This window comes from Mustela lutreola, chromosome 12 (assembly GCF_030435805.1).
Source record: "Mustela lutreola isolate mMusLut2 chromosome 12, mMusLut2.pri, whole genome shotgun sequence".
NCBI classification, from domain to species: Eukaryota; Metazoa; Chordata; class Mammalia; order Carnivora; family Mustelidae; genus Mustela; species Mustela lutreola.
In genome coordinates this window covers 87,703,717-87,775,805 of record NC_081301.1, presented here as the reverse complement: position 1 = coordinate 87,775,805, position 72,089 = coordinate 87,703,717, and positions in this window count along the sequence as shown.

The window sequence follows — 72,089 nt, the reverse complement described above, 5'->3', positions numbered from 1 at the left end:
TGTGGAATAAAAATGAAGCAATTAGCTTCCTGTTGCTAAATGGACTTCTCCTGATGCTTCTTACACACGTATTTTTCCCCTGTTGAGCCTTGCTGTGATGAATTTGGGGTTTTACTGTCCCACCCCGCATTCCACACTCTTAATAAATACAAAAATGGCTCTGTTGGAAGGATGTGAAGCTACAAACACCACACCACCCTATGTCTGCCCAGATCTAATATCACAGTCTGCAAAACTCACAAAAATAAATCTCTTTTTCAACTTCTTTCCATTTATTTATTTATCTACTTCTCCAGGTATTAATGCTTTCTGATCCATTTTATGTTATGATAAACAAATCATTGTTGCTAAAGAAAAGATGGATATTTATTTCTTCAATAGGACAGAAGATTGAGAGAGTATGGACACAAGCTTTTTTACTGCTTTATATTTCTATCTCTATTTTTACCCATAATATGCAGAGATAAAAATATCATCTATATATCATTTTAGAAATAGCTTGTAAAAATATTAATTCCACAAAATATTACCCTTGGTCCTCAAATGTGCATTGACTCCATCTACCTCTGGAACTGTTATCTTTTTGTCCAACATTCTTTTTAAAAGATGTATTTATTTATTTTGTGGGGGGTGAGGGGAGAGGGAGACAGAAACTCAAGCAGACTTCCTGCTAGCATGGAAGGGGCTTGATCTTACAACCCTGAGATGACCTGAGCCAAAACCAAGAGTCAGATGCTTAAGTGCCTGAGCCACCCAGGAACCCCTGTCCAACATTTGTGACTGTCTCAGCTTGACCCGTCCTGCCTTTGCAGCATAGTTCTGTGCAAAGTTATAACTCCAAAGTGATGATAAGTTTCATGCCAGACTATAAAAGCAGCTTCAGTACCTCAACCATACTCCTCCATACAGAACCATGTCTTCACATGGCAAGAAGTCATGCTTCCGTGGGTCTCTATGGATTCTCTGTACATGTGCATACATGTGAGGATGCAACCCTAAGATGTCCCAATTCAAGTACTTTCCACAAGTGCTAAAAGTATTAATATAGCCCTATCTTCCCACTCTTTGGAGAACTCATGTCATGGGTGAATTCATGTACAGGAGAGTCTTTTCTGAGACTACCGTGCAGCTAATTTCCTGAGACTGTGGGGCTGGGAATCACCAACAATCAGTGATAAATGTTTGATTAAATGAGTACCTAAATGGGTAAATTAAGAATATATGAATGAAATGTAAATGGAACCCCAGCAGCCAAATCTGTTGCTATGGATAGAAGCCTCCCAGGACAATATCTTGAACAGGTTGGATATTTTCTTGCATCTCTAACTGTTCTGCCCAGCTTTGTTATGCCCACCCATGAGGCTTCCAGAGACGGCTGCTCAGAACCCTTGCTTTCTCTTAAGCCCCCACCCGCTGCTATAGGGCATTTCCATACCCAGCTTTCCTAAGAGTAGACACAACTGTAAAATGATGTCGAGAGCTCAGAACATTCTATGAGAGCAAACCCTGACCAAACCCAACTCCTGCCTCTGAGCCTTGAGATGCCAAGAACCAGCCAGGCATGAATGTCTTCTTCCCTAGAACATTGAGGAGAAGAAATTTTCTTGACCTGTAGCATTGGGTACAAAATGGAAACGGAGTTGGGAGGGAGTAAAGGTAGAGAATAAAGATGCCTTCATTCTGCTATGGGACAGATTAAAAAATGAAAAAGAGAAAAAAAGGCTTAAGCATGAATTATTTTACCTTCCAGCCTACTAGAAAGACACTCAGAATTTGGCTTCAGAAAGCCAAATCAAACAATTTAAAGTTCATTCCTATAAAAATAGGATTTTGTTTTTTTGTTCCTGGTATATGAAGTGATATGGGACATGTATTCTACAGCATTTTCATGTTACAAAAATGCCTGTATTAAAATTATCAAAATTAAGAAGTTTCAAACTGGGGCACCTGGGTGGCTCAGTGGGTTGAAGCCTCTGCCTTCAGCTCAGGTCGTGGTCTTGAGGTCCTGGGATCGAGCCCTGCGTCGGGCTCTCTGCTCAGCGGGGAGCCTGCTTCCTTTCCTATCTCTCTGTCTGCCTCTCTGCCTACTTGTGATCTCTGTCTGTCAAATGAATAAATAAAATCTAAAAAAAAAAAAAAGAAGAAGTTTCAAACTACTAATTCCTTAAAACAGAAGAAATAACTATCTTGTGATTTTTTAAAACAATACAGCAAAATTTAGAACCCACCAGAAATACCCCATTAATGCCAAGTGTCATGTCACTGAAATACTCACTTGGGGATGCTATTTCTTTTGAAATCTCTCAGAAAAGGACAGAAACCCAGACTGAGAAAGAATTAAACAATGAACATTTTAGTTCCAAAGTTACAGAGTTGACATTCTTAAGGATGGTGGCCTTTGACTCAACAAATCCTAATGAAGTCTTGTCACCTTTACCATATGCCCATAACACTGCTGAAGTCAATGAGCAAAGAAACCATGTGAAAAGCATCTGAGAAATTTGCTGAGAGCATCAGCTGTGACAGTTACCCTCTCCATGGATTTGGGACATGGTGTTCTCCACCTAACCTTAACACAGACCTCATGATCCCAAGAAGAAAGGCTTTAGACAAGGTCTGACTTTAAAAAAAATTTTTTTAAATGAAATTAATCCACTTTCAGGCAGAGAAGTTCCTATAAAATATTACTACTATTTTCATTATCAGTTCCTAGTGAAAAACAATGCAAGACTGGTTTTGCGCACATTAGTTGAAAACACATTAAGATGCATGAACTTTCACATGTTATAGACTATGGCTTCTTAAAATATGTATATATAAATACCCATATGCTGTACAGACAACATAAAAAGTAGACAGAACATTGTCATGAGAGACAGAAATCCTGGGTTTAGGGGTCAGCTCTGATACTGCATGACGGGAGTCACTCTTTTGAGCTCTTTGAACTTCAGTGTTCATATTTCATAGAAATGCTTCCCCTTCTTTCTTCAGTTGGTTGTTACAAGACTCTAACAGTGAAAAAACCCATGAGAGATTATCCTGTATTCTTTTTTTTTTTTTTAAGATTTTGTTTATTTATTTGACAGAGATCACAAATAAACAGAGAGAGGCAGGCAGAGATAGAGGGGAAGCAGGCTCCCCGCTGAGCAGAGAGCCCGATGCAGGACTCGATCCAAGGACACTGAGATCATGACCTGAGCCGAAGGCAGAGTCTTTAACCCACTGAGCCACCCAGGCGCCCCAATTATTCCATATTCTATAGAAAGTATAGAAATAACAGCATTAGTATGTTTCTTTCTCATTTGTCTTCATGCTTTGCTCATACATGAATGTCACGCTTTTCTGCAGTACATGTGATTTTGACATTTATCTTTTTATTGTTGACTAAAACTTTCTAAGATTTTGACAATACAATATGTTGTCAATTAACAAAATACTTTGGTAAGTTCCTTATAAAGTATTTGCTTGACTTTAAATCTAGATTTTTCTATTCTCTGTTTGCTTAATGCAGGACCCTGAGATTTGTTATTATCGGTATAGAGCAGGCTTTGTCAAACTCAACAATATTGGCACTTGAGCAGACCATTCTCTCTTGAGGAGACTTTCCTGTACATTGCATGATGTTTAAGAGCACCCCTAGCTTCTACCCACTGGTTGCCAGTAACAGCCACCTGCTAAGCACCCAACTGTGACAACCAAAAATATCTCAAGATTTGCCCAAGGGAACACCTAGAAAGCAACCTTGCTTCTGTTTGAGAACCACTGCTCTGGGCAGAAGATGTAGAGAAATGACGGGAAAAGATTTAATTAGGAATCAGGAACCCAGATTCTAGTCTAACCCTCTAGTCCTGCCCCAGGCTAGGAAAACTTGAGCAAGTCATAACTTTCCTAAGTGTGATTCCATAGCTAGGGGACATAGCTGGACAGATACTCTTTAAGAACCCACCCAGCTGTAATGTTCTACAGCGTTTATTCATTTATTTACCTATTTCCTCCATGAATGGGCTTGTCTTTTCAAGAAACTAAGATCTTGTGTTTTTTATGTTACAAAGAAAGCTGCAATATTAATACTTATTTGACTGGCATAATATTTTCACAATTCCATATCTGCATCCCTGTTGTTGGCACATCACGTAATCCACCGCATTTCTTTCTTTCTTTAAGATATGAGATAGGGGCGGGGGGGTGGGGCAGAGGGAGAAGGAGAGGGAGAACCTCAAGCAGACTCCCCACTGAGTATGGAGCCTGACAAAGGGCTTGATCTTAACACCCTAGTTATGACTTGAGCCGAAAGCAAGAGTCCAACATTCAACCAACTCACACACCCAGGTGTCCCAAGACATAATCTACTGCATTTCTAAGAAAAGAAGAACCCATACAGGTATACCTGGAAGGAGAAAGATCTCCTAGATGATTATCTACTTACCTCTTATTAACTGCATTCCCTTTTATCTGTAACATCAATTTGCTGCTGGCTGTGAGTCAAACTTCTAAGCAAAGATTAAATTCTACAATCACTTTGAACCAATTCTTCTCTCCAAATTTATGAGCCACCAGAAAAAAAAAAAAAAAAAAAAAAAAAAAAAAAAAACTAAAACCAGCTTTGTTGGTTGACTACAGGACCAATATGAAAGATTTAATAATTTTGGGGCACCTGGGTGGCTCAGTGGGTTAAGCCGCTGCCTTCGGCTCAGGTCATGATCCCAGGGTCCTGGGATCGAGTCCCGCATCAGGCTTTCTGCTCAGCAGGGAGCCTGCTTCCCTCTCTCTCTCTCTGCCTGCCTCTCCATCTACTTGTGATTTCTCTCTGTCAAATAAATAAATAAAATCTTAAAAAAAAAAAGATTTAATAATTTTTTCCCCACTCAAAGAAAATGCTCAAAAATGAGAGACCCCCACCTTAAAGTCCCAAGGGCTAGGAATTACCAACCACTATTTTATTCCAACGGCAATGGAACTCTTCTCAAATCCCACCTCAGAACTATTAATGGAGTTTCAGTCCTTCTTTTATTCCTTTCTCCAAGCTTGCCCCTCATTGCTATGATCCTATTCTCTGCAGGAGCTGGATTGGAGAGCCATAGAGTAATGAAAGCAGAGGTCTAAGAACATGCGACAGAGTGGTTAGAATGGATTTGATTCAGACTACAATGTGAGTTCCACCGTGTCTGAGGAGGGAACTACAGAATCTAATTTTTACTTACGCCGTTTCATCTACGGGTATATACTCTAAGTGCTATGCCATCTACTGATATTTAAAAAACATTGATGAAGATTAAAATAATAACAGAATTGATCAAATAATAATGGAATATATATTTTTAATTCATAAAGAAAAATTGGATATTAGTTTACAAATAGGATTTAAAGATGTTTGCATAAAATAAAGATTTTCCAGATACTTTCAAATTAGCTTCTAAAAATATACCAGTGGTATATATTTTAAAAAATAAAATAAAACAAGGGTACTTGTGCCGCACCATTGGTTAAGCATCCAACTCTTGGTTTCAGCTCAGGTCATGATCAGGCTCCGTGCTCAGTGGGGAGTCTGCTTGAGATTCTCTCTCCTTCCTCTGCCCCTCCACATCCCCCCTCTCTAAAATATATAAATACATCTTTTTTTTGTTTTAAGGTAAAAAGAAAAAAATTCCTCCCATTTACACTCCATGAAAAGCTAATGTAATTTTCCTTTTTGAGTGTAATTGAAATGTTCTCAAGATCAGTCACATCACTGGACAGTTTCCTTCTACAGTCTGGACCATTCCCTTAGGTTAATCTTGAGAAAGCTTGGCTTATTCCATGCGCAATGACATTACACCTTACTGTACTTCATGAAGATGTACTTCATGAAACAAAGAGGCCATGGCCATTTTCAAGTGGAATAACATTTCCATTTTGTCCAGACTTTGCCAGAATATTAAATTTTGGGACTGCCAGGAGTCTTAACACAAACTTCGCCATATTAAATACGGACCAATGACTAAGAGTACCTCTGACAATGTCCCCTCCCTAGTGTTCTGGATAAAATCCACTAGCTGTGACTTGTCCCAGTGGCTCATACCTTGCTATGTACAAGTAATATAAGGATTCTCTGGGTGGGGCAGGGTGGGGGGGGCAATCATTCAAGTTCTCCTTGGGATCCACTGTACAGCCTGAATGCTCCTTCCCATGCTTCAACTGTTAATTATGATCTCCTCTGGTCCTTTTAAAATATAGCCATACTACATGTGTGGATTTCACCAAATGCAGACACTCCTGTATTAAAGGATTTCCTTTGTTTCTAGATTTCTTCTCTTATACTAAGAGCAGATTACATAGCACATCACAGAGAAAATATAGCTTCATTTTATTTCACCCAAGTGTGGGAGGCAAAAATAGCCTTAGATAAAATGATGAAATACATAAATATCATTAATTCCTGCCACCCTTCTACACCCAGGATGTCTCTGAAATTGACTCCTGCCCCTAGGATATCAAGGTTTTCAATTAATCCTTGTCCTACTGGTGCAAAGAAGGGTAAGCTAATGAATGCACTCACACTGAATCATTCTGTATGTTTTAGGATGGAACCATACAGAACTGAAAGTTCCAAACAAAGGAATGAATTGGTAATGGTGGAATTTCAAGCCTGAATTACTTTATTACTTGGGGTGATGCTTTTTCAGTGTGGGGCTTCTTATTCCACAAATTTACACATCTAGATGGTTACTCATTTCACCTCCACATAAGATTGGCAATGGTTCCAAAATGTAAACTGTTTTCCCAGAGCCTAAAGCAACCTTTAAGATTTGAGATTTCCTCCCATCCTGCTAAATTCAGAAGCCTATGTCAATTTTATTCTTCCCTTCCAGACCTAAAAACTGAGTGGGATCTGAGATTGATGGACAAGGTGTTATGATTCTGGTTCATATGATCTTTTCAACTGCACAGACGCCATACTGCATTCTCTCTTGGATGGAATCAGGGGAACAACCATCATCTGGCTGGAGGGCCTCCTAGAGAGGGTAGCACATGTGCAGGTCTCTCGTAGCTGAAGTAACACAATTCCATGGCAGGAAAGTAGACTGGTCTTAGTACCTGCTACCAATGATGGGAAAATACAGGCATGAGGGTTAGAGGAAAATACCTTGGGTACTGATTTCCAGTTTCAGAAGGAAATTAAGAGAAAATCTGGGCACTGTGGACCAGACACACTAACACCTCAAACCTCGTCTTCATGAATAGGGAATTAACAGTGAAGTGGAGAATTAGACCATTCCTTCCTACCAATGAAGAAAGGCATGGAGGATATCACCCATAACAGCTCTTCTATGCCAACGAAATGCCAGAGAAAGTTCTGGTAAAGACAGGTATTTCCCCCTCATTTTGGTAACCAAAACAAACAAACAAACAAAAAAACCCTCTCTGTAGAACAGACTATATCTTCCTATTGTTTCAGTTGCCTGGAGAATTTAAACCAAGTTGTTAGTTTAATTATAGCAAATAATTGAGATTTTATAGTCTGAATCTCTCAATCTTAGTTCCTTCCTGCAATTGTGTTTTTAAATCTTCTTTTATTGTTTCTTAATAATATGTTATTTTTATATCTACATTTGTCTTAAGACACTTCTGCTTCAAGTCCTCTATGTAAAAGAGCAGAAGAGGTGATGGGGGATACCTGTAGATACCAAGATACTAAGATACATCACCCCTTATCTCTACGAGAGAGTTCTACTCCTTATTACAAAGGTCCATTGAAGTGTACACCAAAACATGAGCTCATAACCACTTTCAAAAGAATCCCTGTGGTATTTACTAAAAATGATGATTTTCATTCTACTCCAGGATAGACAAACTGAATCAGAAGCTTTGGGGTAGCACCCAGGAATCTAAGGTTTTAATAAGCATCCCAGAATACACTTATCTTCATTCAACTTACAGAAACAATGATACAAGGAAAACACTTCTTTCTCTACTGTGTAGCATGTCACAGACAAAAGTTAAAGCAACCTTAATGTTAGAGACCTGAATTTGAACTTGGAAGACTGATCATGCCTTACACTGCTTTTCCAGCCAAATATCACAGGCTTCCCTAATAGAAGTTTAATTGGAACTCCAGCTTCTACAATTTCTGTATTCCAAACAAGTGTTATGATATTAATAAAAATGCAAGGGTTAGTTGAATATTTTACCAATTTATGAAATTGAAATGACTCATTTTTCAACCTGTCAGTGAAGAGCATCTGTCTGTTTACAAAAAAAAATTAAATTAAAGAGATAGCAATGGCCCTGGCCAGAGTATCACCCTTTCCATGGTTGGCAGGAATGAATCATCTGCCAGGGTTGTGCCCATCTCTGAAGGCAACTCACCCTAGGGAACCATGCTTATGTTTCATTTGCATGATGCCACGTTAAATTAGTTCCACTGATAGTGATGGCTTGCTACTATTATATGCAAACCAAGTGGTTTTTATCTCACCTGTTTTGTAAGGACAATGAATTTCCGAAATTAGAATTAATAGACTGGGACACCCTACCAAGATCTGAGTATTTATACAAATTATGCTTTCATTTTCATCTGGCATTTAGGTAATATGAGTGAGAAAAATGTTTATTTGCTGCCAGAGCTACAAACACTAAAGAATGAAATGTTACTCCAGTCAAAGGCTGATTTTGTCTAATGACATTTAAGGTATTTGTAGTGAATAGAAATATCTCGGAGTAAGAATGCCATTATCACTTAAAAATCATATAATGCTCTTAGCTGCCAATCATTCATTTATTTCCACTCTCTCGTAACCAACTTTGATGATCCCATGCAAATTCATTTGGGTCTGTGCCTTGCACATTCTGCCAGAATATTCACTATAACCTACTATACTAAACTTATTCTCTACTGGTAGATCATAAGTCTGTTAAAAATCAAACCTTAAGTAAACTGGCAGATTAGAGTTCATGAATATTATTTATAAGCTTTTCAGGTCGTTTTCAGGCTTTTCTCAAGCAGCACAGTGGAATTCCATATGCTCAGTATAAGCTGATGTGTTACATGGAGTCAGCTGACCCCCTAATTGAGCCAAGATTCCTTAGGTGAACATGTCAGCCTCTTCACAGACTAGCTGGTACAAAATAATTGCAGTGGCTGTTACAGGTATCCCAGTTATAAATAAATAAATAAATAAATAAATAATCTGTCTTCTTCTGTCCTTCTCTATCCCTATTTGTACAGTTTCTATTCCACTACTCTACCAACCCATGTACTTGGCACTTCCCTTCTAGAAGATTCAGTGTGCAAGTTGGACACACAAAGAATTAACATAATAATAACTAATATTCAGGCCCCAGAAGGATGAAAAATGGAGCTGACATGAGCCCAACACACAGTGAAAAGCCAAGTTCAGTCAGACCTACAGCTGGAGGCAATTACCCAACCAAATTCAGCCTACATCATCTTGACTCCCAGCTAACTCACCCGGATTAAAATAAATGAAAGCTTTCAGGTTTTAGATTTGTTACACAGCAATGGCTGACTGATACAGAAATATTTTATGAAGTATGATGATTTACCTAATATTAGACTTCCCAACAGCCAGGATGGAATCCAGAAATCAATAAAACTAATATTTCCAGTGTGCTAACATAAGATAATAAATGACCTAGAATTCTATAATTCAAAAAACCATTCCTAAATAGATGAACAAAAGAAAAAAAATTAAGCATTTGCAGTCAACAGATGTTCACCAAAGAAACTTCAGGAATGAAGCATATCACCCCCAGAAGGAAAGTTTCAGATTAAAGAAGGAACAGTGAGTAAAGAAATTGGAAAGTATATAGTTACCTTGAAACAAACATGGCTGGCATAAAATACTTGTTTCTAAGTAACAAGAGTGGTTTTTTTTTTTTTTTTTTTTTTTTTAAGAACAGGATTAAAACACTGGATCATAATCCTGGTGACAGTGAAGTCTCTGACATTCTTGTAATATTTAGGAAAATGACTAAGATAGTAATGATAGATTTTGTTAAGTGCACATCAAAATTTTAGAAGTAATCACAAAAAGAATAAAACCAAAACATATTAACTTCTAAGCCAGTAAGAGAAAAAATTAAATAGGAAAAAGTAGTGAGCAAATAAAAACCTCAAATAATTTTTAAAAGCCAGAAAAATATTACCAAAAAGGACAAAATAAAGAACATATAAATTCCAGAAACAGACCTACACATGTATGAAAGTTTAACACATATGGTGTTTAGACAATGGGTTATCCATAAGGCAAAAAAAAAAAACTGAAACTGAGTGCCTATATCACACCATTCACAAAAACCAACTGCCAGTATATTGAGGACAACATAGAAGTAAAATATATGCAAAATCTTTATTACTGTAACTAGGAAAAAATCTCCTAAACACAAAGCAAGAAACACTACCCATAAGGGAAGATGTTGAAAAATTCAACTCAACTAAAAATAAGAATTTCTGTTTCAAAACCTATCAAGACGTGGGGAAAACAAAATCCAAGTCACAGTGGGAAAAAGAATTTGTAGTGCATACATACAACAAAGGATTAATATCAAGACAAAGAACTCTGAGAAACCAATAAGAAAAAGACAATTCAAAACTTTAAATATGTGCAGGATTTGATCTGAAACTTCACACAAGAGGGAACACAGTGATTAAAATATAAAATACTGTCCACACTTACTTATAAGCAGAGCAATACAAAGTAAGATCACAGTGAGATTCAATTTTCTAGCCACCAGACTGGCAATATCAGCTGTTGTTAAAGATTCAGTAAAGACAATTCTTGCACACTGCTGGTGGGAATGTAAACAGGTTACACCCCTTTGGAAAAAATACTGGCAACAATCTTATAAAGTTGAGCATACACATATTAATTAGACTCCAAAGTTCATCTCTTTTTTTAAGATTTTATTTCTTTATTTGATACATATAGAAAGAGTAACACAAGCAGGGGGAACAGCAGAAGGAGAGAGAAGCAGGCTCTTCACCAAGCAGGGAGCCTGATGCAGGATCCAACCCCAGGACACTAAGATCATGACATGAGCTACAGGCAGACACTTAACTGACTGAGCCACCCAGTGGCTCAAAAGCACATCTCTTAAGAGCATCTCTTACACAGTGCAACAGTAAACCTGTATAAAAATATTCATAGCAGCACTGACTGTCATAAAAGGATCATTCTAGAGGAAGAGAAAATAAATGAAAAGCAATGCACAGTACTGTGGTCAAACCTTAGAAGTATACTCTTGAATGAGAAAAGCAATTTTCAGGTGATTATTACATGATACCATTTTTTTAAAGCTCATAACCAGTTAAAATAAATACTATAATGTGTAGGGAAGAATATACATTAAGTGAAATTATACATTTTAAGAGCAAGATAGTAATAAATAGAAATTTCTATATACTATTTTCCTCTGGTGGAGACAGGCAGGAGACAGACAAACTCAGAAATGCAACAGGATTGGAAAGGCTCTAGCTGCTAGGTTTGTAATGGTTTTATGAATGTTCATTAGATTTTACAGCCTATCCATATTTCATATATATTCTGTTTTATTTATCTAAGAAAATATCATAAACTGACTAAATTAATAGGATTCATAATACAATGAGGCAGAGTTCTTTTATGGACTAAGGAAATAATTTAAGTGAGGCTGGCATATAAGATTGGGTAAAACTGTTTAGAAGGTAATTATTACTAGTTATAGGTTGAACAAAATCTTTGTGCTAAGATATGAGCTACATGCTAGACAAAGGTAAGAGTTAGAGAATGTCTACATTCTTCACAAATATACTACAAATATAGAACCCTGTTAGCTCAAGAAGTAGTATATGGTTATGGGCTTTAACCTGATTCGGTCATAGTGGGATTTGGCTTCAATCACTGTCATCTGTTAATTCACAATATATTTAAAATGACCAGAGGGAAAGGAAGCTTGCTGAATATATAAGGACCCTCCTGGACCAAAGGGTTTGAGTCAGATCTGGCTGAGATGCCAGCTGTGAGCCCCAAACTATAATAATGGTTATAATGTAAATAACCAAGAACACATGAATTTTAGTTAGCACTGAGGTATCACTATGAAGCATGGGAAAATATCTCACAGTAGGCAATGTAATCGCTTAAACCCTCTGGGCCCTTTTCCCTCCATTCCACTGCAAAATGAGATCAACAGTAACTCCTACCTTAGAAAATTGTTCTGAGAACTATTTCTACAAAAAGTGAAATACACATCTCCTGTATAACCTAACCATTCCACCCCTAGGTATGGACCCCCCCAAAATGAAAATACTTGTGCACACAAAGACTTGTACATGAAAGTTCTGGCAGCTTATCTGTGAAAGGCAAAAACTAGAAACAACCCGAATGTCCATCAGCCAATGAATAAATAAACAAATTGAGCTACTTCATGAACTAGAACACTACTCAGAAATGAGAAAGAATGACCACGGATACACAGATGAATCTCAGAGTAATTCTGCTGGGTGAAAGAAGCCAGGCCAAGGAAATTCTATATGAAATGACTGTGTGCATAGAAAGTTCTAGAAAGTGCACTCACCTATAGTGAGAGAAAGTAGATCACTGGTTGCATAGGAATGGGGATAGGGGAAGGACTGAGGAGAGGAGTGGGAAGACGGTATTACAAAGGACAGGAGGAAACTTTGAGTGATGATGGATACTTTCACTCTTTTGATTATGATAATGACTCCACTCTTGTATACATATGTCAAAGTTCACCAAATTGTACACTAAATATGTCAATCTTACTACATATCAATTTTCCCCCCAAAAGCTATTTTTTTAAAAGGCAAGTGCTGATGGGAAGGTATGATGGAACAAAGGTAAATATTACTTATTTAGAACAGCCGGGACTAGTACATCTCAATCTTTAAAAGTACACACAAGTCACCTGGGGAAACTTGTTAAAATATAGATTCTAATTCATTAGGTCTGGGGTAGGCTGCCCATGCTGCTATCAAGGTAGGGGAGTAGATGGATAGATGGGTGGTTGGATGGACGGACGGAAACAGAGATGGATGGCTGGATGCCCATGCTGCTATCAGCCGATCAGTGTTTGGGTAGCAAGGCTCTAGAACCACTTCTCAATGTGGTTTCCATTTCCTGTGCAGCTTTAGAAAAAAATTACTGATAAATGGAGATTCTGATTTAACTGATCTCAGATGAGTCCTGGGAATTTGGGATATTTTTAAGCTCCTCAGTTAATTGTAATATATAGCCAGTTAAAAACCACTGGTTTAGTTTGTCTCCCTCCCAATCCCATCTTGTTTCATTTATGGACATTGGGGAGGGTATGTGATTTGGTGAGTGCTGTGAAGTGTGTAAACCTGGTGATTCACAGACCTGGGGATAAAAATATATGTATATAAAAAATAAAATAAAAAAAAAAAAAAAAAACCACTGGTTTAGACTATGATTGAAGCTATACCAAACGGCACCTCCATGAGCTAAACTGTATGCAAAGGAGACACATGTCATGTTCTGAAGGGGCTAATAGTCCTGAAAATTATAGTAAGAGTACGCTTGAATAGCAGACTATTGTTTACAAAACCAAATCCAACACTTACCCACTAGGTACCCATTGCACCAACAACGCCATGGTTACAAATGGATTCTTCTTCACAGCTACTCCCGGGAACCCAGATCAGTGCATGATTCCATTTCCCTTCTTGAAGACATCCTTCCCTTTCTTCCTTCTTAAGTACTCCCAGGCCTCCCCCTGACCCCACCATTCCTAAGACTCAGTCACGGACTAGTATCACTGCCAACCTGACCATTTCTCCCAAGACTCCCTCTTCAAATCAAGTGGGAATTTCAGGCACCTCAGCAGACAGGGATTGTACTGGGTATCAATCAGGATTCAGTCAGGAAAACTGCAGCCACTGCACATTTCCCAGATTTGTAGGTAGAGACATACAAGGTCGCAGGAAGTATTAAGAGAACAAGGAATAGAAAAACTGCCACCTGTGAGCTCAATCTATGATGCTTTTGTTGAAAAGTGGCTATGAATCTCCCCAACTTCTGAGGCACTCCAACTGGCTCAGCCTTCAACACGAAGAGGGTGGTCCTCAAGGATTTGCCTAGAAACTGCTTTGGAACACTTGTTCGGGCACACATCTGTCCACCAATGCTGAAGAAAAATAATCGCCCCCTTCTTCTCTCTTCTAATCTCCCATGAGTGGCTTTCTTTGGCAGACCCTAAAGTGAACCTAATGGGGACAGGGTTTCTGGGAAACATGACTCCTCCCATCTAGAAGAAAGTGGCAGAGATACTGAGTTGACAACATACAATGCAGTGTATGCTGACTATTTTTTTATACTTTTTACTTACCCTGAGCCCTTGGAGACTTCCTTGCCTCTGACTGCTAGATGAATTTGCCTAACTGGAAGTACCAGAGAAAGTAGGGAGAGAGGCCAGGGAACTTCTTGCCCCGGGTCTCTCCATGCCAGGTTGCCAGTCTGGCTGTGTTCCTCTTCTGGAGGTCACAGCTTCTGTCAGGAGGCCCTCTTTACACAGCTACTTTGTTGTCTGAGTAACGGGTAAATCCTCTCTCCCATTGCCTGTTCAGTCCTAGAGACAGTAAAGACACCCTACCCACACCTTCTTATTAAATGCTCTTCAATTACTCAGTTTGAGCCTTCTGTATGTTTCGTACTAGGTCTCTGAAGCACAGATTAAGGGGTTAAAAAAAAAAAAGAAAAGAAAAGAGGGATGAGAAAGGAAAAGCATAGGAGGAGTGAAGGGTCTTTCCCAAGAGGAGTATAATTCGAGATAAACAGCCTTCCATCAGAGATAGAAGCATCAAGACTGGGCATGCCAAGTCTTACAGGACAGCAGCAAATTTCTCCAGAAGACAGTGTTTATTTCATTGTTTTTGTTTGTTTGTTTGTTTTAAAGACTTATTTATTTTGAGAGAGAATGCAAGCACCCGAGACCGGGTGGGTGCAGATCCTAAGCAGATTCCCCACAGACCAGGAAGGGCAACATGGGGCTCATCTCAGGACCCATGAGCTCATGCCCTGAGCCAAGATCAAGAACTGTTGCTTAAATGACTGAGCCACTGGGGTGGGGGGGTGGCCAATAGTGTCTGTCCATTGTTTAGGTTTTCCATCTTGTCAAAAAATCATGATTAAAGGGGCGCCTGGGTGGCTCAGTGGGTTAAGCCGCTGCCTTCGGCTCAGGTCATGATCTCAGGGTCCTGGGATCGAGTCCCGCATCGGGCTCTCTGCTCAGCAGGGAGCCTGCTTCCTCCTCTCTCTCTCTCTCTCTGCCTGCCTCTCTGCCTACTTGTGATCTCTCTCTGTCGAATAAATAAATAAAATCTTTAAAAAAAAAAAAAAAAAATCATGATTAAAAAGTTAAAAAAAAAACCTGTGACTTATGTCTCCAAATTTAGGTCTCTCTATTTATGTTTCAGCTCCTACCAGATTTCTGACAGTTAATAATTTGCTTACTCCTCAGTCTCCTCTAGACTGTATATTGAGACATGGGAACAACACAATCTGGGAAACACAGAGGCTTATTCAAAGTACAATGATTAATTTGAGATTATTCAATTCAATAACACTCTACTTAACAGCATTCCTATTCATATGCATAACATGGCATTTTACACACTGAAAACATTCAATGAATGAGTATTACAGAAATTAATATATGAATCAGCATATAAGTAAAAGAATGATGTTTGTAATTGCAATGGCTGCAAAGTACAATAAGATACTGAATTACTTTAGGAACCATCAAAGCAGGGCCAAACATAACATGTTGCACTACTTAAGACACTTACTGTCAGAGCATCTGATTTTTCTAACCATGGCTAATTACAGAGAAATTGCTATACAGGAATTTTGCATGAAGGAATAAAATATATTTGGGGGGCAGAAAAAGGAGACAAATATTAGTGTTCACAACAAAAGTAGCTTATTGTTACCAAATGCCTTTTCTTTGTTCTGAACCATCAGCCTGATTATAGAAGCAAAGCAAACATAGACACAGGAAATGTTAAAATCCCCGTATGCAGGTATACTCCCTGACATGTGCACCGCCTCTGACTCCAGTGCAGAGAAGTCATCTGCCCTGACTTATGGGCTGATTAGAAACCAGCAGTAATGCTTTCAGAGTTGAGTTCCTTTTATTAATTATTCATATGGGTATATTTTGGTATAAAGGATCATATGCATTTGAAACCTCTCTTTGAAATGAAAAATACCCAGTTTTTACAAGGGTTCAGACATCTTCTATTCAAATGTGTGCCCTTCTTAACAGATTTAGAAGCAGTACATATGAATGAAAAAAATAATCTTTTGGGGGGGGTTTCTCTTTGGATTATATTTTATTAGCAAGATCCTTAAATACTGAATTTCTGTTATTGGTCTTTAGTATATTTTGTCTCAACTACTTAGATCGCTCCAAAAGAACTTGCTCTAGCTTAAAAGACAACTACTAAATTTGATCAAGGCAGGGCTATAAACTGGAATTACTATTGCTACTACATTTTTTACTGGATTTAAGTAGTGAGGCAAGTAGGATCTGTGAGACCTTTAACTTCAAGTGCCCACATGTCAGTGCTATTGTAGGACAAAGTGGGAAAATGGGAAATGCAGTTTTGCCTTCAACAAATAGATACTTATTTTCATGAAAATCACATTTCTTCTTTAAGTAATACATACACTACCTATGACTTTGACCCACTCACTATCAGTAAGACATATACTTAAAATGTCCAAAGATAGATAATTTGGTAGTAATCAATCATTTTGTAGTTAAGCACAGGGAAAAAGTATATCAACTCAAGAAGCCAAGCTTTGATGATATATTATATGTTTTCTTTTGATTGAAAATTTTAAATACAGTGAAATTCTATCTGCTTATCTGTAAACAAGCAATATTCATGCCCAAGGAATAAAAAAGATATAAAAAAATAATCAACAATAGAAATACACTAGTGAAGAACTCTTTAATTATGTTTACATGTGGGGTGCCTGGGTGGCTTAGTGGGGTAAGCCTCTGCCTTCGGCTCAGGTCATGATCTCAGGGTCCTGGGATTGAGCCCCGTGGGTCCTTGGGATTGAGCCCTGCATCAGGCTCTCTACTCAGTGGGGAGCCTGCTTCTCCCTCTCTCTCTGCCTACTTGTGATCTCTCTCTCTCTCTCTGCATCAAATAAGTAAATAAAATCTTTTTTTAAAATTGTGTTTTCATGTAACCCCAAAAAAAGGTAGATTCTGGGGCAGTGGAAGGGGGCAGACACTTAGAAGATGGGAACAGCACTGAATTTTCTCATTTTTTAAGCTTTTACTCTATAGGTGAGTCCCTTCCACCACCAAACTGATAGAAACCTGTCATTTTACTGGCTTGATAAAGAGGATAGAGTTCAGGGTAACCACAGGAACCAGAAAATGAAGAGAGAAGTCCCAGAAAGAAGAGAACCAGAAGACGGATAGCCCCCAAATTACGTATAAAAATTCTGCCCAAATTTCTGGCTGACCTATAAAATATTTGTAAGTGGAGCAGACTCCAAGCAGCTCAGCTAAGGCTAATAAAATGGACCTGAGATTTTTGTTTCTGTCTACAAAAGGGATTTGAATTCAAAGTCTGAGTTCAGTCCATTTAACTGCCTACTGGAATAATATGGGGGAAAAACTGCAATGAAATATAACAAAATGTAGAGTCTCTACAATATATGATTGCAAAGTGCTGGATACAATCCATAATTACTAGTTTTATCAGAAATCTGAAAAATGTGGCCCACATTCAAGGGAAAAAAGTAATCATTGGAGATAGATCTCCAAATAACCCAGACATTAAAATTACAGGGGAGAAGAGGAGGAGTTAGTTTAAAGTACCTCTTATAACTCAAAACCTAAATATATTAAAATTATAAATCAACACAATAAACTATCAAATAAAATTTGTTGTATCTCCTGCCTTGAGAACAATGCCTTTGCTCTGACCAGAAGGACCAGATTCAGATTTAGGGTGCTTCAACTCCTTGAGGTTCTAGGGCAGAACATAACAGCCATTTCCAGGAAAGCCAGGCAGCACCCTGTCTGTGTTTATGCAGACTCCTTCTCTCATCACCCCTGATTTCATTCCCATACCCCAAGGTGCCCCATATGTCCAACTATGGACACTCCCTCTCACACTACACTTGGGGTGTGTATACCACAAGCGGTCCATGCTCAGGAGGACACACTGGGGATAGGTCTAAGCAAGAATGGGAAGCTTGCTGAGAACTTTTAGTGCAGAGAATTCCAAGGCACTGAGCACCCAGACTGTGGTATAGAAGGGGTCACAGGCTGTGTGTAGGTCAACACATCCCCTGGGCTCTTCAGGCTCTTGCCTCTTGAGAAAGGACACAGCCGCAGAAAGGTCAGAATAGATCCTTTTTAAGTGTGGGATGCAGCGCAAGGGCCCATTTTCATAGGCCTAAAAATGATACTGGTCATAGAAGACCTTGGGCTTTGGATCAAGATAAATTTTCAGTTTGGGATCAAGACAGGAAAGTTTCCAGCGCTGATCTTCTACTTACTAATTACATGACTTTCAGCAATTAATTTAATCTCTATGCCTCGGTATCCACATCCATAAAATGGGAATAATAAAAGCACAGATGTTTTGCAAAAATTAAATGACATAGTGCTCTCCATGCACAAAATAAGCTTTCAATCCATTTTAGCTACTATCATGTTCATTGCTATTACCACACTATTATTCCATTTCTACGGATCTATATGATTTACATATTTGAATGGTATTAAAGTATAACCTATTAATTTTTAAGACTTATAATTTTTTTTTAAGAACCACTGTGATACATGAGCTGAAAGTCAGTATTTCAAGTTCTTCTTAGTTTCCGGATACTGAAAAATGCACAGGTTCTTGCAAACATCTATAATGAATGATAGTGTTTACACACACTAGATGTCTACTAAATGCCAGGCTTTGGGCATCAAACTCTACATGGAGTATTTTACTGAATGCCCTTAACAACACTGTTTATGGATGAGTACATTGAAGTCTGGAGAAATTTAACATGCCCAGACCCACAAGTGGGCATACTGAGATTCAGACCAAGCAGCCTCCATGACTTTTGACACAAGGCGTTTGAAAACTGCTACCCCTTGTGAGAAATGCCCTTTGTCACACAAACAGTGCAAGCAAAGTAAAGCTATTCTGCTTCCAGATGCTTTCAGGTCATGATCTAAAGCACACAGAAATGAGTCAATAATTCCATGTCACAGTTCACATTATGTCAAGATATTAATTGTCTTCCAATGCATAGCATAGCTCTATATTTTCCTACATGCACACAGATAAGGACCATAAGACAAACTCTGGAAATTAGAAAATCATGAGAAGAAGAGTGAGGTCAAGATGGCAACACAGGTTATTCCTGACTTCAGCCTCCCTCAGAAGATCAACTAGCAACTATTCGTAGACAGCACCACTGTGAAAAATCCAGAACCTTGGGGGTGAGCCTGAACCATCCCCCTGGACCACAGAGATGGAGGTCTGTATTAGAAAAGTAAGAGGGTCAGCTTCACTTTGAAGCATTGCCTCTCCCCCAGACAAGCACGCTACACCATGTGGTTCCCCGACCCCAAACACATAGACTCTGCTCCCTGGCCTAGAGTCAACAACCAGTTGCAGAACGCTTCCCAGGAGACACACTCAGGACTCACCTTACGGGGTTCACTGGGAGCATCTGCAGAGCTCAACCACAGGTGATCAGATACAAACAGAGAAAGAAGGCAGGGCTTATGAAACAGTGCTCAGATCATGGCAATTTGTAGCGGTACCAAAACAGAGATCTCAACTAGTGCTCTGCCAGTCGGCAGAGCTGAGCAGGTGACCCCATCAGGCCAAGCTCAGACAGAAGTTCTGCCTCACTTGGAATCCCAACCAATGAGCTTTGATTTAAAAATGTACAAAAGACCTGAATAAATATTTTTCCAAAGAAGATGCACAAATGGCCAACAGGTAAACGAAAACACGAAAAGGTGCTCAACATCACTAATTATCAGGAAACACAAATTAAAACTACAATTAGCTATCATTTCACACCTGTTAAAATAGCTATTATCAAACAGCAAACAGACGAGAGATAATTAGTGCTGGCAAGGATATGGCAAAAAGGGAACCCTTGTGTACCACTGATGGGAGTGTAAATTGGTATTTGGAAAACAGTATGGAGATTCCTCAATAAAAAGTTAAAAACAGAACTACTATATGATCCAGAAGTGCCACTTCTGGGTACCATATATATCCAAAGGAAATGCAATCACTACCTTAAAGAGCTCTCTGCACCCCTGTTTATTGCAACAGCATTTACAATAGCCAAGACATAAAAGCAATTAAGTGTCCATTGACAGATGAATGATAAAGAAAATTCAGTATTTGTATATATAATGCAATATTGTTCAGCCATAAAAATAAGGAAATCTGTCATTTGCAGCAACATGGGTAGACACTGAGGGTATAATAATGCTAAGTGAAATAAGCCAGACAAAAAAAGACAAATATTGTATGATCTCATCTATATAAAGAATCTAGAAAACAAACAAACAGTGAACTGATAGAAACTGAGAGGAGACTGGTGGTTGTCAGGGGCTGGGGTGTAGGGAAAAATCCCAAAAGCCTTGAAAAATTAACAGAAAATAGTAACTATGTAGGCAATGGATTTGTGCAGTAACTTTATTATGGTAATCATTTCATGGTACATACATATATCAAATCAGCTCATTGTAGGGCACCTCCAGGTAAGTGTTTGCCTTCGGCTCAGTTCATGATTCCGGGGTCTTGGGATTCAATCCCATGTCAGGCTCCCTGCTCAGCCGGGAGCCTGTTTCTCCCTCTCCCTCTGCCCCGCCTCCCTGCTCATGCTCTCTGACATGCTCTCTGTCTGTCCATGTCTCTCTCTCTCTAAAATAAATAAATAGGGTGCCTGGGTGGCTGCTTCCAGCTCAGGTCATGATCTCAGGGTCCTGGGATCAAGTCCTACATCGGGCTCTCTGCTCAGCGGGGAGCCTGCTTCTCCCTCTCCCTCTGCCTGCCTCTCTGACTACTTGTGCTCTTTCTCTCTCTCTCTCTGTCAATAAATAAATAAAATCTTCAAAATTTAATTAATTAATTAATTAATTAAATGTTTTTTAGAATGACTTCATTCTAAACCTTTAAACGTACATAACATTATATCTCAATTTCAATAAAGCCGGATACATTAAAAACAGGAAATCATAAAGAATCTAGTCAAAATAAAAGGTATGAAAAGTAGAGGAAAGAGAAATGAGTATTCAATGCCCATCAAAGTGAGTGCCTTTGCAACTACAGCACAACACATATTAATTGTGACTTTAGCAGGGAAATAAAATGATAATTAATGCAGTATCACTCTCAACCCACCCACCCTTATCTCCCAGGACACACGCACTTTTCAGTCAACATCTTCCTATCAACAGTCTCCTCCTGAAATAATATTTGAAGAAGTCACTACTACTGGTGAAGCAGCAGTGCAGAGAGGAAGAGGATCCAGAACATTCCAAAGTTCTAACTGTCCAGAGGTAGAGGGCACTTAGTGCCTGCACCAAGTTATCTGCATCATTCTCTGTCTGCAAAACACGACAAGGCACCATAACACACCCAATCTTCGAAGTGACTACCTGTTACTTACAATCTAATAATTTACTACAGCTTGTCTTCTTGGTTTCTTCTTTGGTTTTTGGTCTGCATACCTTGCCAGGTCTTCTACTGCAAGAACTGACTCAAACAACCTTTATACAGTTTAGGTTTCTTGGCATGCCCATTGAATAGTTGTACTGATGTTCAAACAAACAAAAAACTCAGGGAGACAAGCACTTAGCCAAATAAGAAATTAAAAGCAATTACATCTGGTCCACTTTCCTGTTCCTCTTGGCTTTCTGATTTTCTAAGAATTCTATGTTTACTCACTTCCTTGCTTACTGGTCTATTTCCTTTCTCTCCCACCACATCCTATGCTGTAAGATAAAAAAGATTTGATCTATTTGTTCCCCACTGTGGTCTCGGAATATAATAATAGTGACCTTGTTCATAGTGAGCACTAATCACATATTTGTTGAATTAAGTGAACCGATAGGTAGTTGGATGGATGGATAAAGGGGCTCTTTCTATTATTTTCTGCACACAGATTTCAGAGTTCCCTTAAATCCAACCACAGGAGCATACTAGAAGGTCTATGATGTCTTACACGGCCAGCTGTGGTCGTGGGTGTGGCAGATGGGAATTTTTCAAACAGAAGGGTATTTTAAGAACTATTTTTAGGTTTACAGGGAGTGAGAAAGAGTGGGTGGGGCTAATGACCTGACAGTTGGGCACCAGCACAATCAATAGAAGCCTTATTTCAAACCACTTAAAACAACACATTTACTAAACCAACTGTGCTGATATTTGGTTTGTGAAGTCTTGAGTAATTTTTTTCTTCTTCCTACATCTTCTTAAAGTTGTTTAATGAGTACGCGCTTTTTTTCAACAATTTTTTTAAAGGATTTTATTTATTTATTTGAGATAGAGAGATACAGAGAGAGAGAAAGAGCATGACCAGGGGTAGAGGCAGAGGGAGAGGGAGAAGCAGGCTCTCCGCTGAGCCAGGAGCCCGATATGGGGCTCGATCCCATGACACTGGGATCATGACCTGAGCCGAAGGCAGACACTTAACCATCTATGCCACCCAGGTGCCCCAAGAGTATGCTTCGTGAAGCAGGAGGAAAAAGGAGTCATAATTGTTCAGGCTATTCATCGAGCAGCCACTACATGGTCAGCTTTGTGATGGGCAAAATCAGGAAGACAGAAAAAAGCAAAAGGCATGGTCCCTGGCAAGAAAGGAACTCACAATTGAATTCTAGCCTTGGAACGGTCCGCGGCTATATTTAGTTGTGGGTATTGCTGACATCTCGGCAGGGCCTTCTACTCTCCGCATATCACCACTGGTCTAAAATTGATTCCAACACCATTTGGTAGTGTAGGAGCTGCAGTTCCCAGGCAAACAGCCAAGAAGTCTCTCCCATATTTGCAAAACTAAAAGGCAGACGACTCGGATTTGTAAAGAAAATCTGGGACATATTATTTGCTGATCCTAGGAGTGAAGAGAGTTCTTAGAAAGGGATTACGATGATTGATGGGTTGGTTTTTTGTTGGTTTTTTTTTTTTTTTTTTTGGAAGATGGACTGCTTTTGGCTTTTTAAAAAAAAATCTTTGAAAGATATTCTCATTTTTCAAGTGAAACTTCATGTTAATTCATGTTGAATTGGCAGTTTTAAAATCCATGGTTCATTTGATAAGAAAGCTGTTCTGTGTTGTAGCGGCTGGTCTTAGAGTAGCAGAAACCCTTGGGTTTCTAGGGAGTAAGAGGATAATACATTGCTACTTGGAAAGAAGGAAATACCTTTTGGAAGAAGAGCAGAGAAGCCATGACAATGAGCGTTCTGCTTGCCAGTGGCGAGTGAACGATTAGATGCCAACAAATTTAAGCTATTGTTATCACAGGAGACAGGACATTTCTCTTGTAGCAGCCACTAACTAACGCTTCAGAAGACTACACTGATTTGACTGGATTATATTGGCTCAAGATAGAAAGGTGTGAAATATCATAAGTGATCACATAAACAGCTATGAAGAGACCTACAGAATCTTGAGAGCTGATATTGACATAACAGTTTATATCTTCCCAAATTAGGAAATGGGTCTTCATGAAAAAAATTCTACCTGTAAAAGTAAAGCAGCAGGAAATGTAGGTCATTCTTTCATCAGCAATGGAAGAGTCTGTTTTATACAACTCTCTCTCTCTCTCTCATGGTCCTCAAGGAAAATGAGCAGAGGTAAAGACATTTTGAAGATATGATAGCAAATTATGAGAGAAAAATCATGCCTTTATCACAGAGGAGAAATCATACCATCTTGTTTGCAATGACAGGAGGAGCCATCTGGGGGCCAAAAAGCAGAATTGGTCCCTTTGGGTACACTTGTGGAACACCTTCACACCTGTCACTGAATTCAGTCTATTTTGATTTCCCTAATACTGTTAAATGCAGATTTTCCTACACATTAGTAGCTAGGCATTCACATTAAGCTCAAACATGGCCAATTTCAATTAAAATACAATTAAATTAAGAAGACATGTAGATTTAAAAACTAATAGTAAGTGTAAGCAAAACTATGTTTTTTCTTGTTTTAGTCTCATCAAATGAGAGGATAATAGTTAACGACAGAAGGATTTCACCTAAAACTTAATCTCTCTCTTTTTAAAATATTAAACACAATTAGAGGCAAGGAAGGACTGTTGTTTCATTTTGTTGTTGTGCAGCTGCCTAGTTCTTAATTTTATTTAATTTTAAAAAGAGGTTAAGAAGAAGAAATGTAAAGAGTTTGAATCCCTGAAACATAAATGTTGCCTTGTTTGGTTGGTGAAGGGAGAACTTCTGATCCCCCTGGTCCTAGGAAATAAATTAGCACTTGTCAAAACAAAAATGGAGGCCTTTCTACCTGGAGTGTTTGACTACACAGCTTCCGTCAGCACTCGTTTCTAAAGAGAATACCTATTTTCTGCCTGCAAATCTCTACTGAGAGGCCTCGTTCAAATAATTCAGATATTCTGCTGTCAACTCATAGGGGATGCAAAAAGGAGCAATTCTCATTTTCAGTTTCCATTGCATATTTTTTCTGCACTCAGTCTTTTTGAGATTAGTAGCAGTCTGCAGGGTACAATCAGAAATGAATACCCATCCAAAATGTGGAGAAATGCATGTTGGATTAAGGAAGGAGCACTGGGAATATCTATTGAATTCCCCAGCATTTAGAATTGTGTAATTTTTCAGTAAGGAATGTACACTAGGGAATGTGGAAGGCCAGAATTTCTCCCCCAAACACACCGTAAAAAATAAAATAAAATAAAATAAACAGCATTCCCTTTGACTTTAGAGGGGCTTCATGAATAGAGGCCAAAGGAGATCAATGCTGGCTCCAAAGTCTAACCATAAGGATTGTCCAACATTTGCATTTATTCAGCCTCACTTGAAACCTTTGGTTCTGGAAGGAAAAAAAGAACTTGACAATCTGGTTAACATCTGGTTTTCTGGCAGCAACTTAAAACTTTGCTGCAGCCCTCAGTTTTAAGACATTGTGGAACTCCCTGTAGATAGTGCCTGATCTTGGAAAGTTTAATGGAGCAGATGGCTCTCTTAAATAGAAAAATCTAACTGCAGGAGGCAAGCACCCAAGAAGTTTCCTCAAAGGAGCAATTATTCTCTTCCCCAGTGCCCACTCTGCCAAGACCATAGGAAATCATTTCCTGACTCGTTACCAACTTTAAAAAAAAAATAGTAATAATATTTCAAAACCAAAGTAATCAATTTTAGCTCTTTTTCTCCTTTCCCAATCCCTTGGTTGACTACCACCATCTTCTATAACTCATTCGTAGAGAAACTTAAATTTCTCCCCCATCCAGAGTCTTTACCGGGACAAAGATTTTATTTTAAAACAAGGGAGCAAGCATTTTAAATTTCTGTCAAATTCCTGTTAAATTTTAAGTTTAACAGAAATTTTTAAATTTTAAATTTCTGTTCCTCAGACCCACTTTCTGTAGCAAGATTTTGTATACTTTTTTCAATCATTTGTTTTCTTTAGTACAGCCACAAATCCCTCATGGTTTAGGATGTACACATCGGGAAATGCCTCAAAATTAGATGTTCTGTGGTAAATAAATGTCTCTCTGCTCACGACTTCCTCTAGAACCCCAAAGGAGCAACTTAGCAACTGTGACAAATACCTTAAATCAACCACAAATACCTTGAGCATCATATTTTTTCCCTAAGTGAAGGTGAAGAGACATATTCCTCTCCACTTGGTACAATAATGAAATTCTATTATCTAGAGCATGAGCACAACTATTTGTAGTCCCTTAGGAAGTTCAGGTTCTGGTCATTTAAATATTCACTGAGAAACTACGTGGCAGGAACCATGTCAGTTGCAGGGCATACAGCAGCGAATGACACAACATGGTACCTCATGCAGCTCATAGTCTAATGGTTCCCCAACTGCTCAACCTTATTTGGCCACAATACCCATGGCAGATGAAGCACATATCTGCACACATTCCCCGAGGTGAGATCAAAGTTACAGGCAGTTTTCACCATGCTATCCCAAACCCCGCTCCTTCTTTTTCCACTAAGGAAAATGTTCGAATGAAGGACAGTAACACTACTATACACATAACTTTGAATAAACTCTTCATTTTTAAAAAGGCTTCATACACTTTAGATCTTCATGATTAGTAATAAATTATGGGCAACAAATCATTTACCTCTCACGAACCATAACAACATTCCAGGATATCTACATTAGGGTTGAGAACCACAGTTCTCATGACAATTTCTTCGGAACTGCTTTGTAGGTTACAAATCAGGCTTAGTCCTAGTATCTTATTCAACTTTAATAATTTTCCTTAAAATCTCATACAACTAGACAGTAGGTAATTCTCTTCCACAGTCTTTTGGCTCCAGACACATGCCCTTACCACTAACATGGAAGTTAGCCACATGTAACCTCTGGGTAGCAAAAATACACATGGTGAAGGTTCTACAAGTATAAAAACTACAACTAAACCATTGGCATTGGAGAAAAGTGAAGGACAGAACTCTGAGGAATTTGATAGCTCAGTCTACACACTGCATCAACCAGGTCTGGAGCATTATATATGGTGCCCAACTTCATCCAGATGAACATATATACAAGTCAATCGTGTCTTCTCTTTTGCCCACTTCATTGTTAGAGAATGTGCCCACATCTTCCTCTCAGGTCATCAGCTAGCCTGTTCTGTGCTGAACTGACAGTTAGCTCTGAGCACTGCTAGTCTGACTGGAGTGGGTGGGGATGGAACCCAACTTGGGCCAATCAGATTCTCATTTTCTGAAATCTGAGTGTTGGATGTGTAAAGACATGTAAAGTCAGGGCTGAGGTGGCTATGTTCAAGGCATGATATATAATGAGCAAAGAGAGAAAGCCAGACTATAAAAAGAAACAGATAAGGATAAAGTAGAATCACAGACAGAAAGAAAAGAGAAGTTCCAAAGAGAAAGACAGCAAGAAAATAAATGCTTTCACTCCCTGGGCATTCTCATTTGAGTTCCTAGTCTTCCATGAGGTCACAGTTTGTACATCTTGCCCTTTAATTCTTAGCCACTGTGGTTTGCTTTCAGTAAATTTCCTTTTTTTCCCTCTTTATTCTTCTTCTTCTTCTTTTTTTTGAACTTGATTCCAGTGGAGAGGATTTCTGGCAATAGTTAGGCTATATATAAATGTCTGTTTTCCAGACTAGCTAGGCTAGAACCCTCTCTCTTATTCTCAGCCTCCAAACTCTGGGAAAGACCAAAGCCATTTAGAACTAGAGTCCATACCACTCTCATGATTTAAAATAAATATGCCTTTCCAGAAATTTTTATTTTTCTACATTCCATAATCCCAGAAATCTATAAGTCACTTCTCCTAGGTTTACAGCCTCTTCATCCATCATTTGAGATGAACCCAAATCTTTTCTTTTGATGGCTCATTATTGTCTCATTACCCTCTTAGTTTGTTTTTTTTTTTTTAACCTTCTTAGTTTTAATCCTTATCAGTTGCATTCTCATTCTTCCACACTGCCAATTTCAGTAAGGAATGCAGGGCACCACTTATTCTATCTCTTATCATTGTATTTCTTCTTGTCTCATTACAACAGAATTATAGGAATCAGTACTGACTCTTGGCCAATATAAGAAAGAACTGGCCTACTGCCTAAGATGGAGGTAATTATGCACTATATTAGTCTGGACACTTGCTGCAAAAAACAGAAGTCCTACTCAAATTGATTAAGGGAAGAGAAGAATTTATTGGCTCATATGACTATGGAAAAGGACAGGAAAATAAATGCTGCAAGGACTCCCTCATGGTTGGAATATGAATAGGAGCAGTCCTCTTAAAGAGGAGGAAGTATACAAGCAATTCCACTTCTAGTTATATACCCAAAAGAATTAAACTAGGGCCTTGAAGTAACAGTTGTACACCTATGCTCATAGCAGCATTACTGACAATACCAAAAAGTAGAAGCAACCTAAGTGTCCACTAATGGATGAAGAGATAAAAAGAAGGTGGTCTACACATGCAATGGAATATTATTCAACCTTATAAAGGTTCTGACAAGTGCTGCAACATCAATGGATCTGGAGGACATCATGCCAAGAGAAATAAGTCGGCTGTGAAGAAACAAATACTATATAACTCCATTTATAAGAGATATCTAGAAGTAGAGTTCATCAAGACAGAAAGCAGAATGGTGGGTTTCAGGAACCAGAAGGACAGGTGAAAGGGGAATTGTTCAATGGGTACAAAGTTTCAGCTCTGCAATATGAAAAGAGTTTTGGGGAGAGATTTGTTGCACAATAATGAACGTGCTTAAAATACTGAACTTACCTCTTAAAAGTGCTTAAGAAGTCCATTTTATATTAAGTGTATTAAACAATGAAAAATAAATTTTAAATTCTTAAAAAGAAAAGGCAGTATTCCCAGAAGGGTGCTGGAGTTTGTTTCTGATTAAATGACCTATGACCACTACAGTTACAAATGAGGGGGGAAATTATTCATCCCCTTACCTAATGGAAACACCCTGGAGGCAGGTGAACAAAGGAAGCACAGTGTTACACTAAGGAACAGAAGAGACTTGTCTAGACTCATTGCACATAATCAGAGTGGGCAGGCAGGAAAGAAGACACAGCAAAGCTACCAATAATAGCTTCATGCAGATTTATGGCATGTAACTCTAAGCCAGGGACCATTGTTGTAGCATACGGGGGAGAAAAATGGAGAAATCAGCATCAGGTTGAAATTGTACTCAAAAGTTTGATTTCTCTCATACACACTTTTTTAAGTGTGCATTTTAAATTTTAAAAGTTTAAAGTTTAAAAGTTTAAAAATCAAATGCAGGATAGCAGTGCCAAGTACAGTTGAAGACACCCTTACTCTATGACTCAGTAATTTCACTCCTAGATACACATCGTAGAGAAACCCTTACCCATAACTACCAGGCAACATGGACCAGGAATCTCTCTAGCAATGTTACTTGCAATAAGAAGATATGAAAATCAACTCAAAATGTCCCTTGGAAGGAGAAGGACTGGACATTAGAGAGGCTTTCTTCTTTGTACAACGGGATACTATGTGGTAGTGAAAATAAATGAACTAGAGCCGCACACATGAACATAGGTGGATATTACAAGCATAATGGTAGTGTTTCACCTGCTCTAAAATTACTTACGGAAACACACAAAGTGAAGCACAGAAAGTCTGAAAGAAAAAGCTGGAGATGGTAGCAACTTTGGGGGTAGAAGTGATCTCGGAGTAGGCAGATGGGAAGGATAACAGAAAGGAAGACACAAAGGGCTGGAAAGGAACGGATAGTTTCCTAAGCTGTTGGTAAAAACACAGGTGTTTGATTTACTATTAGTCTAAACTGTATTATACACGTTACCCATATGCATTATACAACTTTTGGGGCGATACAGTTTATGCCAACATCTGCTTTAGAAAGCCAAACAAAGAGAATCTTTTTCACATCTCACTGTGCTGATGCCATAGGACCAAATGATTTTTTTTTTTTTAAGCAGACACTGGACTCCAGTATGCATTGGAAGGCAGCTATCTGAGACTGAATGTGCAACGCACAAGGGTAGATTTTATTTTGCATTGGTCTCTTCAGAGTGCTTGTGTTTTTATCTTCTCTTCTGACCCTTGGAAGACGGAAGAAAAAAACATAATGGAAAGGATTAACAGGGACCAGAAGTTGACATTTGAATGCATTGCCCAAGAGACAAGCAGAGTTACACATCTGCACAGTTCACAATGAAATTTTACATGAGCAGCTGAGAAAAAATAAATAAATATAGATCTAGAGATCTGATAAAAACACGTCCTTATTTCGGTGCTTTATTGCTTGCAATGAGTGGTTCAAATCACAGCTCCTAGTGGGTTATATAAAGCCTTACCCCATGAGTGAAAATATTTCTGATTAGAACACTCCCCAGGTTACCTACTGTGTTCTGTTTATTCAGCTTATTTCAAACATTTGCAGGGGAGGGGGGACACAAAATTTACACAGAGAAAAGGGATGAAAGCAGTGACGTGGATTTCTGGTTTGACTTGGCAAATTGGAACAGGCCCATGGATATAATATCCAGATATTAAAGTTCACAGATACTAAAATTGTGTTTATCAACCAAGTAGGGTGTTAAGTCATTGCTGAAATGTTTGATATATGATCCTGAACTTGATGACCTTTGCTGAAACTTAATATGTGTTTTTAAAGGTCTCTACATAGGGGGATTAAAAAAATAAGCAAACTAGTGGCTTATAGCTGCTATCCAGAGAGATGGGTATTTTTACAATATGTCCTTTATCAACCTTTCTGAGCAGCTAGAACAGTTTACTGGTCATACCATTCAAAAAGGAACATTCTCTCCCTCAATAGAAGTGGGATAGACTTAATAAATGGTCTCTGGGCATTTAAAAAAAAAAAGAGAGAGAGAGAGAAAGGTTCCATACAGAGAGAGCTATCCTCTGTTTTTTCTTTCAAAAGGAAAATATAAGTAGGAAAATATGCGGGGGATATGGTTTACACAACATCTGTTCCCTCTGAGTCTCTCTGAGGCCACAGAGAATTGTCCAGGAATATTGGATACCAGAGGGAAAACAAAATTGGTGACCTCACAACAACAGAAAATAAAGACAGAACACATACAAAATAGCATGTGTAGGAAAAATTAATTTGAAGCCCATGTTCTTTCTGGCAGGGCCACAGACATGAACAATAGTACAGGAAAAAATTACTCGGAGGAATTATATAGATGAGCTTCACTGTATGGAGACTTTTATTTTTTTTAATGTCTATCTATTGCAAAACAAAACTAAAAGCAATCCAAACATTCTCTAAAACCACAGTCTCCAATCATTAATGTGTTTGGGTTGGATTCCAAGCCCTTCCTTTTGCAGTATCTCCTCAATTGAACTATTGATACTCAGGGAACATTGATTAATTTTTCCTAAATGGTCCCAAAGTTAAGCTCCCTAAAGTGTTGTCCACGTGGAAATATATCTGTACACGGGTGACAGAGAAAACTTTCTATTTATTTATTTATTTAAAGATTTTATTTATTTGAGAGAGAGGGAGAGGGAGAGAGCACAAGCAGGCAGAGGGGCAGTAGAGGAGGGGGAAACAGACACCCCACTGAGAGGGGAGCCCAACACAGGACCCTAGGATCATGACCTGAGCCAAAGACAGATGCTTCATGGACTGAGCCACCCAAGCGCCCCTGGAGTGGGCCTTTTGAATTTAGCGAGATATATTTTATCTTTGTATGTCACACCTTACCCAAGAGAGGAACTGAAAACAGATTCTACTCAATAGAACCTTTCTTTGGATAAAATGAGCTTATCCATTTGGAAGTTCTGATCAAGAGAGTGAAAATGGGAAGTAATAAACTTTAAAATATATTTAAAATGACTATGAGGAACAGTGGTCAGAGAAGATCAGAAAAGAAAAATTTTCTAGTCAATAAGTAATTTTAGAAATTCAGATCCTAACAGGGTTTCAATATGATTTTTTTTTCATGCCAGCATTCTACCCAGCAGAGACCATCCCTAGAGCCTAAAAGTGCTATGGAATAGCAGAGACTAATGGGGTGGATATTTTTAATTAGTGTTTTTGTACAGCCCATCAGCTCTCCTACTGTTATTAGAGCACAGAGAAGTACAAGGTATCTGGTCAGAAGTAGTTCAGCGACAAATTGTGAAGTCTGTCTCTGTCTCAACATTCATTCTTTTTTTTTTTTTAAAGATTTTATTTATTTATTTGACAGAGAGAAATCACAAGTAGGCAGAGAGGCAGGCAGAGAGAGAGGGAAGCAGGCCCCTGCTGAGCAGAGAGCCTGATGCAGGACTCGATCCCAGGACCCTGAAGTCATGACCATCGCCGAAGGCAGCGGCTTAACCCAGTGAGCCACCCAGGCGCCCCTCAACACTCACTCTTGTTGTATCCAATTTTTCTTTAACATTCCACTCATCTACAATCAGGACACATTCCCCTTCCTCAATTTCCTCCATTTACCAAAAGACAAGTGCTCTAATGACCCACTATTTGATGATGGCTCTCTGCTATGCCAATTTTATAAAACTAGTTGGTCCAACCACTGACAGCAAATTGATTTTATTCCAAGTACCAATCCTAACTGATTGGTAATGTCTGCCGGGGGGCATGGATGGGCAAGGATTTTAAGGCCGCATTGAGATTTACTGGCAAAGAGCACTGTGCTTGATTTGCAATGTCTGTCACAGGTCAGGAGGAGGGGACAAGTAATAAACACACCATGCATTTATCATCCTTACACCATTCTCATGTTCCCGCTCTTAAATGCTACACTCTATCGCTTTTTTTTTTTTAACATATTGTCATGAGACCAGTTCTTGACCCAAAGCATAACTCTGAAACGAGAGCTCAGCCCTATAGCCACTTGACAGGATAATATATGAGGTGGGGTTCAGCTCTGAGAACTCAACTTACCCTAAGTATAAAGCAATTGCAATGAGTTGACAAACAAGGAAATATAAGCTTGTTTTAACTGTTTCCTTTGCTGTGCAGAAGGATGAATACCCAACTTTTGTAGCAACATGGACGGGACTGGAAGAGATTGTGCTGAGTGAAATAAGTCAAGCAGAGAGAGTCAATTATCATATGGTTTCACTTATTTGTGGAGCATAACAAATAGCATGGAGGACATGGGGAGTTAGAAAGGAGAAGGGAGTTGGGGGAAATTGGAAGGTGAACCATGAGAGACTATGGCCTCTGAAAAACAATCTGAGGGGTTTGAAGTGGCGGGGGGGTGGGAGGTCGGGGTACCAGGTGGTGGGTATTATGGAGGGCACGGGATTGCATGGAGCACTGGGTGTGGTGAAAAAATAATGAATACTGTTATGTTGAAAATAAAAAAAAAATTTTTAAAGCTATTTTAAATAATGGTTCTCCAACCTAAGTGTCCATCAGTAGATGAAGAGATAAAAAAGATATGGGGTGTGTGGCTGTGTGTGTGAGTGTGTCTGTGTGTCTGTGTAGTAGAATATTACACAGTCATAAAAATGAATGAGATCTTGCCACTTTCAACAGCATGGATAAAACCAGATGGTATTATGCTAAATGAAATCAGTCAGACAGAAAGCCAAATACCATATGATTTCACTTATTATGTGGAATCTAAAAAAACAGAGCAAATGAACAAGCGAAAAAAAGGTAGAGAACAATAAATACAGAGAACAAAATGGCGGTTGCCAGAAAGGAAGGAAGTGGGGGATGAGCAAAATAGGTGAAGGGTAGCAGGAGACATAGGCTTCCAGTGACAGAATGAGTAAGTCACAGGGCTAAAAGGCACACCATAGGGAACAGAGTCAATGGTATTATCGCAGCATTGCGTGGAGACAGATGGTGGCTACATTTGGAGCAAGCACAGCATAACACATAGACTTGTTGAATCACTGCGTCGCATGCCTGAAACTAATGCAACATGTACATTTACCATACATCAATAAAAATAAATTTTAATTTAATTTAAAAATAATAAATAAATAATTACAGCTTCTTTTCTGCTAAGTGTCCCAGAAGAAAACCAGCCCCAGTCAAAGCCATGCTGTAATGCGGCAGGAGGGAGTTGTGCTGACCTCACAGGTGTGTAAAGGTGGGAGAAGTGGCTTAGAGCACGGCATATGGTCTGGCGCCCATAAAAATGGACATCCTTAAAATTTCACTTCTCTTTATACAGAGGTATTTGTATTTTTAGATAAGATGATTTTGCCTTTTGTAAATGGGGCTGCTCTAATAAAGCAAAGAGGGGGTCAGGCCAAATCATTGCCAAGAATTTAGAAGGAAATGTGCTCAGAACCAAGGAGCGGCCAGATCCAGGTGGCAACAGAATTGGGTAGCGCTTTCAGAAGGGAGGATGACTTGCTGCTCCTCCCCATCCTACCTCCCTCCCCTGCTCCTTGCAATGAAGGCATTTATGAAGACAAGTGAAAATGTGGAATTTCTTCCTGTTGTAAATTTTAAATGTCATTGGCTCACTTCTAGTATGGTCTAGAGGATAGTCTAGCCCAGCCTTCTCAGGAACTGTAAGATTTTCTTTTGGCCAAGAACTACTTTTAAGTTCTGAACACATATCTAGCTCGTCTTTCAGGTTCTATGGTTAAACCTTCCTCCCCCTCATGCCTTATAACCAGTATTTCTCTCCTTCTAAATTATGCTCGCTCTCAGAAATATATGAATTAGGCTAACATTACTGCAGAGCCCTTTACTCATTTATTGGGTACCTGAAGACCATCAGAATTCTACAGACTCGAGAGCCCCTTCTAAAGGTTAGTGGTGGTAAAGGCTAACCCCATGTTCCTCTTTCCTGATCTCATTCCCTTAAACATCATAAAAACTTACATGGAATCCGATACACAAAGCCCTTCTAATGTGTCAGTAAGGTAGGACGTCTTCTCCCTTGCTGCTCTGAAAATAGACATCCAACTTCATCCTGGAAGATCCTTATGAAATAATTCTAATCCTAATCTCAGACTCCAGAATTGAGAAAGTATTGTTTTGTGAGGTGTACCCTTCTGCAGTATGAGATTACTCCCAAAGGAGGATGTCTACTTCACCATCTCTACTATCAGCCCACGGTGAATTTTCAGAACTTTACGGTGGAAGAGAGCTGTCTGGACCTCAAGAAATGGGACCCAGGATAGGTATTTTAAGAACAGCCATTCAGTCAGAAATCCAAATGCTATGGTGAACTGATGCCTGCAAATCTGTCACACAGAAGGAAAAACGGGCAGAATTTAATTGCCACTCACCCAAATCATCCAGTAAGATAAATGTAAAAGGGCTCTGTTCGATAGGGAAAAGCAAGTTACAGTGAGCTTTTTAAAGAAAGAGACCAAGCACATTTCTATGACTCACAAGTTCCTCAACGATCTTGTCACTCTACAGGGCTACTGTCTTCATCTGTTAATGCTCTCCCATACACATCACACGCGGGACGCCATACTGAGCTGGTTCCACCCTCTCATGACTCTGAGCCTTTGCAGATTCTGTTCCCCTTACTTGGGCAGCTGGTATCCCTTGGCTCAGTAACCACTACTCATTCAAGGACCACATTCACAGGGAAGGCTGCCTGACTTTTCTTTCCAGGTCTGTCCTTTACATATGCGTCCCTAGTGCTAATAATATGGAGATTATTGGGCACTCTTTTCTCTCTGAACTCAAAATCTTGAGGGTAGAAACCATTCATCTCCTTTTCTCCAGCCCTAACCCAGAACTAAGTAACAGACCTGAAATAGTATTTCCTGAGGGGGGAAAAAAAGTGTAACTATTTAGTGGATAAAAATATAAATGGATAAGTAAGTAGTAGAACCCAAAGGATAAAATCATGGAAGATGTTCTTCCAGCGAGATGGGCAGAAACACAGAGAAGAGGGAGCAGGAAACCCGTGCTGGATCTAATTCTGTGGTAAGGAGTTTAAAGAAAGAAAATTCAGCTCCTGGCAGGGCTAAGGTAGTAAGCAGGGCTTCGGTCAAAGAACGACAGAGCAGAAACTGGCGTTCTCAGTAACTGGGGAAGGGTAGAAAAAAGAAGTTGATCATAGGGCTGCAGGCGGTGTCACCCTGGGGGACAGGACAAGGAGTCAGCCACAGTAAACTCAGTAACAAACAGTCATAGCAGGAACCCAGTGAATGGGGAACTGGCTTACGCGGAGGCAGGGACAGCAAGAGCGAGACTCCCTGGAGACAGTGCTGGTGAATTACACACACTGGGCTGCGGATGGGGCCTTTACCTTTCTCACATGAAGAATGGGTCTCCCCTCCAGAGCCTGAAGTGAAACTGCAGTTACACACATCTACAGAGTATGTTCAACTTCCCAGACCTCATGGATCGAAGGACAAGCAATCAAGAAGGGCATTAAGGCTTCTATTGTGATTTATTTTATAAAAGTCCATCGCACCTACTCTTATTATATTAGCCCAGGATATGGTTAGTGTTTCTATTCATATGGATATTCATTACCATCTTCCCGTTCTGGAAGCAGCTCTTCCTCCACCTCACAGAGCTTTGCTTCCACCAGCATGAATGTGGACAAGTGGCCCAGCCTGGCCTATCAGATCACCTCAGCCCTCTAAGCAGAGTGGCTGTTCAAGGATGGGCACAAGATCCGGGTTTAAGGCTGATCAGCGTTCCCCCATGGGTTTCTGCAGAAATTCCTAGCAGAAAGAATAATGTAAGCCTAGACAAGATCAACCAGCAGCCAGCCACCTTGTCTCTTGATGGAAAGAGTCTTCTTGAACATTAAGCCAACGCAAAGGAAAGCAGAGCATCTAGTTGTGACTTAATCTTGCATTTCTCACTAACAGAGTAACACCACATTTTATTTTTGCTTTAACTAGGCTGTTTTGAGTTCTTGTTACCTGCTACCAGAAAAAAAAATCTATAAAATATTGTCTAATAAAGTAACATACAAAATATCTAGCCAAGTGTCTTGCCCAGAGTGGCTGTCCTGTAAGCTGCATCTCCTCCATCCACAAATCCTGATGCCTACTTTTCTTCCTTCGGTTAAGGGTATATACTTTCATCAACAATATATCTGATATATCTGTGTCCAGAACTCCTTTGTGGATGGAAAAATAAAAAGATTTTTAGAAAGGGAGTCCCCACTCTCTCCAGGAATTTATGTTTTCTTAGATCGTGAAGATTTCCATGATCATATTTTATCCCAAGCACCTTGATTTCATTAGAAAAAGGTAAGAAACTGATTTTTCTCATTAAACAAAATATTCTCCCAATATTTTTATTGCTTCCATGCACACATTTTCTTCTACCTATCAACAGTTTTCAAGTATTTGTTTCACCCAAAAGGGATAATTGTCCTGATTAGATTATTGGAGGGCTGCTCTCTGAAGTAGATGAGTTAAGTAAGAGCTTCAAATAGCTTCAGGATCCAGGGTTTAGTTACAATTAACAGACTCAGAAGCAAAAGAGTTTACTAACATATTCTATATTCTGGCCTTCATTTTTAAGATAAATTTATTATACAGAAGTAAATATGTAATCACAAAAAGTTGCATTCATTTATATCGCTGAGTAAAATATATGAACATAAACAGAATGAGGCTAAATCACAAAAGGAACACAATATTTGGAACCCCATTAAAATATCAGGTTAGAGGTTCCGTTGCATAACACAGAACACACTGGACTTCTAAAATATATGGCCCTGTGGTCACTGGAGGGAGGAGGTGGAGGATGGGCTGGACGGGTGATAGGTACTAAGGAGGCACTGTGGTGTGGAGCACTGGGTGTCATATGTAAGTGATGAATCACTAAATTCTACTCCTCAAACCAATGCTGCATATCTGTTAACTAACTAGAATTTCAATAACAATTTGAAGAAAAAAGAAAAGAGACATCAGGTAAAACAATTAGACCTAAGGGAAACCACAGAAGCAGTTCAATTAGAATTAATTAAAAGCCTGGACTAAAGGAAATTCTTTAAAATAATAAAATTGTGGTTTAATTAATTAATTAATTAAGACTCTGCTAAAAATAAGAAAATACTAATTTTCTTTGAACAGTGTATTTTCGTATAAAGAAAACAAACAAAACAAAATTAGAGCAGGGGGAAAAAACTCTGGTAAGTGTGATAGAAATAAAAAGAAATCTGTAACAGTTTTAAAATAATACTACAAGAGGCATTTAATACTAGTCATCTGTACACCGGAAATGTCACAAGATTTTTTAGAAATGAACTGTAGACTAATAATATAGTAATGTTATTTTAACCCAGTACTTAATATATTCTAGGTGCTGTTCTCAGTGCTTTATATAAGTAAGTTTTTTTAATTCTACCAATAACACTATGGGACAGATATTGCTATTATTTCCATTTCACAGATAAGGAAACTAAGGTACAGAGAAGTTAGATAACTTTCTCAAGATCACACAGCTAATTGGTGATAGAGCTAGCGTTTGAACTTAGAGAATGAGTGCTAACTATAACTTCAGAGAGGGAGAAATCACCACAGATCTAAGTGGTTTAGAAAGACATCATGGAGGGGAAAGACATGAGACAGTCCTCAAAGAATGAACAGAAATGAAATGTCTGTGGCACATGGTAGATGCTTACTGAATATTTTAGAATGAATGAATGATACTAGATGTGGGGAAGTAATTGGCATTAAGGCAAATGGGTAAATTAGAGGGGTGCCTGGGTGGCTCAGTGGCTTAAAGCCTCTGCCTTCGGCTCAGGTCATGATCTCAGGGTCCTGGGATCGAGTCCCGCATCAGGCTCTCTGCTCTCTCCCCTCTCTCTCTCTCTCTCTGTCTGCCTCTCTGCCTACTTGTGATCTCTGTCTAATAAGTAAATAAAATCTTTTTTAAAAAAGATTAATCTAAATCAGCAGAATGAAGTGAATGAGAGGGATATAAGACTGCTTTATGTATGATTACAATAATCCAACCATGAAATAAAAGTGCTCTAATCTACTTTGTGGCAGCAGAAAGTAGAAGAAAAACTGGAACAAGACTCATGGTTTATAAATTTTCAGTAATTTCCTCTCTGTCAAGTATTGGACTAACATTTCCATTTTTTAAGTAAGGACTTCCATGAGAAATAAAACTTCATTGTAACTTTTAAGTGGTAAATTGTTATAAGGGGGGGAGGGAGAGGGAGGAGGAGGAAGAGGAGAGGAAGAAGCAGTTGGGCGAAAATCAACAAGCGAGAAATCCTACACAAACATTAATACCTAATGTGCCAACCCATCTTTTTCACCTGTGGGCTCAGGGGCTCATCTACTTCAATCAAATTACACTATTTACACCCAATCCTTCACCTCAGTAGCATGCAGAATTGTGACAATTTGTGTTCTCTAACATGAATTTATTGTCATTGGCTTTCTAATGATATATCATTTTAGAAGGTCTGATGGACTTTTGTGAAAAATTACTAGTTTGGGAGCAGAAGAAGGAAAATCATCTTTGAGAGCCTGAAGCCGTGGGCTCAATCTGTGCCAGTAAGAGAGTACATTGTAATTACAATGCAGTTGGTTTGGGGTTACCTACAGTGGCAGTATCGGTATAATTAGATCTGTCAAATGTTAAAAAATAATTCTGTAAATTACTCATGTAATTGTTTTCATCATGGCCACAGAGATATTCTTTAATTAGGCATGAGTCAACTAACTGTTTCATAGGCTAATTTTCTGATATGAGTAACGTTTATACCAGAATCAAAGTGCAACCCGGAAGATGCTTTTTATAAACCTTCCAACCCCGCAAGAATGCTCGGAGCATGGCGGCTTCAGCCCGAATGCCACATCCACACGCAGCGTGCTACTCTCGTCGAAATCAGATGGAATAATACACAAGAGGGTGCCATTTTCTGACAAGAATCCGCGAAAATATAAGCCACTTTTTGCAGCTCTGCCTGACAGGTACCAAACATAACATTAGTTTTGCTACTCTGTTCAGAGATAACGGACTGTTTCAGAACCATCCAGATGGAAACTAAGAATTAGCCCACCAACAACTTTGCCTCCATCCGTAGTTATATGATTATAAATGTTTACAATGGCCTCTTTGTACGGGAGAGCAAGCCACCTGCCCGCCAGACTGGCCCCTGTTCCAAAGCAGCAGGCCCCTTCCCTCAATCTGTTTTTTTGTTTCCTTACTTTCATACTCCAAAAACTTTTTTTTTCCAGCTGAGTTTTAGCAAATTGGAGTTAGAGAACTACAAAGAAGAGTGTGGATGTCATTCCCACTAATATATTCTCCTACGTAAATCTGATTTTATTCCTCTGTGCACTGACCAGTAAGACCGAAGTCCAATTTACTCAAGAAAATTTCAATCACCTTCCTCTTGGTTTCACATCTGTCGTTGTATTAAGATTCACTTGAAGGACAACATAAGACACAAAACAGCTATCTGCTAGGTACGAGGGAAAAATTGCTAATCTCAGAAATAAGGATCTAATTAGGTTGATGACCATAGCCAGGGTGTAATTCTGATATTCTTTGAACAGAAATTTACTTCATGATTGCCAAATAGGCAAAAAAAAGAAGGGAAAAGTGTGTATGTTTTGGAATAAATTGGCCTTAGCAAGTTTCCCAGAGATAAGCATGCTTGGACCCTGACAGACCCAATCACAAAGTGTCCAGGCCGGCCGGCAAGATGGTGGAGTCTTCCTTTCAGATACTTTCTCTAGCATGGGCTTCACTTACTGAGGAGTTACTGGGCCCACAGTGGTTCCATATGGGTGGGGGAAGGTGACATTTGGAAATACACGGCACCTGCTGTAGGTGATCAGTGACTAAGAGGCTGGAGACCAGGATGCTAAACATCATGATTCTTCAATGTGAATACTTCAAATGGTCTTCCAAGGTTTTTGCTAACAGAATCATGAAAAACTATGTGACTACTTGTATTTTTAAATAATCACTCAAAAATTGTTATTCGTTTTAAAATGTTTAATAGTGCTTTAGATGTAATTCATGGCACATGGTAAAATGCATATGGACTTAACACTTTTGGTTTCTTTAGCAAAACCTCAGAGCTGAAGATTTAGCTCATCTGATTTAGGGGAAAATCTGTCACATCACCTAACAGGTAATGGGGGTCCAAAACCTGTCAGCCAAATCAGATATATGTTCCATTGTAAAAAAGCCAGGTTTCATTTCATTTTAAATGAGTGTGTCACGTTTATGATAACCATCTCACTTGTGAATTTTAATTATAAGATAATGAGAAATCACAGGAACTCACCATGAGTTCATTGCACAAATGATATACAGTGCCATCCCTATTGAACTTTGACTTGCTATTGCTAGTTTTTCTCTGTGGAGTCACGCATTTTCACTTGTCTGTTTGTTCCGTATCCAGAAGTTTACAAACTGAGGGTCATTCACCACAGTGAAAAGCAAGAGAAGGAAGAGGTTTGCCTTCCTTCTGTAAAATGGGAGAAGTGTAAGGGGACAACACAATGCAGTTTTGTCCAAAATAATCCCAATACTTGTTGCCTTGGTATAGTTATTAACAGTGCCTCTGTTCACTCTCCAAAGTGTTCCGGCGTGAGTGACAATTATGTGGTAAGCCAAGAAAGAGCAACTGTGGCGGGGGTGGGTGACAAGGGGAAGCAGGGAAGATGGCGAATCTCACGTGCAAGGCTATTCGTTAAAAGTACTTCTGAATGTTAAGTGTCTGGAGGTCTTCATGCACCCCCAGTGTGTGTGAACCCCAGTATGAAGACAGCTGCCTTGAAATACCATTTTGCCTGACCAGAATTTCTGCTCTGAAATTTTTCTACACAAGGGCTAAGATTATAGACAACCTAAGCAAATGTCAAGGTCAATTATTTATTTAGAATCACTTAGAAAGCACTCTGTTGTCATTCCTGAGATGAAATAATACTCAAAGTCTTTTGCCAGAAACCAAGGATGTCAGGGTCACTGAAGACCCAAATATCACCCCCTCTTAATGCTATCTATAAAGGCTAAGTAGGCATTCCTGCGTACTTGTTTTTCGACTGCTTCTAGGATCCACAGGGATCCCCCTCCCTAGAGATCAAGGCTCCTCACTAGCACACACTGCCTGAGCTTGAGTCTCCTGTGCGTGGAGAGAACATTCGGCATTCCCAAGAGCCTATGCCAAAATGGAGGAGGGCAGGAAAGAAATGCTGGAAGTCCAAACCAAAGTAGCATATCTGGTTTGGAGCTTCTTCATGTCTGCCACAGAGCAAATGGCCCCTTAGATGAGACGGTGATAACAGAAAAGCAACTTCAGATCCAGAATGGTCTTTCATGACCCTACAAGTCAACATAACTTGCACATATATTGCAGCCTTCCTGTCTGTCCAGCTCCATAGGCTGGAGCTCAAATAAATCATTATGAAACCAGACTTGGAGCATAAAAGAAATAAAAATAAACTCCAAAAAAACGTTAGCTACATTATAAAATTGTTTGTAACAACTACACAGGTGCAGCCACCAGAAGACAAAGACAATGAAATTTTAGAAGATTGATTCTTCACACCTATTTGCAAGACAACATTGCAGTATTATAACACCTTTTACCATCTGCTTTTAGCATCACAGTGTGAAAGCTTGCAGGACACAAGGCACAGTCCCTAGATATAATTAAAGCTATATTTGAGCTCAAAGAAAAAAGGCCACAGTAACTGATTTTACATTAGAAAGAAATCATAAATGAAAATGGTCTGCTGATAATTCTTGGCAGACTCTCTGATTTTGTGCATGCATTTATATAATTATAAAGCCTCTGATTATTAATGAAAAATGTATTTTACACAAAAATACCATTATGCCTCCATATTAGTTTAAAGTGGCGACTCTGTATTTTGGGCAGTATTAGAGAAAGTAATAAAGCGAAAATTACCTTAAATAAATATTCAAATCCAGATGGCTGCTTCCAAAAATAAATAAATAAATAAATAAATAAAAATAAAGTAGTGATTCTACTTGGGACTGAACAATTATTTCAAAATGTCATATTTCAAAATACTTACAACTCTACAGAGTTCATTACTTGAACTACTCAAGACTTGATTCTATGGCTTTGTTTTCAATGTCTACACTAGGAAGTCTATGGCATTTTGAAATCAGGAAAGGACAGTCTGTCATCAACATTTAGAACATGACTACCATACAAAGGGGTGTATGGAAGCTGGGATATTTTTAAGATTGGGGTTGGGGCAATGAAAAGAAGACTGCAATGACCAAGACAAAAAAATATGAAAATACGTGAAATCTAGCTGTAGTCCCAGACCACAAAGTCATGAAGCAAACACCTTCACAATATAACCACAGCAACTACTGTTCATTGAAGTCATACAGAAGGGAGGCTGGAAGCAGCAGGTACTGGTTACATATGGTGACTCACTCAGTCTTAATGTGTAGTGTGTAACTCAAGAAACAAAACGCAGGGGCACCTAGGTAGCTCAGCTGGTTAAGTATCTGACTCTTGTTTTCAGCTCAGGTCATGATCCCAGGGTCTTGGGATGGAGCCCCATGCCTTGGCCAAATTGTGGAAATGGTATGAGGGATGGTCTATATCCAAAACACAAACAAGAAAGACACAAAACTAGACCAGTACATCTTATCACTCCCAAGAAATCACCAATCATATGTCAAAAGTCCAGAGTGACATTTGGTTGCTCACCTTTCTAAAGAGATTTTTCTACAAAATGCTTGAGTGGCAGCACTCAGTTCACCAAGTGTTGTCAGCTTTTCTATAAGGAAACTTTGACAATGAGGTGAATAAAAAAGAGAATAGAATTGTATGCTTTTATGGCATGATAGCTAAAAAGCCTGAAGATTTATGCAAAGAAACACATTTAAAGGGACATATGTTTGCTTTTGCTTTTACTATCCTGAAGTCAATTATGCGAAACTCAGTTTCTAGAAGCGTAATACCAAAGCGATAATTTTCAGATTCTGATGGTATGTCTAGCTGATTATAAATTCCATCTTAACCCACTGAGCCACCCAGGCGCCCCTATAAATTCCATCTTAATGCTAAAAAGAATGTAGATGGGAAAAGGTCACTAAAAGTAGTAACAGCCACAAGGCCAAGCAACGAAACGTAAAGAACAACCACGGTTTTACTTATTTCTTGCTAAAATATTAGATGACTTCTTCCTTTTTTCCCCCTTAAGAACATCTCAGCCTACCCTGGTGTTTCTGTGGGCTGCATATCATTGACTCAATAAAGATAGAAAGTATTGTCCCGATGAGTGACAGACAAGGGATTGACAATCTCTTTTTTTTTAACCTCTGAAGCTTGATAAATGTCACTTGCAACAATTTGACTGTATTCGACTCACTTACCTTTCAAGAAAGATGTTTATTTTTTTCTTAGTATTCAGTGCTCTAACTTTAATAAGAAAGATCCCATCAGTGAAGGAGATTTTGCCAATTAAAGGACTCTTTTCCAGTTTCAGCTTTCCAGAGACTTCCATGATCTTTTTAACCATATGCTTCATATGGTCTATCTTAAGAAGAACTAAGATGATATCTCCTATCACTTCTCTCTTGTGCTGTTTAGTATTAAATATATCTTAGAAGTTCATAACGGAAGAAATTAGACTTGCAATTTTCATAGGCCACCACTAGGTGGCAAGGCAGCCTCCATCATATAACTCCCGTCACATGGTGAGCACCCTACCACAAATGTGGATGACTCTAGTCAGATCTTCTTCATAAAAGAGAGGTTGAATAACAAGTGGTGAGCATGTGGAGAAGAAGGAAACTGACATGCTGTTGGTAGGAATCCAAGCTGATACAGCCACTGTGGGAAACAGTACAGACATTCCTCAAAAAATTAGAACAGAATTACCGTATGACCCAGTAATTCCACTACTGGGTATTTATCCAAAGAAAACAAAAACACTAATTTGACGAGATATAAGCACCCTATGTTTACTGCAGCATTGTTTACAGTAGCCAAATTATGGAAGCAACCCACGTGTCCATCCATTGATGAATGGATAAAGAGTAAGAGAGAAAGAGAGAGAGCGAGAGAGAGAGAGAGAGATGGAACATTACTCAGCCATAAAAAAGAAAAACGATCTTGCCATTTGCATGAACATGGATCTGGAGGGTACAATGCTAAGTGAAATATGAATCAGAGAAAGACGAATACCACATGTAGAGGCCGTATATAGGCAAACAGGCGTGTACCATGGAAGGTAGAAAGGGCCCACAGCAACCACCTGGTTGGATCCAGACAGGCCCATCAGGTGGCCACCTCAAAACATCCATAGCCCCTAACTGACCACTGGGCTGCTTACAACCAGGCACAGTCACCAAGAAAGGGAAAGTTCTATACATCCCCACACCTCCTCACCTTCCCCCTTTAAAAACAGTGCCCAGGGGCACCGGTGGCTCAGTGGGTTAAGCCTCTGCCTTCGGCTCAGGTCATGATCCCAGGGTCCTGGGATCAAGCCCCGCATCGGGCTCTCTGCTCAGCAGGCAGCCTGCTCCTCCTCTCTCTCTGTTGCCTCTCTGCCTACTTGTGATCTCTGTCTGTCAAATAAATTAATAAAATCTTAAAAAAAAAACCAACAGCACCCACCCACTGTCTCCTTGCACACAGTCTCTCCTTTGCTGACCTGCCTGCTGCTCCCTTGAAGTGTATTCAATCAACTTCTATCGACTTTGGTTAGCCTCAGGTGAATTCTCTTCACTGCCCTTGCCACCAGCTTCCAACTGATGGATCCACTGTCGCCCCACATCTGGGGGCCTGATCTGATTGGGAGAGACACCACATTTAGACACCACACCATATGATTTCACTCATGCAAGGAATTTAAGAAACAAAATAAATGAACAAGAAAGAAGAAGACATATAAAAAACAGACTCTTAAATACGAAGAACAGGTGGTTACCAGGCAGGAGGGGGGATGGGTAAAATAGGTGAAGGGATGAAAAGTGGCGTTATTGTGATGAGCACTGAGTGATGTAGAGAACTGGATCATTGTAGTGTACACCTGAAACTAATATAAGACATATGTTCATTATAATTGAACAAAAAATTTATTAAAAAGTAAATTTTTAAAGGATAGTTTTTTCTACTTGCAAAATTTAAATTTGGCAAATTAAAACAAAAGTTCTCTCTAAATGAGCAGAGTTTTTAGGAGTTGGTATTCCAAACTTTTTTTAGCTTATAGGGAAATGCTCCTCTAGGAGATTCATCCCAAAGTTTCAGTGTGGTTTAATATCCAGTTGGCCTCAAGCTGCTTCTCATTCTTCGCCAGGTTCCTCTTTAATTAGCATTTAAAAATCTCAGCACCTCCGTGCCCTCTCTAATACCCACCACATGGAGCACTGGGTGTGGTGCAAAAACAAGGAATACTGTTATGCTGAAAATAAAAAAATAAATAATAATAATAATAAATAAATAAATAATTTTTTAAAAAAAGTCTCAGCACCTGGGCGCCTGGGTGGCTCAGTGGGTTAAGCCGCTGCCTTCGGCTCAGGTCATGGTCTCAGGGTCCTGGGATCGAGTCCCACATCGGGCTCTCTGCTCAGCAGGGGGCCTGCTTCCCTTCCTCTCTCTCTCTGCCTGCCTCTCTGCCTACTTGTGATCTCTGTCAAATAAATAAATAAAATCTTTAAAAAAAAAAAAAAAAGTCTCAGCACCTCACCCAGGTTACTTACTTAAAATGCCACGACCTTTTTAACTTCCCCTGTTTGTGAATTCTGTGTTTCCTTCATCTCTTTTCTAGCTCTTGAAGAAGAAATGACTCTGACGGAAATAATTAGAGAACCCAACCAAACCAGCCCCAGGATATCACCAGTTTTCCTGAATAAAAAGACACACATATTGTTAGCAGCCACATCTACTATCCAACTTTATGACAAACAAACAAACTCAAACTATCTTTCAGGTATGATACATCTATTTCCATGACATCCTTTCCCAGATGCAAAAGTGGCTACTCAACACCATTTCCAGGGCTATTTGCTGAAAGGCCCTGAATTTCTAAATCTTGAATGCACATTGAACAGCATTATCAAGAAGCATTCTATCAAACACCAAATTATTGGTCTTCTGCTCCTTCTATAGTATTTACAGACAGGAAGAAAGAGAATAAACCACAATATCCAAAGCCACAGACTAAAGTCAAACTAAGCCCAGTGAAAAAAAAAAATGAAAAGTAACCTGATTCCCAGGTCAGCTGTCCTGAAGATTAACAATAATGATAACAGGTTAACATTTCTTGAGCACACAATACCCATAAGGACCTCTAGGGTCATCTCTTCTGATGAAACTTCCAGAACCTCCCTAAGCAAAGTTTAGAATGTTGCCTACCTTCTCTTCTAACATTTGTGTGTCTAAAATGGTATTTATTATACCATATTGTAATTGTGCAGCTATTAATAATTGGAAGCTGCTTGATGTAAGGAATACTAAGATCACAACAGTTTACTTTATCTGTTTTCCTTGAATACTACTAAATACTGTTTCCCTCACAAGTCACTCGCTTTTCTACATACATCTGGCTCAGTCCATGTAGTTCATTTTATTCATAAAATTACATATTTTTTAAAGTCTCAAATTGGCACATTTGAATAGCTTATTCCTCTCCTAGTTGGATTTTTTTAATCTCATTCTGTTTTCTGTAGAATACCAAGATGGCATGTGTTATGTTTACTTTGGGGGAATCTATATTTATATATTTGATATATATTAAATATATAGATACCAGAAATGCCTCTTGCATTGTGAAGAGCCAAAATTTCCCTTAAAAAAACATCAACACAGGTACACACAACTGACTTTTATATTATTAGATTTTAGCTCTGGCTCATTTATGTAGCAATATTTCTTTGCTATAAACCAAGAGCTCTGAGTCAAGACCTCCCCCACAGTCTGGAAACCATTCAGACCTCTTAGCTCAACTTCAAAAGCACAGTGTTTTAAACTGCCATTGCTAATGATGGTGGTAATGACAATGACTGACAATCACAGTGAAGAACCCACCACTTATTTTTATTACTCAGGAAATTTCCCTCCATAACTGTTATACCTACACTCACGCTATACAATTATTGGACCAGCCATGCTACATGTCAGCTCTGCAGTAACCTGGGGTGCACTGCACAAACTAAACTTCTAGGCAACCCAGTCTTACAACATCCAGGCTAATTTCTCCCCCATGAAACTCTGTCAAAATGCCAAGGCCAGGGCGGGGTGGGGGACTGAGGAAAGGATCTACTTGGGGGTGGGGGGTAAGGGTGACAGGGACGTGAGGTGAGGAGGGAGACAGAGGTATACTTCACCTCAGGGGGGTGACTTCTGAGCACCTGAGGCACTGACTCTCAAAGATGACCTAGAGATGCCTGTTGAAAAGGCACATTCCAGGGCCCCACCTCTGGCCTTGGTCCTTTTGCTCCCACTTGGATAAATAACAAGAGACAAGCTGCAAAATGAGATTTGAGCAGGAAGAAGTCTGCATAGCTCACAAACCAAAATAGCCACCTTAAAAAAAAAAAAGAAGTAAAAAGATGTCCCAACCCTGCATTCAATTTTAACTTTTCTATTTGGCTTAAATTCTGTAAAAGGTGAAGTCAGAACTGACAAAAGGGAAGCAATGAAGGCCTGGCTTGAAGAAAACAGTAGCCACGGTCAGGCTGATTATGTAGCACCCATTCAACACTTCTTGCTGAAAATTAATCATCCTCAAGAGATTTTCTCTCCCAATGCAACCAAATTATACAGTGTCCAAAAAACATTTCGCCTGTGAAATTTTTGCCTCTTCACAGCAATACTGATTTCCATATTTGCCAAATTTTCCATTTAGAACAGCAAGGTCTTTCCATTTTTTACAGTCTCCCCCACCCTCTGCCAGGGAAACATTCCAAGACCCCCAATGGATTCCTAGGCAGTACTGAGCCCTACATAGAGTGGACAGCTTTAAGCCTTGTATATACTATGGCTTTTCCTAAACAAACATACTTAGGCTAAGATTTAATTTATAAATTTAGGCATAAGAGATGAACAACAACTAAAAATAAAATAGAACAATTACAACAATACTCTATAATCAAGGGTATGTGAATGTGGCCTCTCTCTCTCTGAAAATATCGTAGGTACCGTGCTCACCCTTCTTCTTGGGATACTGTGAGATGATTAAATGCCCATGTGATAAGATGAAGAGAAGTGAATGATGGAGGTGCCGTGACATAGGTTAGGCTACTGTTGACCTGACAGTAAGTCAGGAGGATCATCTGATTCTGGGCTGCAACTGACCCCTAGTAACGGACACAGGGGAAATGAAATTGCAGGTAAGGGGGGCTACTGTACAGAGAAAGGTTTTGTTAGTGACTTTTACCACACATCTACTATGCCCAAAGAGGCCAAGAAAAACTGAATCAATCAACAAAGCACAAAGGAAATAAGAGAATAATTGGGTCGTTTCCCTGCACTCCTGCTCCCAAATTTCCATCTCACACCTACACAGAACCTGAGGGCTACACAAGTCAAATCCTTTCAACCATGCAAGTCAGGAAGTTTTCTCCAGTCCTTTGGAGACTTATTGAAAAGAAAACGATATCCTTGGCATATGTTTTGTTTTCCTGTACTAAAACCAAACAGCATTGTTATTTTAGCAACTGTATTCAGATCAAAAGAACAACTTAAAACAGTTCCAGTCTATTAGCTTCCTGAATCATCCTCACTTTCAAATATGTGTTCTGTGGATAGCTACACAGCTGAAAATTTTGCTTTCAAAGAGAAGCTCAGGAACTTGGAGGTAAAGAAAGAGAACCCCTGATGTCTGAGCCTGTAAGGAGTCAATTTGCTATCAAAATGATCGTAGGACAGCACCTAGATGGCAAAGATCCCTGGCTGTCCAAGCTTAATCCAGGATGTGGTCAACAAATCATTCTCCTAATGGAATTAGCTTTTTAAAATGAAAGCAACTAGTCCCACTAGCTCAAATAGTTACAATATTTAACCAAAGGTGCCTGTGCTATTTGTTACATTTATGTGATTTTAACTTCATATAGAAATCTGGGCACAGGGGCACCTGGGTGGCTCTGTCAGTTAAGCCTCTGCCTTCAGCTCAGGTCATGATCCTGGGGTTTTGGGATTAAGTCCTGCATTGGGCTCCCCGCTCAGCAGGGGGTCTGCTTCTCCCTCTCTGTCTGCCCCTCCACCCTGCTCATGCTCTCTCTTTCTCTCTTTCAAACAAATAAATAAAATATTTTTTAAAAAAGGAAATTTGGGGATAAAGCCTCAATGGTGGTGACCATGGCCTAAACATTAAGTAGGTTTATATTATTTCTTTTGTTTTAGAGATTATGGAATCTGCAGTAGGAAGAATTTCATGTCTAACTGCTTCATAGATTTACCTATAAGTAGAGCTCAAGGTAGCCATGCAGAAGCCTTTTTAAACTGTCTGAGGTGTGCATATTTTAAACATGTCCTTTAGTAACGCTCATAAGCTTTCATCTTCTATACATGTGCAAATTTTCCCCGTGATCTGATCACACAGGACAAAATCCACACCTCCTAGGTCACACTCAATTCGATAATTACATTCTGGGTGGTGATTTAACAAGAAACAGATTTCCTAAACAGTTTTAGTCCTCAAACACCTAATGCCCCCAATTATGATACATTCCTTTTTTCCTCTATATTGTAAGAGAGAGTTTAAGAAAGTTTTTATTTTTCTAAGGCTACCCAAATCCAAAGAGAAAGAGCAAATGATTACAAAATCAAAGAGAAGTAACCATGCTAGGTTTTTAATTGTGTTTACACAACTGAAATACCCTGGGGATAGATTCTGAGCATCCCCAACAACAACAAACTAAAATTGAATTGGATATGAAGTAGCATCTTAATATGCCAAGATATCTTCTTAGTGGTCAGTTGTAAGAACTAGTTATTAAACCAAGAGCACCAAGATGAAACTCATCCGTTTGTAAACCCAATGTGTCTGTGGGATCTTTACTGACCTAAATCCAAATTAATTTACTCTTTAAAATGTCCTACCCCCAAATTTATTTTTGCTTGCAGAGTGTAAGAGCCATTTCAATTATTCATTTCTACTTTATAGGATATGTAACAAGAATCTAATAGCTATCAGAAATTACAACATAATTAAACTCTCTTATTTGATATTTTAAAATATCCCAATAACTTGTGTATCTATACAGAAAACAGTAAAATATATTTGTTTCATTAGTTTTTATGTAATGGTTTGCTCATATACTTTTAACATTTATTATTTTCTAAACAAAGTTTCTGTGTTATCCTTGACTTTGTAAACAATGCACAGACACACACAAACAGCTCCAGAATTTTTGAGGCACTAAGAGAAAATATTGGGTAGTCCTATAAAATACTCTTAGGAGTCATAACCATCCACATTATGACGTCTATACCTTTCTCTGTTACTTCTTCTAATACAATAGGTAAGGTTGCCAATGGCAGGCAGAAGAAAGAGCTACAGAGAAAAGCCTTTAAAACTAAAACTTATTTCAAATAACTTGGAAAGGCATAATGATGTAGAGAATGCCTTCAGCCCGTCTTCCAATGACTTAAAACCTGCTGATGCCTCAAAGAAGTATTCAGAACAATATTGTGCTTGGAGGGGGTTTTATTTTATTTTTCATTTTGTACTGCATCCATCTGGAACAAATCTCCCTGGGTGTGTTACATCTCGAAATCACAATTAAAAACATTAATCGGATCTGGCCCACCAGATCACATAACCTTGGTTGCCCAGTACATTGACATTCTCTAACCAGAGCAAGGAGGGAGATTTTTGAGATTAAAAGAGTTGTTTCAGGTGTGGGTTGTGGGGTCACTATTCCAGAAAGGGGGAAAATCTGGGTGACTAAGCAGTCTTCCTCCTCTCACCACCATACTTAACCAACCCGTGTGTAATAAACAAAAAGAGGACCATCACTGGAGCAGCAATCCATAAGGAAAATAGAGCCATTAAGATCTTATTAGATACCTTTGCTAATTAAGAAGAAAGCAAATTGTGGGGCACCTGCGTGGCTCAGCCATTAAGTGTCTGCCTTTGGCTCAGGTCATGATCCCAAGGTCCTGGGACTGAGCCCCGCATTGGGTTCCCTGCTCAGTGGGAAGCCTGCTTCTCCCTCTCATAATCCCCCTGCTTGTGTTCCCTCTCTTGCTATCTATCTCTCTGTCACATAAATAAACAAAATCTTTTAAGAAAAGAAAAAGAAAATGAAAAAGCAAATTTAAAAAGAGGCAAGAAGATCTCAATTCTATTATCAGAATATCAATGAATGTAAAACTTTCGGCAGATTTTCTCTTCTTATTTAAGGAAGGCCTCCATTTTTTATTATTGAAATATTATACAGTTACTTTTACATAAAATAATCATTATTCATAACCCCATAATCTCACCAGAGGACGTCTAGATTATCTTCTTTCCAGTATTTTTCAATACCATCTATTATTTAACACAACTGCACTCCATCTCAATAAAAAAAGAGTGCAGCCAGCTGATTGCCAACACAGAAAGAGGTCTTGAGAATTTCCCTCAGCCTCGGTCATGGTCCACTGGGCATGGTTCACATCCCCTTCTCAAATCTCTGCTGCTAGCATGTCGACTGATGCACACAGCCCCCATCCCAGTTTCCACCGTCTAGCATTATTTATACCTGCTTCTACTGGCCTCACCGAGTATTTTCCCTACCTTTACAGTCTGGGTTTCTAATGCTCTAAAGAGAAGGCAACCATGCCCATGCGAGGACTTTGTATGAAGTGCGCGCGCGCACACACACACACACTTCAAAAAGTCACCGTTCCTTCTTAAGGCAGTCTCCCTGTGCCCTGTTCACTTGGGCAGAGTACAAATGGCACAGCCTGCTCGGGGAGCCCAGCCTGCAAAGACAGGATACAGGCCAACCCCCATTCCATGTGCACCGCTCTTGGGCTTCTCCCAGGCTTTCTACCCCGCTGCACGGAGTCACCCAGGGGTGCGTGGCATCATCGACACTGGTAATCTGCCATCCTCTCTCCACAGCTGTTGACATGGTCTGCCATCTCAGAGAGTTCTAGAAAGAGAAATGCTAATATCTAGCAGAAACACAGAGCACTTTGGCTTGGCTTCCTCAAAAGCAGTACCCAATAAAGGGACAGAAACTCTGTCCCCTCTTTGGTATAGACCATGAGGCTGTGAATTAGAAGGCAAACATACCAAAAAGGGCACAAACTGGATTTCTTCCCCTTTTCTGGCGTTACTGAACCTTGAGATCTGATATTTTCTAGTCCGGCGGAATTTCTCCCAGATCCTGGCAACAGGCTATCAGTATTGATCTCTGGAAGTACTTTGAATTCATCTTCTAGAATATCTTCCTGAGAATTTTAGTGTAAAGCAGGGAACAATTAAATAGGAACTGCTAGCCAAATACTATTTTAAGCTAGTAACTGGTAGTTTTTCAAAATCCATCAGCCCCTACCAATTTTATAACCCACCTAAAAACACAGACCTCAGCTGACACTACTATTGTTGTATTAGAGGTAGTAGTATCAAAAGTACCTTGAGAATTTTAATAAACCCAATGTTCTATTTGTTTGCAAATATACAATGTAATGGTATGCCTCAGAGAGAAGAGTGTTCTACATGATTTATAAGGAAGACTCTTTACAAGGTGTTCCCTTGATATATTAATGGTCTGTTCAGTCTTTTTCAAACGAATCTTTATAGAACACACTCAGCCAATATTAGTTATAATAACTGGTGTTATATTGCCATTATATATATTGCAATAATTATATATTATATAATTGCAATGCTTAAAATTAAAATGAAGGTGTAGAAATAAAGAACATCCTTTAGCCATGCCATGAAGTATTCCATGGTGAAGAAGTGAAAACATCCGTATTTAGGGAATAAGGAAGAGCCTGTGTTTCCAATATATAAAATGAATTGTACCAAGCAAATCTTACTATATCCTCTTATTCTAAAATGAATTTTTAAATGTCAGCAAGGGAATATTTTAAAGAATTATGATTTATCCATTTAATAGAATATTATGAGATACTTAATAACACATGTTTAAAATGAGTTTGTCATTACAAATTTTAAATATGAAACTATTCAGTATTTAGGTAATAAGTACATAGTAAATGCTCGACCATCAGGATCATAATTCTTATGTTCCACATTCACATGTGAGATATCCAAAGAATAAAAAATCAAAAGAGGAAAAGACAATTATTCAAGTTTAGTAACAGAAACTAAATTTTGTGCAGAAAAATATATAGCTATTGAAAAACAGTCAAAATTGCTTGAAAATAATTAAGATTTCATGGGAAAAGGCAAAATATACTTTGTATACAGTATGATTCCACTTTTTAAAAAATATGCATACTTTATGCTGATAAATACACCATATTTAATAGTTCCCTCACTCTGAGACTAGGTAGTTTTTAAAACTATTTTGGTACTTTCCTATATCTTCTCATCTATCTCCATGTACCATGTTTAAAATATTTGTTCTCAAAAGGGACATTTATTTTATTATAAGAAGCAACTACCTTGATGAGTTTTTCAATTCCCATGGACCTTGTAAAACACATATTCCAGTCAAATTTCTAATAAAAGTAATTTACAAATACCAAACTCTTTGAAAATGAATGACTTTATTTTTTAAATGTAAATTAGGAGATGAAAACCTAAACCCATACCATTAGGCACCAAAATAAGAAAAAATGTGGGCATTTCACACAGAAGACAGAAGACAAGCAGAGATCCCTTCCAACAATGCAACCCATATTCCAATTACCAAATTTAAATGGTTGTGAATTAATCCTCAAATGTAGGGGCAAATAAATTAAAATGGTTTTTTGTTGAATGGTTTTGAAGTGTTCTTAAAGCTTCATTTCCAGAAATTCTACACACATCCTTTAAAAACCAGAGCTTCTCCTGTAATTAGATGCACACACATATTCACTTGCCTTTCACCGGAGAACCAACCAACGCTACAATTCAGTACCTTGACAAGACCACCTTGAGAATGTGCCCCACCCAGGACCTCATTTGGAATTCGTCCGGTAATTCCAATTCCAATTCCAAATTCCGGCATGTATCCAAAGTGAAAACCCACCCCAAACCTACCTTTTATGGAGCTACATCCCAGAGGCTAAGAAAATGAAAATCAGGTCAACAGAAGAAAAAAAATGCATCGAGGATGTGATGACTTATTGGAGAAACAGATCAATACCTATGGTAAGCTGTGATTTAGAATTGTGATGATAACAGTCACGAGTGTTTGATGTTTAACCTTTATACATTATTTAATTCAAGAGCCTCTTCATATTCTCCTTCTCTCCCGGAAAGCCCCTTAAAACTGTCAAAATAAGATTCAAACTTGACCAAAATAACTAGCTATGAAAGAGTTCTCCATTAAGTCTGTGGATTAAAATAATTCTAGGTAAAAATTAATCTTTTAGATATATTATTTTAGCCAGGGGAGGGGAGAACTTAGCCAAAAGCAACTCATTTACTTTGGATAATAAATAGGAAAAAATCTCAGAATAATCAAAATAGATCTTATCACACATATAAATAATGTCAACAACAGTAACTAAAATGTATTATAAGACACATTAGCAATGTTAGTTCCATCTATATAGCATACTTTTTAATTTTCTTCTGCTAAATAGAAGAGTCACATGATCAAGAAGTCATTTAAAGCACATCAAATTAAAGAAAAGTGACTTTGAAGTAAAAATCATTCACAAAGTAGGCATTTAACCAATTTGGACAAAATAGAAACTATAACTTCAAAAAATATAAGATTTTTTTTAATGTTCAGAAGCCTTGAACATTCAAATAATATCATTCACTTTTTCTATTGTAATCTCCAATGACAAAGTAATTTTACATTCTCTTACTGTTAAGAAAATTAATACCTGCTGAGGTACTGATAGAAAACAATAAACACACATTTTTGTTTGCCCCAATCATTTGGAGTCTAAGCTATTTAAAATAATGCAATGTACACTGGAAATAATATGCCAATTATTTTACCTACATAATACCTTTATATTTTAATCACAACTTCAAGACTTGGGGGCTAATTAAATTCCATTTCATTCCAAGTACTGGAATTACTGGATGCTTCAGAATATACCTTCGTTTCTAAGAAACTGGCAGATCAATAGCCAATCAATCATATTATCTTATCACTCTATTAAATAAATGTTTTTCAACTATGCACTTGATTCACCACCCGAGATAACAACGTAGGGGCTCCCTACACTACCCCATTCTCCACAGAGATCTGCAATGAAGACACTTAATGAGCTTTACAAAGAACTTCTCACAATTCAGACAAGTTTAATAGACCCAATCCTCTTCTGCAACTCCCTTCTAAAGTTCTCTAACGAATCTCCACCAAGGATCAAGCCAGGAAGAACACGCTGGTGTCCTGAATTTAAAAGGCTTCTTTGATCTCCTACAACACTCAGCAGCTGCATTTCTGTACACTTAAAAGAAACATGAAACTCACCAGATTTGTTTGTTTGTTTTTCATTTGGGCAACCTTCAAACACAGGAACTATAATGATTCCAGCTGTCTCCTCATTTCATTCTGCCAAAGCCAGGAGGTGCGACAGGTGCGGGGAAAGCAGCAGCCCCGTGCACCCGTCGAGGAGGACTGAGGGGGAGGGAACTCTCTCCTAGGGCGATGGGAGAGCCCAGGCAGCGGAGCCTGCCACAGGTTGCAGCTATTGGCTTTGGCCGCTCCGTCTTCTAGCTTTGCTTCCAGTCTCGTGGTGAGTTTGCAAATGATGGCTAACTCCCCCGCTCCAAAGGGCTGCCTTCCTAGAGTGAGCTCCAGGACTCCTGTGTCAACTGCAGAGCTAAGTCAATGCAAGGAGGGAAAATTAAATTAATAAAGAATTCCTTCATCTGGTTACACCGACTGCCACCTGGCGCAAAGGAAGCCATTTCTTCGTTTTCCTAACTGGATGATAATTACCCCCAGACTTCACCTTACGCTGTCTGTGTATGATATGGATTATTAATACTTGCAGGCGGCATTTCCTGCCTCAGGTCCTATTTATAGCAGAAATCGCCTTTGTTTGCGGTGCCTTGTGGGATCAGGACAGAGTATACCACTTACCCTCTGCGGCATGGGGCTTTGCCTCTCCAAGCCTCATGACTTATACTAAATATGAACTATGATGCTTCATGACAGTGACAAAGTATATAAAACAGTTGGTGGTTCCATTGTTGTTCACTTCTCCCTTTCAAGCATGAGCAAGTGCACACCATTAAGACCGACCTGCTGAACCACCAGCATCCTGCCGGTGAGGGCGGAAGGTGCTGCCTTCTGATGCAAGAGTCTCACCTGGGGAATGTGCCCATTCTCTCCAGAGACGCTGGGGATTTGCTCTGTTTTCCCACAGTATGCAATGCTCCAGAAATAGAGACACAAATCACATCTGACCGATCTTTCACATTCCTGAAAATGTTTTGGAAAGTAAAATCCCCATTTCCCTCTTTTTTTTTTTTTTTTTTTAACCTTAGCTATGTCTTACTTCTCAATTTTACAATGAAATTTCTCAAAGGTAATGATCATCATACAATTTCTCTTAAACATCTTTCCGAACTCATCCTTACACGTCTTCCTGAGCTCTTAAATCAAAATCTGAGCACGTGACGTGATGAGCACTGGGTGTTCTATGCAACTGATGAATTATTGAACACTACATCTGAAACTAATGATGTCCTATGTGTTGGCAAACTGAATTTAAATTTAAAGAATCAAAAAAAAAAAAATCTGAGCATGCTAATTTAATAGACTCGGGGGCAGAAGAAGAGTGACAATGACAATAAACATGTGAACCAGATTAAAATACCTGATAATAACATGCACTTGATAGGATATTTGATATATATGATGTGGCGAAAACTCCTGTAGTAATTAATGTCAACAGTAGCCAGGAGGCGTCAGCCACAAGACCCTAAATAACTCTTGAGGAGGCTCTCATGTCCCAGAGCAGGTCCCTGAAGCTTCCAAAGTTTGTGCGACTTGCTCGACGCCCCCCAGCAAGTGCACCGGCCATGAGGGATAAAGCCACATCTACGTTCCCGAGCTGTTTCCATGCCATCACGGTTTGTACTCGTGACGTATTGTACTCGTCTTCTATTGGTACCTAACAGACTACCACATACTCGGTGGCTTAAGACAAAACAGGTTTCTGAACTCAAGAATTTCCAAGGCCCAGAAGTCCAGGCTCCGCGCAGCCGGATCCTCTACTCGGGGGTCTCACAAAGCCGCAATCAGGATGTCCCTCAGCCCGCACGCGTCTCTGGAGTTCCGGGTCTTCTTCCAAGCTTGTGCAGCCGCGGGCAGAATTCAGTCGCTGGGGCTGTGGGACTGGAGTCCCTGGGTTTCCCCGCGGGCTGTCGGGAGGGGGCGGGCTCAGCTCCCAGAAGCCGCCGCCGTCACGTGACGTACAACATGGCGGCCGACGCGCGCTCGGCGCCGGCGGGACAATTCCTCTCCGACCTACGACGGCCGGAAGTCCTGTAACGCAATCACGGGCCTAGCTGTCCCATCCGCTTTGCTACACGCTGTCCACTAAACGCCAGACCCAAGTTTCGCCTCCATTCAAGGGAATGAGGTGGAACACGGGCTACGACTCGTCGAGGGTCCCCTTCGAATCCTGCCTGCCCCAAGGACGATTTACGACGTTAGACACAAAAGCGCTCACACGTGCGTGCGACAGTCCTACACGGCATCGCAGCAGATGCAAAAAGACGGGCGGTATCAGCGCTTTCCACTCACGAGTTCCACCTCTGCCTGTGTCTGGGCTCCTCGAACGAAATGCCACAGACCCGGCGGCTTCAGCAACAGACATGGCTTCCTCACAGCTCCGGAGGCCGGCAAGTCCGAGATCAGGGCGCCCGCAGATTCGTGTCTGGGGAGGGCACTTCTGCCCTGTCTTGTGCACAGAGCCTTCCGGCTGTGTTCTCTCAGGGTGGAGGGAGACGGCACTCATGTCTCCTCCTCTCTGTGGAAGGGAATCTACTCCCTGATGAGAGCCCCGCTCGCACCTTCCCCTCTAGCTCTAACTACCTCCCAAGGGCCCCGCCTCCAGATACCATCACGCGGGGGGGTGGAGGCTTCAACCTTCTCTTTTCGTTACTTTCTGTGTCTTTCACTGCAGTAGCCTGAGGCTGTGAGGCCTTGTTTGTTAGTGTTGTTCATCTTGATTTCTTTAGCACTCGGGCTGCGAACCCCTTGATGGTGAACTTTTTTTTTTTTTTTTTTTTTTGACAGAGAGAGAGAGGAGGAAGCAGGCTCCCCGCTGAGCAGAGAGCCCGATGGGGGGCTCGATCCCAGGACGCTGGGATCACGACCCGAGTTGAAGACAGAGGCTTTAACCCACTGAGCCACCCAGGCGCCCCAATGGTGAACTTTCTTAAGAACCGGGCTGTTTCACTTGAAACAGAAGGCAGCTACTAGTCTACTACTACTGCTACTACTGCTACTACTGCTACTAATGCTACTACTGCTACTACTGCTACTACTGCTACTACTACTACTACTACTGAGTCTTCTTTTGATGCCATACATTTGGAAAGTATCTAAATGATTTCACCTATAGAATTCAGCCAAGAAGGGAGAAGAAAAAAAGGCATCGGAGATTGGAAAAAATAAATGATCTCTTGTCAACAAGGGGGCAGAATTTCACTATGAGGCATGAATATCCATCCATTGCCAGGGCTTGGGCAACTGTTGGATTTTTGGAAGGAACTAGGCAAGCACTTCCTTAGCAGCATTCATGATATAATTGAAAGGTGAAAAAAATAGAATTTGAAATCTGATTTGTCAAGTCACTGAGCCCTCTGACTCCTTCTTCCATATATATAAATATGGGGCTAATAATACCTTCTCAGGCTACTGACGAAAAGTAGGTGAGAAAATGAATGCGGAAATGGCATCTTAGCAGTCACTTGGCGTAAAGAAAATGAATTTTACCTCAGGATAAGATCAGAGTTTCGCTTAGGTAATGTTGACCACAGGCCAGGGTTCGTACACTACTTGATTGAGTCAATAGATTTATAGGCTCTAGAAGTCATACATATGTTAGGCATTATTATTTAAAATTTAAAATTCAGGGGCACCTGGGTGGCTCAGTGTGTTAAGGCCTCTGCCTTCGACTCAGGTCATGATCTCAGGGTCCTGGGATCAAGCCCCGCATCAGGCTCTCTGCTTATCAGGGAGCCTGCTTCCCTTCCTCTCTCTCTGCCTGCCTCTCTGCCTACTTGTGATCTCTGCCTGTCAAATAAATAAATAAAATCTTCCCAAAAATAAAGAAAGAAATAAAATTTAAAATTCACGGGAGTACAAAAAGTCAAACAATGCATAAGAAATAAAGATGTAATCTGGTCTTGCTCCATTCCCACCTCCTAAAGTGTGCAATATCACATCTAGTGTGTGCTTTTCCCCTGCACAATGTGTGTGCATGAATATACACACACATATATAGAAACATATATACATCAGATTATTTACTGGTTTTAACAAAGGTAGTATACTATATATATTATTCTGTAAACTGAAACTTGACAGATCATGGGCCATCACAAAGAACTAAACTTATCCTTTTTTTCCTCTGATTTCTGTGTGTGTGTAAATGTGTGTATTTTTATTTGGGGACTGTACATCTGCTTTTTTAAGTCTAGATGTTTTTTTTCCTTGCTTCCCATCCAACATCTTTCTTTACCTCCAACCCGTCACTACTCCTCCAGGTAACCCACGTTAAAATCAATGGTGTATCTCTCTAATCACACACACACACATACACACAGTCACTTAAATGGGAGAGTTGTTGTTGTTTTATAAGAGTTAGATGCTATTGCACCCATCTCTTTGTTTGCTTAGTCAATGATATTTCATGGAAATCCTTCCGAGATGACTAATATAGCTCTAGTTCATTCCTTTTAATAGACACATAGCTTTCCAAGATGTGAGTTTGCCATGATTTATTTAACTATTATGAACAACATGGTGATCAATATTCTTGTATATGTATTTCCCTTTGGGGCTGACTTTTCATTCCCATAGAATACATTTCTATCTTTGGACTCACCAAGTCTACAGATATCTATATTTTTTATTTTTATTTTAGGAGGCATCACCATGTCTCTTTCCAGTAGAATGCCACAAATCCTACCATCAATGGATGGATGTACATTTCTGTGTGTCACCCAAGAAAGGACTCTAGATTTCCATATACGTTTGTTCAGTTTTGTCAGCCTAATGCTGGTGAATTGATATATCATGTCAGCTTTCTGTGTTTATTGAGCACATACTTTTTCATTTTTCTACTGGCCTTTTTAAATTTTTAAGTGTTCTGTGTATGATTATGTATATAATCCTTCTGTCTTCTGTATTACCAATACTTTTCCCAAATCCATCATTTAATTTTGGGTTTGATTATGGTACCAGATACCATAATTATTTTTAACTTTTAACAAATGTATCTATATTTTTCTTTTATAGATCTAAGTTTTCAGTCTTAGTTGTGAATTTATTTCCCTCTTCTATATAATCTAGGATTTCTTATAAATTTTTGTTCATATCTATATTTGCATTTCTACCTTTAATCATCATAGACAACTAGTTATGATTTCTAGGTTCATTCCAATTATAAGGACAAATTCCTAAAACCATTTAAATATCCAATATTTGACTGATTCCTTTTTCTTCTTTCTATGAGCCTGACAGAAATTAACTCTGATGTCATACCCTCATTTTCAATATTATCAAATATCTATTCCTTAAACTCCTTCATTGGATTTAGGTTAAGTGATAAAAGTATAATTCAAAATTCTTTATCCTTCCGTTGTATCATGGAATGCCTATAATGACTGCTTCCAGGAATTCGATGCATAGCAGGATAATTTATTGAGATATTAACATATACTTTGTTTTTCCTGCAGCACACCTTTGCTTAAACACAAGAGGTGCCATCCAGAAGGAGAAATGCTTTGACATCAATCCCCCTTCCACTTTTTCTTCCTAAATTGTGAACTTCTTGACATTATGTTGGGTTCTCCCAGAGGAGGACAGAAGAAAAGGAGTGTCACTGGGTGAAAAAGAGAGAACAGAGAGACATCTGCAGGGCTGCAGGCGGACTGACCACTGAAACCGTTCCATGCCTCCTGCATAGTGACGCTGGGCAAGGGCTCCCAGGTTCCCAGCATGAGTTGACAAAGTCCCCAAGTCCTGCATCGCCTAGTGGAATAACCATACACGTGGTGGCACACAGGAACTGCCAGATATTTTGGCAGTTAAGGACCTCCATTTTCTTCCCCTAGCTTTAGACAAAGAAATGGAATCCACAACTAAGATTAGAGGCTGAGCAAACCTGACAGAAGGAGGGTCCAGAGAGATTAATACCAATGTTACGAACCATAGTGTGCTCCTTATTTATACTCTTCGGTTTCTTGAAATAGAAGTCATGCCAACTATAAATAATGTGTATCAGGCTTCCTGTGAAGTTCTTTACACAGATTAAATCTTATTTAATGCTGAAATCCTGACAATGATACTGTCACTATGCCTTTTGTCTTTATTTCACAGATGAAGAAAATTAAATTAGCTCGTCCCACAACATACTGTTCTTGAGTTGCGGAACCAAATCAAAGCCTAGGTCCAAGGTTTGGGTTTTTAACCTTTATTATGTACTGCTTCAAGATGACATACATGAAAGCACTTTGAAAACTATATTTATACAAATTCCTTGTACAGATGCAATATAAGTTATAACTACAAAGTAATAGGAGGATTTTTTTTTAAAAGATTTTATTCATTTATTTGACAGAGAGAAATTACAAGTACACTGAGAGGCAGGCAGAGAGAAAGAGAGAGAAGGAAGCAGGCTCCCCGCTGAGCAGAGAGCCCGATGCGGGACTCGATCCCAGGACCCTGAGATCATGACGCAAGCCGAAGGCAGCGGCTCAACCCACTGAGCCACCCAGGCGCCCCAATAGGAGGATTTTTTTGATATTAGATTTCCTCGCCCACCTCCCTTCTTGGAACTTGTCATTGTACTTTCCACCAGTAAGTAAAGCTGAGCCCTGAACACACAGCTAAGCTCCCTGGATAAAAGGAAGGCAGATACCTCCTATAACAAAGAAGTCATTGTCTGGTTTTGAGTTTCAAGTAAGACATTGTTTTATACCCAGAGGAAAAATAATCCTCCAAAAGCCAAAGTGCATTAAGATTTGTCAGATCTAGGCACTAAGGTGAAAGAGGGTTATATGTTGAACTGCAAGAAAGAAAAGTTTAGGGGACTGAGCTCAGAGTGTTTACAAAATTAAGTCACAAAGTTGAGAAGAAAGGGAAGGATTTCGAGGATGCGAGAACAGGTTTAACAGGTTATGTGGGTCACTGAGAGAGCTCCCATCACCCTACTTCTCTGGGCCTTGGTTGTAGAATGGAGAATAACAGGACCCCCAAGGAGGCTTGGCAGAATAACACGGAAAGTCAGCTGAGCCTGCCTTTCCAGGGAATATCCTGGAAAGAGCATACGCTGCCTCAAGGGGGCCTGACAATGCAGGGACATGTGCTTCGGTGATCAAAATAGAACTTAGAGGTGGATCCATGGGAGTCTGAGGGACCTATGTACTTTCAGGTGGTGCAGAGAAGACCGCTGAAGTTTCTCCGGTTTTCTGAAGGCCAAGATACGAACCAGAAGAGACCCAAGTTTGAGATAAGAGAGATGCAAACTGTAAGACCCTCAAATGACAGGCAGGACTTAGACATCATCAAAGGTGCCAGGTGATGCCCAGTAGCCTTGCAGGTACCAAACAAGATGCCCACGGACAGGCAGGACAAGCTGCGCTCACCGCAGTGGGAGCCAGGGGTCAAGAGATGGCCCCAGAGCACATGTCCCCTTCTCATCATAAATAGCATTTACACCACCTAAGGTTAGACCCCTTCCCAACCTGGCACTAAATGTTCTCCGTTTCCAGCTCAGAGTACCTTCTGTGTGGAGCCTGGCTGACACTTACACATGATTACACTACTCTGAGGTTGAGGAATAATATAGCTGGTAAACAGTATCCCTATTTATTTTATCTTATTCTCATTTGAGAACGTTGGCGAAACCTCCAAAGTAATCAGAACACAACCGATCCAGCTTGTTTTCTTGTAGCCAATGGCAGGAACATATTGCTTTGCGGGAGGAATGTTGGTTTCTACCCTGATTGGTCAGAAAAGTCCTCAAATCACTGCCAGCGAGAAAAAGGCAATGTTTTTAAGGTCATCCCAGTATCCCAGGCTCCTGGATAGAAGACAAAGCGAGCATTTATTATTTATGGACCGTCACAGCCATGAATGGTTATAAACAGTAGCTGACATTCCACTGTGCTGATTTTGAATTCCGAAGGGCTGCATGGAAAAATTACACCTCAGCATCAACTCTAATTCCCTTATTTTCTAGACCAGTAATTTCAATGGAGCAGGTTTCACACCGATTTGAAGGAAAAAAGGAAAAAGATTTTGATTTCTTCGTATTATTTATCTAAAAATGTATAGAGGGACATTCATCTCCTCTTCAAAAATCCTCCTGTCTGGGAGTTTTCCTGGGGACTCTGGGACCGTTCATCGATGTACAGCTTTCTGAAATATTTCTGTGGACCATTCATCTGTCCATAATTCCTCCTGTTCATTTTCTCAGATCTCCAACTTGCGTACTTCCGTTCCTGGAAAATTCTAATGACAAGCCAGAATACTACATGACATATACTGGGGCCACATTTAGAAACTTCCCTTAATTTTTCCTTTCTGTGATGGAGTACTTCAATTTCTGCTGGTTTTTAAATAATTTGTTCTCCATAAAGTAGCTTGTTTGGAAGCCACACTTTCCAGGAAAGACAGCCTGAAAAACATGAGGCTTTGCCCCCAAAGTTATAGCAGCATCTAATGCATTAAGATATAAATTTTTGCATTAGAATGAATTCCTCTATAACTGCCTATTTGCATTTTGTTACTGGACGCCACCACACCGCATTCTTGGTTCTACAGGTCTGTTTGTATAGTTGGTTGAAACTGTCTGTCTGGGAGGCCAGAGAGACTTGAAGGACTCTGACGAGCAGGGGATGGTTGTGGTGGTGATTTTGAAGGACAACAAACACATCCAGGGGCTTGAAAATCTCTTCAGGCACAGGATATTTCTGAGCAAACCTCTGCAGCGAAGAATCTTCTACTAGTTCCTGCTTTACATTAAAAAATATATGTATCTGCTCAGTGAACCACATAGAATGCAAAGTGATGCTCTGGTAGGTTCAGATGCTGAGCCACCTCAGAATGAAATAGGCTCTGGGCAAAACAGCTTCTGGTGAAAAGATGAACATGATTCAAACTTCGGGGAAAAAATGAGCTCTTCGTATATATTTACTGTTGTTCATCTTTCACCGAGAGTGGCTTTTGGTGCTACCTGTGTACCGCAGGACTCAGAATCACCCCCCAACACTCTGGAAAGCCCACAGCTAACAGCAGCTCCTCAGCAAAGGTGAAGGCTGTTAGTTTCTGCTGCTGGTTCATGAGATCTTTTTCACCTCTTTTGTGAGAGTCAAAGACATTGAAATAATCTGGGCTACATTCGTTCCCAAAAGGTAACCGTTAGCACACTCTGTCTATTCGGCCATGTGTCCCTTCCAGGGGGCTCCCAGGGATACGGGGGAAACACTTGCGTTACTCTTCGTGCATATTCTCAAACAAACAAACAAAAACTGAAGTTAGCAAATAAATAGCATCTTGCATATCTGAGATACCATGCACACCTAACATGTGTTTTCCAAGTGTAGGGCTCGTGATGTCTTTAAGAGAGAATCATATGTTGGGACTAAATGAATGAAACACAAGGGTGGTATGTCATATTTGTGTTTATCCCAAAGCTTCTTACTAGAGATAAAAAATATCTTGGCTTGCATATTCTTCATGTCATCGTTATGTATTCTGCATATAATAAAGGAAATAGAAGACATAAACTGGGAGCTCCGTTCTGTTTAATGCAAGAGGGATGAAAGCTGTGAATTTCCAAAACACTAATTCAAAAAACAAAATGAGGGGGCGCCTGGGTGGCTCAGTGGGTTAAAGCCTCTGCCTTCGGCTCAGGTCATGATCCCAGGGTCCTGGGATCGAGCCCCGCATCGGGCTCTCTGCTCGGTGCAGAGCCTGCTTCTCTCTCTCTCTCTCTCTCTCTGCCTGCCTCTCTGCCTACTTGTGTTCTCTGTCTGTCAAATAAATAAATAAAATCTTAAAAAAAAAAAATGAAACAAAAACAAAAACCCAAGTTTTTCTAATACTTGGTTGGAAGGCAAATAGAAGATTACCTGTATTTAAATGACTGTAAAACAGTTGTACTTATAAATTCTGATGTCTCAAGCAAAGCAAAACAATAAGATGAGGTATGTAAAAGCAACTACCGCTAGGCCCCGGGGAAGTTAAAGGCCAGCAAGGTAGGAGAGGCTAGAATTGCTGTAAATGAACTGTTTTTATCAGTCTCAGGAGCAAGGTTAAAAGTTCAGCAGAAGAGGAGGATACGGAAATGAAAAATCTCACGTCTGAAATTCATATTACGCCCTGTTGAAAATAATACTGTGAATTTTCACATCACATGGCCACATTCTATATAAACAAGGTCTCAGGAGTCACACCAAATGGATTTCTAAAAACCTTGACCCCAGGGTTTTATGTTTTGGGTTTTTGTTTTGTTTTGTTTTTTGAGGGGTTTTTTTTTGTGTTTTTTTTTTTAGTAGGCACCATGCCTTCCATGGAACTTGAACTCTCGACTCAAAGATAGAATTACACGCTCTACCGACTGAAACAGCCAGGTGCCCCTGCATTACATCAAGTTTTATATGTCCATCCTCCGGCAAGTTACTTAACTTCTCTTAGCCACAGTTTCGATGTTGGTAAAATGATAATACAATAATCACCTCAAAGAAATGTCAATTCTCAATTAAAGAATACATATACTGTGTTTAAGCCTGATAGTAAAAACAGTTGTGTGATAAATAAAACTATTTTCCAATATAAATATATAAAATATATATCATATTGCCCAATAATTGGATATTATCACACTTTTGATCATCTCCATTAACACTGATAATTAAATTTTATGAGTTGCAAATGCATAATTTTAAGATCTTTGAAATAACTTAGTGATGTCCATCCAACTCAACATTAGTTATATGTAGATAATATCTAAGTCATACCACCTACACAATAGTGTTAGAGTTAGCATGACACAGGTCCCACATGTGATAAGAAAAAAAATTAAATTAAATCCATAAGTTGCTGCCATTTTTAAATAGATTGTATCTGGCACCATCAAATATCTCTTCTAGAGTGATCCTTCTAAAAAGGGGGAAATACTGGGCTGAGGAAGCATGTCTTCCCTGCTATGGCCATAAGCTAGACTTATAAATAAAATTAGACATCTGTATCTCTCGTGCTTTAGAAACATAAAACTGGCTGTGGAACCATGAAGATGTCAAAACTCCACCCATCCCCTGCCCAAAAATAAATACAGGCTTTTTTTTTTTTTTTTTTAGTTTAGTTTAGAAAGAGAGCACACGCGAGTGGGGAGGGGCAGAGGGCGGGGGAGAGAGAGAATCTGAAGCAGACTCCGCACTGAGGACAGAGCCCAGTGCAAGGCTTGAGCCCACAAGCAGGAGATCATGACCTGAGCTGAAACCAAGAGTAGGACGCTCAACCGACTGCACCACCCAGGTGCCTCTGGGCATCCCTGGTTTTCCTGAGCTCTGCTTTACTACACACCACAGATAGTGCATTTTTTTCCAAACTGAAAGTTTGTGGCAACCCTGCTTGAGTCAAGCAAGTCTACCAGCGCCATTCTTCCAACAGTATTGGGTCACTTTGTGTCACATTTTGGTAATTCTTATAATATTTCCAATTTTTTAATTATGATTACATTTGTTATGATGATTTGTGATCAGTGATCTCTGACATTACTATTGTAATTGTTTGGGGGCACTACAAACCACACCCATATAAAAGACAGCAAACTTAACTGACAAATGTTGTGTGTGTTCTGACTGTAGCACTCATCAGTCATTTCCCCATCTTTCTGCCTCTCTTCATGCCTTCTTATTCCCTGAGACCCAACAATACTGAAATTAGGCCAATTAGTAACCCACCAATGGCCGCTCAAAGTTCAAGTGAAAGGGAGAGTCATGTGTCTCTCACTTGAAAACAGAAGCTAGAAATGATTGAGTTTGATAGGGAAGGCATATCAAAAGACAGGACATGCTGAAAGACAGCCCTCTTTCATCAAATACCAACACCTGGTATTGTTACAAGAAGATGTAAAGTTGGACACAGAGAGAAACAGAGAAGGTGGTCATATAAAGGCAGAGGCTATAAGCCATGGAACACCGAAGTTTGCCATTGGAAACTGGAGACAGGAAAGAAAAGAAAGAAAGATCCTCTCCTAAATCCTTCAGAGAAAGAACAGCTCTGCCAACACTTTAAGACTTCTAGTCTCCAGAATTTAAGAAGATAAAACACCCATTTGTTTTGTTTTTTTAAGCCACTGTATTTGTCGTACTTTGTTAAAGCAACCCCCGGAAACTAAAGTCCCAGGTAATGGTTAAGAAACTGAGAGAGCAACCTCTGTTCGTTAACATTTTCCAGTCCCCCTGCAACCCGGCTGAAGCCACATGCCCTTAGATTCCTATGACATCTTCCTGAATCCTTATAATAATATGTTTCCACATTAATAAATTCAAGTAGGCCTCTGCTTCTTGCAGCCAAAAGAAACTAAAGGGAACATAAATGGCAACACAAGAAGCAAGCCTGTATTTCCAACTCCAGCAGTGCCAATGATCATATCTCCCGTGACTAGTACCCTATTAAAAATAGAAAGTATTCAGAAGATGAAGGTGGCTCCAGAGGTGATAGAAGAAAGAAATTTCCTTATGGCAAGGGAGTAAGCAAAGCCCCTAAATATAGTCCAAGTGTACATTTTCACTGCTGAGGGAAAAAAATGTCTCTAAGAAACAAGACATTCATACGTCAATAAAGAAATGCTTTATTTTTGTTTCTCTTGTCTTCTACAAAAAAAAAAATATATATATATGATTACTGGGGTGCCTGGGTGGTTCAGTGGGTTAAAGTCTCTGTCTTCAGCTCAGGTCATGATCCCAGGATCCTAGGATCGAGCTCCACATTGGGTTCTGCTCAGCAGGGAGCTTGCTTCCCCCGTCTCTCTCTGCCTGCCTCTCTGCCTACTTGTGATCTCTGTCTGTCAAATAAATAAATAAATAATTTTTAAAAAACTGATTACTGATGACAAATTGAGTCTGGGTTTGTGCTCTGGTAATAGACAATTCTATAATAATCCACTGCCTAGTATGGATAAGATGAATGTGTGAATCTACCTGTACTGGATACTAGGATGATTAATTTTATGCATCAACTTGGATAAGCCACAGTCCTGGATATTTGGTCAAATATTATTCTAAATATTTCTGTGAGAGTATTTTTGGATGAGATTTAACATTTAAATCAGCGGACTTTGGGCAAAGCAGATTGCCTTCCATACTGTGGGTGGGCCTCACCTAATCAGTTGAAGGCCTAAACGGAGTAAGACTGACCTCTCCGGAGCCAAAGAGAATTCTGCCAGTTTACAGCCCTCAGATATGAACTGCAATACTGGCTCTTTCCTGGGTCTCCAGCCTACTGGCTTACACTGCAAATTTTGTATTTGCTGACCTCCATAATAATATTAGCCAATTCCTTAAAATAAAGGAATTTTCTCTCTCTGGAGAACTTGACTAATATAGGCACCTTCTATGTACAAGTCACTTTCATGTTAAATTCACTAATTCATATTTTAACAAATATTAAATTTGCACCTACTATGTGCTGGACACTGTTCTAGGTATTTAGTGTTTATAAGAAAGAAAAAAAAAACAAAGTTCCCGCCCTCCAGAAACATTTGACTCAGCTCTGTAGTCGCTAAGTGGTCAAGCTGGCTGACAAAACTAGCCCTGTGACTCCAAACCTTGGAGTCTCTCAACTATTCACTGCTTCTCTTGGATGACTGGAACAAAAGAAATCCATAGACCTATTTCCAGATTTCATTTCAAACCTCCCTTTAACTTTATCCGTGATAGAACTTTTGAAGGATTTGTTAATAAATATTCCTTGTCCTTGACCTCATTTGTGGTCAGGGAAAAGGGAGAATAATACAAATATCATACAAGACACCAGTCCGCTGGTCCATCAGCCCCAGAAACTGTGTGTGATGAGTACCTACTACCATCAAACAACAATAATCCATAAAGAGAAAGAAGAATTTAAAACAGACACTCTTAAGAGCTATGACAACTTCTCAATCAACTTATGGTTTTCAATCCTAGTAATGCTCCTGTGCCACATTTAATCACTGTCCTGTCACTGCTTTTGGCTTAACACAAACATAACCACGAAAATCGTAACCAGAGAATTCAACTAGCTATGCTTTTTTTTTTTTTTTCATTTTCAGTGGTTTACCACAGAAACGAAGGTTTCTTTCCAGTCAAAAATCAACCTCTTAAAGATTAAAAAACTCTATTCAAGGGAAAACCTGTTAGAGCAAGTGCAAAAAAAAAAATAAGCTATTTTACCCCAGTTTCATCTTGGTAGTATTCCAAGAAACTTTATCCTACAAATCTTATGAATTAATATTGGTCAGAGCCTCTTAAGCCTTCAGGGAAGCGATCAGAAACTTCTGAAATCCCATCTCTTCCATAAAGCCTTTCTTGCACACAAATCTGCTCATATCTTGTGCAGACATAATTGAAACATGCTACAGGGCAAAGTATGGACTCTGATGTGTGCCCACAAAAAAGTACTGACCAACAACATACAAGGAATGCCTTTCCCACTGATTTCTTCTTCTAAACTTTTGTTCTTTCAAAATCTAAATTAAATTTTAGTTCATAACAGACTCTTCCTCTACAACTCTAACTCAAACATAATCTTTATTCTCTCCAAACACTTATCTACAACTTTGTTTGTGTGACTTACTCTGGCTATTAATTATCTTTGTTTGTGGAGACCCTAGAATGGAAATCCAAGCTGTGTGTGGCCATGGAGCATTTCAGTAGGGCTTATGAGATTTGCCTGGCCTGGGATCTAGACAGATGACTGAGTGGCTGAGAAACTTTAGGTGAAGACATTCAAGCCAATAGAAGAGAGAACTGAAGTGCATACATGTGGTTCAAGATTATCGGGTTCTGAGGGAAGAGATGATTACATTTTGGTGTCTGACCCTCAAATTATACACAGCATAGCCTTCAAGGATGAGTTCCTGAGTCGGGAGGTGGGGAACAGGACTGCAATTAACATGAAATTAAAATGTGATAGCTCTGTTCTCTGGTAAGAAACCTGGCAGGGAGACAGTAGTGCATTGCAGCAGAGAGTAACCAAAATGGACAAAAGACATTTCCTCCAGACCAGGAACACGTCATTAAGAGTGTCCAGCTAGAAACAACAGAGGATAGCCCACTAGGCACCCTCTGGTGTAGGGCACTGTCCACGTGGGGAACTCAGGCTTGCAGAAATCTTCTGTGCTATGATCTAACATGAGCTCAGCAAGGTGGAACACCAAGCCGTTATGACATACAGATGGAATTACAACAGACAACATGTGTGAGAAATCCTACAGCAACCCAAGAGCCTGTAAGAATGTCACAGCGACGAACACTTCTTCAAAGGCACAGCACTGGAAGAAGGAAGGTAAAGAAGCCAGACAGAATACTTTTGCTTTCCTATGCTGCTCCCTTCTTGGCCAGCTCGGGTTGGCATATTTCTTCTTCTGTATTTGTATTTAATACATTAAGTACATTCTTTAACTGCAAGTTCCCTGCAGGGAAATACTGTACTATGTATGGGCTTTTAGCACCCCCCATTCTTCACAGTCCTGTCTATGGAAAAACACATGCTCATACCCTTATTATTGGTTAAATTGAATTAAGAAATGCTTTCTTCTTATAATAGTAAGAACGGCTGAGTTCTCCCTGCTTCTCTGGCTCAAATATGAGCTTTCACTGGTATTGCTTTTGCATGCAGAGGATGTGTAAGATTTGGAAGAAAATAAGCAACTGGCAGAAAATTAATAGAGCGGACAAAGCTGAGGGAAATTAGTCGGGCATCTTATGCAAAGCCTGTATTTTGGCTGAGGTTCAACTCCATTTACTTTTTTTTTTTCCTCTTATTCATCCGGACTAAGATGTGTGTTCTCTCATTTCAAGAGTAAGAAACCAAGAGCAAATGGAGGGATTGTTTGAGTCACAGCAAATATCTTTTCTAAAGAAGATTACATATGTCACATACAAATTAGGTTTGAAGGGAATCAGGAATTATGCCACGAAATTGAAGAAAGAAAAG